This window comes from Hylobates moloch, unplaced genomic scaffold, assembly GCF_009828535.3.
Source record: "Hylobates moloch isolate HMO894 unplaced genomic scaffold, HMol_V3 SCAFFOLD_29, whole genome shotgun sequence".
NCBI classification, from domain to species: domain Eukaryota; kingdom Metazoa; phylum Chordata; class Mammalia; order Primates; family Hylobatidae; genus Hylobates; species Hylobates moloch.
Genome location: NW_026652304.1, coordinates 4,017,927 through 4,090,015, shown reverse-complemented (window position 1 = coordinate 4,090,015; position 72,089 = coordinate 4,017,927). Strand labels below are relative to the sequence as shown.

The window sequence follows — 72,089 nt, the reverse complement described above, 5'->3', positions numbered from 1 at the left end:
TCTTTACTCCCTCAATCTGGCCCTCTCAAATCTATCTCCTACTGTCCTTTGCCCCACCCACCCCTCATTCCTGCCATCTTCACCCCATACTTGATAACTATAACAGCCTCCATCTGGCTTGTAGCCGGCATTGTATTTCCAAAACGAGTCGGATCATGTTCGCCACCTGCTTCGAAATCTCCTCATTGGCTACAAGAAATACACCAAATTCCTAGACAGGCTGCCGAGCTTGTCACAAACCAGGCCTGAAACTGACCACCTCACTGCCCACCCCTGGCCCACCTGACCCCTTCTCTAGAGCCATGCTGAACGTTTCCCTGCTCCCTAGACATTCCAGAATGTTCTCACACCAAGCATAATGGCTTGTGCCTGTAATCCCAGCACTTTGGGAAGCCAAAGTGGGAAGATTGCCTGAGGCCAGGAGTTCACAGTGAGATCCCATCTCTTCAAAAAATGTTAAAAATTACCTGGGCATGGTGGCATGTGCCTGAAATCCCAGCCACTCAGGAGGCTGAGACAGGAGGATTACTTGACCCCAGGAGGTTGAGGCTGCAGTGAGCTGTGATCACACCACCGACCCAAGCCTAGGTGACGGAGCAAGAGCCTATCTCTTAAAAAATTAAACTAAACTTAAAAAACAAACAAAAAAACAGAATGTTCTCAGCACGGTGTTTCTGTGTATGCTTTCCTCTCTACCTGGAAGTCTCTTTTTGTCTTGGAAGACATCAAGATTCAGCTCAGATGTTATTCAGAGCAGTCATCCCTGAGCCTACAGACAGAATGAGCAGCTTGGCCATCTCATCTACCACAGCACTTTGCTCACACCTGTCTTATAACACAGTGAATTATCATTCTTCTGTTTCTCAAGACACTGAATTACTCGGGTATCCTGACCTATTGCCTCAGAATCACCAGCACCAGATGATGCCTAGTATATCTGAGGATTTTAATGGATTTGTTTTTTTAATTTTTAGAAATTTTGGGGTCTCACTATGTTGCCCAAGCTGGACTTGAACTCCTGGGCTCAAGTGATCCTCCCACCTTAGCCTTCTAAGTAGCCAGGACCACGGGTGTATGCCACCATGCCCTAATAGATTTTTAAAACTAAATGTCCAAAGCTAAAGTTATCTTTCCTCCTGAAATATCTTTTTCCTTGGGCCCCCAATCTTATTGAATGGCATCCCCCAGAGGCCCAAAGAAGAAATCTCGAAGTCCCCTTTCACTCCTCTCTTATCCTTACCTCTACAACCCACTGGCCAATAATTCTACTTCCTGGACATTTTCCATAACCACCCTCCCCTTCGCACTCACACCACCACCACCACCCTAGCTCATTCACTCCTTAGTGTAATAAACACTTGCCGCTCACTGACTCAACACCAGCACTGTGCTGCATCCCAGCTCTATGAAAACAAAATAAGACAATCCAATGTCAACTCATTCACAATCAATTCAAGAAAATAGACAAAAAACGTTAACAATGAGCTGTAAACCATGAAGATACATGAAGATAAGCACGTACTTTCAATTAGAAAAACGTGCTTTCAAATGTGGTACACATACATCACAGAATACTATGCAGACATAAAAAACAAAATCATGTCCTTTGCAGCAACATGGATGGAGCTGGAGGCCATTATCGTAAGTGAATTAATGCAGAAACAGAAAACCAAATAGCACATGTTCTCACTTATAAGTGGGAGTGAAACACGGAGTACATGTGGACACAAAGAAGAGAACAATAGATACCAGAACTGACTAGACGCAGTGGCTCATGCCTGTAATCCCAGCACTTTGGGAAGCTGAGGCAGACCAGCCTGACCAACATGGAGAAACCCCGTCTCTACTAAAAATACAAAATTAGCCGGGCGTGGTGGCGCATGCCTTTAATCCCAGCTACTCAGAAGACTGAGGCAGGAGAATCGCTTGAAACCAGGAGGCGGAGGTTGCGGTGAGCCAAGATCGTGCCATTGCACTCCAGTCTGAGCAACAAGAGTGAAACTCTGTCTCAAAAAAAAAAAAAAAAAAAAAAACAGGTAAGGAAGGTCTTATCTTCCTTTGAGGGGCAGGGAAGGCCAAGGAACTGTTGGAGAGAACTGAACTGCACAGTGAAGGGAGACTGGCTCTTCCAAGTGGGAAGAAGTGCCGTGTCACACTCCACACCATCATCACAGTCGGACCCAACACACCCTCCAGGCTCTTGGCCACCTGCCTCCAGCCCAGCCTCACCTCCTCCCTGACTGGTGACCAGTTCTTCTCTCTCAGGACGGTTGTCCCCTCAGCTGAGGTCCACCTGCAGCCCAGACTCCATTAAGGAAGAGGACACTCACCCAGCCTGACAGGCCAGCCTCACACCAGGGCCACGCACTGAGCCCAAAAGGCTTCCAGTCAGGCTCTGCCCTCACCCAGAACATCTGCCTCACAGGCAAACCCCACTGCCACACCCCTCAGAAGCCTTCCCACCCCTGACAGCCCAGCCACCTCCATCCCTCCCCACACAGGCACTGTGACATTTGTTTTAATTTGGAAGAAAAAGAAAGGAAGAGGGAGGAGACGTGGGAGAAAGAATAGAGGATGAGAACTAAGAGAGAAAGGAACAGAATAAAGGAACAGGAGACAGGAACAGAAAAGTTTACCTTCCTGTGGCTCAGCCTTTTTTTTTTTTTTTTTTTTACAGAGAGACAGTCTTGCTCTGTCGCCCAGGCTGGAGTGAAATGGTGCGACCTCGGCTCACTGCAACCTCCACCTCCTGATTATCAACCGATTCTCCTGCCTCAGCCTCCTGAGTAGCTGGGACTACAGGCACATGCCACCACGCCCAGCTAATTTTTGTATTTTAGTAGAAGTGGGGTTTCACTATGTAGGTCAAGCTGGTCTCGAACTCCTGACCTCAAATGATCTGCCCGCCTCAGCCTCCCAAAGTGCTGGGATTACAGACGTGAGCCATGCTCCCGGCCGTGGCTCAGCCTTTGTATCCAAGGCCTTCCCAATACCCCTGGTGGGAAGATGGGGTAGATACAAGTGTTCCCTTCCTGCGGGTGAGGAAACTGACGCTCGGAAAGTAAAGGCTGCATGGCTAGCAAAATGGCAGAGATGATCGGCAGTGACGAAAATGATCTGTCGTTTTGAGATGTGTTCAGGACACAGGCAGCATCTTGTTAGCTGGGTCAGGTGACTTCTCTTCGGTCACCAAGGAACGGCTCTGAGGAAAGTCCAAGTTTCTTTTGCAACTTGAGCTCCATGTGACAGAAACGTGAGCGTTTCCAAAATGAAAACACTGGGGGCTTTCACCTGGGGGGGCGCAAGGACAGCCGCCCGGGGCCCAAGTAGGGGGCAGCTCCCCTGGGGGCCCTCGGGGCACAGCCCGCAGCCCATTTTCTGAGGAGACTGAAGGGGCAGGCGTGTGGCCAGGAGAGCTGTTTTCACACTAAACTGAAAGAATGCATCTACTTCAGAGGCTTTTTCTCCCTTGAGACTTTAAAATCAACTTGGTCCCTTTTTAAAACTTCTAAATACGGAAGAAGCGGGGACAGGAGTGGGGTGCTGCTCTTAGGAGCCCACTGGGCCCTGGGGCCGCAGCCTTCCCCCGGGACATGATGGTCTCTGAGCTGCAGCTCTGCCAACCGCGTCTCGTTTCTTCCTTCCTATTTTGAAGACCTGAAAGTCTGAACGACTTCATTTCAGTTTCCTTCCTCCGTCCTGACTGGAAGTCACACTCTGTCCAGAAGATTAGCGACAACACTTAGAAAATCCTCCAAGTGGCCCCGCAAGGCCCTGGGAGGTCACAGGAGCAGCTTCCTGTTGTCAGAGCAGGCCCCTGGGGGTGGGTTCAGGGTGGCCTGGAAGAGCAGGGAGGAAGGGAGGGGCCCCCACGGCTGGAACAGACCAGATCTGTCCATTCTAGAATCAGCCAGTCCAGGGGAGGGGTCCCAGGTTCTAGTTTGCAGCCTCTGACTAGAAGGGCCCTGAGGAAAAGAGAAACAGAGGAGAGAAGGAGTTGGGGGAGAAGTGGCAGCTCCCACAGGCGCTTCCTTGTATATTATCACATCTGTGGGAACCTCAGTGTCCTGGGAGCCACCTCAGTACTCCCAGTGCAGGGGGGGAAACTGAGGCAAAGAGCAGCTTTGGTGACTTACCTAGACCCCTACTGTAAATAAGGCAGACCAGACTCCCAAAGGTGGCGATTCGCCAAGGCCAGAAGGCACTGCCCAGGGCTGCTCAGGTGCCACCCAAAGGCCAGCGGCCACCATGAGGTGCCATGGAGCAGATCACAGCCAGCCCAGCCCCAAGACCAGCACACTCAACACCTCGCCCCTGCCCCCCAAGTCTGTTCCCGGGTCACCTCTGCCAGCTCCACATAAATCCACGAAATTACGGCCTCCAGAACTCGGCCACCAGGGTGAGGAGAAGTTGTCTTGTCCTGAGCTTCTCCACAGAGGCCAAACAGAAAGTTTCTGGTTCAGCTCAGAGCTAGAGGCCCTCAGTGGAGCTGTCAGTTAGATTTTGAGGAAGTCACAGAGAGGCAAAGACGGTAGTTCATGGGACTAGTGTTTCTCGCCTGGCCTTTATTTTTTTTTTAAGGGAATTTGTAATTTTTAAATTGTCTTTAAATTGTGGTAAATTATATGTAACATAAAATATACCATTGTAACTATCTTAAGGGTACAGGTCAGTAGCATGGAGCACATTCAGACTGCTGTGCAACCATCACCACCATCCAGCTCCAGATCTCTTTTCAGCCTGCAAAACTGAAACTCTCAGCTCATGAAACATAACTTCCCATTTCCCGTCCCCAGCCCCCGGCACCCACCATTGTACGTTCTTTTTAAATAAATATGATGATTCTAGACAGCTCTTAGGAGTGGAACTGTACAGTATTTGTCCTTTTGTCACCGGCTTATTTTGCTCAGCATTATATCTTCAATACAAACTCCCGGGTTCAAGCAATCTTCCCACCTGAGCCTCCTGAGCAGCTGGAACTACAGGCACACACTCCCATGGCTGGCAGGTTTTTTTTTATTTTTTGTAGAGATGGGGGTCTCACTAAGTTGCCCAGGCTGGACTCAAACTCCTGGCCTCAAGGGATCCTCCCTCCCTGGCCCCACAAAGTGCTGGGATTACAGGTGTTAGCCACCACTCCCAGCCAATTTCTCTTATTTTTGAGGCTAAATAACATTCCTTTGTATGTATACACCACATCATGTTTATCTATTCACCCTTCAGTGGACACTTGGGTTGCCTCTGCCTCTGGGCCTGTGTGAATGATGTTGCTGTGAACATAAGTGTGCTGGCCTGGCCTTTTGCTTTCTCAGACTTGTCCCCTGCTCTTCTGCATTGTGATGGTTTCTCTAAGGCGGACACACAAGCATTTAAGCCCTGATCCACATCCCGGAGCAACCCTACTGGAGTCCACATCCCAGCCTGTTCATGGGTCAGGGATGGGCACCCCATGGTTGGCATCGTCTGGCCTTAGAGAAAAGCTCATAATCTTGGGGGCCACAGCTGAGATTTCTTATGGCTGCAGGGAATTTGTCTTCATTGCAGTCAGATTAAGATTTAGTTCAGTTTCCTCATTAGCCTTTGTGAGGCCCACAGAGGCATCCTCTATAAGAGATGCTACCAAAAGTTCCTGGCTGCATTCAGCCTGGAAACTAGGCTTCCCATAGATGATAACGAGTCTAGAAGATGCTCTCATGAGCAAGGTGACAGGGCTCAAATGTGCCTGGGAGTTCTACTCTTTCTGATTTCCTAACATGTAAATATCTTCAAAGGCCACAGCAGGAGGTTTTACTGAAACTGAAGAGCTTCCTCTGTTTAATCTTCCCCCCAAAAAAGTCATCTGGAAATTAAGCACGATTTTGCTAAAATGAGCAAGGACTTCACCTAAATGAAAGTAAAGAGGGTTATCTTATTTTTTTATTTAGCACTTAAAATAATTTAGAGTGTAAGAAATCAGATTGTTCAGGGTCACACTTCCCCAAGGACTGCTCTCTAACAGCCCTCCTCCTGCCCCTGATCCCGGGTTCCAGTCTCTCTCCTCCACCCCCGGACTCAAGTCTGCGTGGTGTTGGCCACACTGACTGACGGCCAGGAGACATGCACTCACCAGCAGGGTGTGTCCCTCCGGTCTTCACAATGAATGCTGGCCCAGTCGCCAGCAGCCTTCACGCCAATGTTCTCTCGTCAGCGAGGCCAGGCCCCCAGGTGCCACTGGAGTCAGAGGAGGGCAGCTGGCGTGTGCCAAGCAGCCACTAGGAGCCACTTCATGCCAATGCTCCACTTCCTGCACGCCACAGTCACGTTCAGCTGCAAAAGTAGTTATGCCTTGGGTTTTTTTTTTTTTTTAAGAAAAAAAAAAAGGAAAGGAAGAAAGCAATTAAATGGGGGGGGGGGGCACTTAAAGTTTGCACCTCAGCATGAGTCACCGAATCAAAGTTCAGCAACCACATGCAAAACAAACCCTCCGTGAGGGCAGCAAGTCTCCGTGAGGGCTGCTGGGGTTGGCTGCACAGCAAAGCCAGGAGAGGCTCCATGAGAAGAATAGCATTCAGAGTCCAAGGGGGAGAACCCCTGTTCCAAGAGGGAACTTGGAATAGAAGTTCTCCTGCCTCCAGCTGAGAAGATGATCGGATTCTAGCTGCTCCTGGGGAAAGTCGGTACTCACAGCTGGACACAAACATAGCTTGCAGGAGGAAGAGTGTCAGGGCTAGAGAGAGAGCAGAGATGGTTACGGAGATATGGGTGCATATGGAGACATGGCACAGGGAGGACTCTGTCCCTGCCTTCACGAAGGGGAATTCCAAGCAAGTCACGAAGTCCTTCTGACTAGGGACCAAGGCACTAGCCTGTGTCAGAGATAACATGGCCCTGTTGCTCCCTACTGCTGCCCTGCGTAGCGTGGGTGGTGGCTTCTCTCCCACTGTGGCAGGGGAAGTCTGACCCCAAATGACCACAGCATTCTGCAGGCTTCCTGGTCTCCAGCCTCACCAGGTACAGGCAACAGACCCAGAACTCTGAAATTATTTCCTAAATTTGGTGATGCTCATCAGGGGTCAGAAGAAGAGGAAAGAACACAATCAAACCACACAGTAGCCCACCTCCCAACAAACCTCTGTGTCTCAGGCAGCAACTTGCTCAAGGACACACAGTCAACCAGCTGGCCAAGGTGGGTTTAGAACCCAGGTGTTGGTGCTAGGGAGGTAAGAATGGCACAATGTAACTGGAATGTGTAGCTCTTTTTATTTATTCACCACCTGTCTCCCAAAGAAAATGTGAAGCAGTGTAGGTGATTAAAACACAGAGAATGGAATAATTAAAATAAAAACTAAGGCCAGGTGCGGTGTCTCACGCCTGTAATCCCAGCACTCTGGGAGGCCAAGGCGAGAGGATTGCTTGAGCCCAGGATTTCAAGACCAGCCTGGGCAACATGGCCAAATCCCAGCTCTACAAAAAATATAAAAATTAGCCAGGCATAGTGGCACACACCTGTGGTCCCAGCCACTTTGGAGGCTGAGGTGGATTGCTTGAGCCCGGGAGGTTGAGGCTGCAGTGAGCTGTGATTGCACCACTGCCCTCTAGCCTGGGTGACAGAGTGAGATCCTGTCTCAAAAACAAATAAATAAATTTTTTTGAAAGTTCAATCAGAAATCCTTACAAGAAAAAAAAGAATATCATACTAGAAAGCTAGATTAGAGTAGTCACTGCATTAGAACACTAATTCTAGCTTTGAAATTTTCTGGTACAAAGGATTTTCAAGTAATAGCTCCCATTTGTTTCTTTTGTTGTTGTTGTTGTTTGTTTGAGATGGAGTCTCGCTCTGTCGCCCAGGCTGGAGTGCAGTGGTGTGATCTCAGCTCACTGCAACCTCCGCCTCCTGGGTTCAAGCGATTCTCTTGTCTCAGCCTCCCACATAGCTGGGATTACAGGTGCACACCACCACACACGTCTAATTTTTGTATTTTTAGTAGAGTGGGGTTTGAACACGTTGGCCAGGCTGGTCTCGAACTCCTGACCTTGTGATCTGCCCACCTTGGCTTCCCAAAGTGCTGGGATTACAGGCGTGAGCCACCGCACCCGGCCGACAACTCCTATTTGTTTAGCACCAATGATATATATGGTAGTTTACATCAAAGTGTCCTAATCCCCTCAACAGCTCGATGGCATTGGAATAATTATTCCCATTTCCAGATGAGGTCATTGGGGTTGAGAAAGGGTAGCCAACCTGCCCACGTTCACTCATTAAGTGGTTGAGTGAAGATGGAAGCCCAGGGCCATCAGGCTCAAAAACAAGCTTTACACAACCACACGTTGCCTCCAAGCTCCCAAAACCACAAAAAAAGATGCAGAGTTTCCAAGAGAAATAAATACATTCCTGATGTTAAATTTTAGGAGAGATTGGCCAGGTGCAGTGGCTCACGTCTGTAACCGCAGCACTTTGAGAGGCCAAAGCAGGTGAATCACCTGAGGTCAGGAGTTCGAGACCAGCCTGGCCAACATGGTCAACATGGAGAAACCCCGTCTGTACTAAAAATACAAAAATTAGCCAGGCATGGTGGTGGGTGCCTGTAATCCTAGCTACTTGGGAGGTTGAGGCAAGAGAATCATTTGAACCTGGGAGGTGGCAGTTGCAGTGAGCCAAGATCGAACCGTTGCACTCCAGCCTGGGCAACAACAGCGAAACTCCGTCTAAAATAGAAAAAATTAGGAGAGATCTAAATCCTTACATTGAGTAAGAAATCAGTCAATATCTTTAGCTCAAATCCTGTAGAAGATGTCATGTTGGTCTTCAAGTGCCCATTCTTCACCACACGCCCCAGTAAAAGCTGAGGGTATAACCTCATACCTCAACTCAAGGGAAGGCATTTCTATGGGGAAATGAGCTACCGCTGTCCAAGAGCCTTGTTCTCTAATCATCTAACCAAATAAAGCAACAGAACTCAGAGACACATAGTGCAATGGCTTCCCTGGATGATCTCTTTCAAACACTAGATAACTGAGCCACATTTTTTGCAGGTGTGAGATAGCAACCAATCAAAGAAGAAACTGAGGATATTGCCAAGTGCAGCCCAGCTGTGTATTTAGGAAAAGATGAGCCTGGGCAATGAAATGTAGGAATCCCAATGTGTACTCAGCCCCAGGTGAGCAGCATGCCTGCAAAGGATAAGGGCCACAGTGGGCAGCACTAACTCTTTCTCAAAAGAGATTCCGGAATCGGCTCAACGCAGACAAGCAAGCATTTGGTGGAGGCCCCCAAAAGTCTGCCTTAAATTTTGGAGACATTATTTAGGCCAGAAAAATGGTTATTCGATTTAAGAAAAGAGCCATGCTACAGTCTTCTTACAGTATCTGATTTAGAGAAACCTCATCTTGAATCCTCCACAGCTAAAATGATTTTGCTGCCATGATTCTGAGAAGCTGGAAGAATGAAATCGTTGTTGAGGCTATTTATTGCACACTTGAGCAAAAAGTAAGGCCTTCCAGGGGTAACAACAAGTTTAGCTACAGCATCACTGACCCAAAACTAGGCTTTGCCTCTGAGAGACGTAAGAAATGTAAAAGAAGGCGATTGCGGCCAGGTGCAGTGGCTCACACCTGTAATCCCAGCACTTTGGGAGGCTGAGGCAGGTGGATCACGAGGTCAGGAGTTCAAGACCAGCCTGACCAAACACAAATACAACAATTAGCCAGGCATGGTGGTGTGTGCCTGTAGTCCCAGCTACTCAGGAGGCTGAGGCAGGAGGATCACTTGAACCCGAGAGGCAGAGGTTGTAGTGAGCCAAGATTGTGCCACTGCACTCCAGCCTGGGCAACAGAGCGGGACTCTATCTCAAAAAAAAAAAAAGAGAGAGAGAGAGAGAAGGCCACGGCTTTCCTCTTGCTGTGTCAGTGGGGCCAATGTCCACACATCTCCGGACACTATTAGAGCACTGAGAAGAGAGTAGGGCAGTGAGCCTCACACACTTTCTTCTTCTGCCCTGTTTAAAATTGGCATTGGATCTGCCCCAAAGCTATTTCTGCCCATTCTGGCCCTTGCGGTGAGACTGAGATCTGTGCTTTCAGGAAGCAGTCCAGAGATGCTGAGATGGTGGATGGCAGACGTGTGGGTACAGACCATCACCACAGAGGAAGACAGAGATGCCCAGAGAGATAACATTTGTCCTGGAAACTGGAAGCCCATCCATGGGTCCAGGTGGGGACCCCCTGGCTTGCCTGCCCACTTCTATCTACAGCATCAGTGAATACCATGAATATCATTGGTTGTGTAACTTTTTTTCCAGTGAGCTAAAAGAGAGTATATATAGCTACTTGCAGTGGTGACATGGACACGCATGGGTTGGGCCCCACTAGAAACTGCTCAGCTGCTCTCCAATGACTTGTTCACCAGCAGCATTGGAGGGGTCCCCATTTCTCCATATCCTGCCAACATCTGAGGCTGAGACAGTCTCAGTGCTTTCTGCTAATCTGATGTGTGAGAAATGGTATATCATGGTTATTTTAACTCTAATTTCCTTGGTTACTAGTGAACTTAAGGATATTTTTATATGTTTCTTGGCATTGCAGTTTTCTTTTTCACCCTTCCATTGCCCATTTTCCTATTCTGTAGACTTTTTTTTTCTGTTTGTATTAATGTTTATATATTTATTTTGTTTGTTTGTCTTGAGATAGGGTCTTTGTTGCTCGGGCTGAAGTGTACTGGGATAATCATAGCTCACTGCAGCCTTGAACTCCTGGACTCAAGCCGTCCTCCCACCCAAGTAGCTGGGACTACAAGGGCGCACCACCACACCCAGCTAATGTTTTAAATTTTTGCAGAAGTATCGTCTTGCCCAGGCTTGTCTCAAACTCCTGGGCTCAAGTGATCCCCCTGCCTCGGCCTCCCAAAAGTGCTGCGATTACAGGCATGAGCCACAATGCCCAGCCCAAGTTTTATTTTTTACATTCAGGTCTTTAATCGTGACCTGGAATTTATTTTGATAAATGGTATAGAAATAATCTAAGCTCCTTTCTATTGTTTCTTTTTTCTTTTCTTGCATATCTTGGTAAGGAAAGAATCTAAGTTTCTAATGGCAGGCAGTTTGGTGTCATGAACTTGAAGCCAGAGTGCCCTGCTACTTATTAACTGTGTAACTTTGAGCAAATTATCTAACCTCTGTACTTCAGTTTCCTAATATGTAAAGTGGGAATAAATAATCTGATCTACTTCATAAGGATACTGTGAGAATTACAGGAATTAGTGTCTATAAACTACTTAGAAGAGTGCCTGGCGTGTAGAGACCCATTTTTCTGGAAGCTATAGTTCTCTTACAAAAAGCCCCCAGGGAACTACGAGATGGCCTGTACTAACCAGCTACCCATTGCTAGGAAGAGAGACTGAATGAAAAGACATGAGCGCTATGGGAAACAGGTAGAGGAACCTTGGGTTGAAGGCAAAGAATAAGTGACGATCACATGTTAAAATTAAGCACCTACTCCTGGGCTAATGATGTGGGATTATAAGTGGTCACATTTGAATGCCTGCAACATTCTATGTTTAGAAATTTGGCCTCTAAGGCTCAGCTCAGTATTTGTTCAACATCTTTGCTAACCTCTAGCCAAAGTGCTGGAGCTCTGCAAAGTTTCTTGAGCTCTGCAAACACCTTACACCCTATAGTGGGTCAAATTGTGCCCCCAAAAAGATATGTTCAAGTCCTAACCTCCAGTATCTGTGAATGTGACTTTATTCGGAAATAGAGTCTTTGCAGATATAATCAAGTTAAGAAGTGTTAATACTGGATGAGAGTGAGCCCTAAATCCAATGACCCAATGACAGGTGTCTTTTTTTTTTTGTTTTTTAAGACAAAGCCTTGCTGTTGTCCCCCAGGCTGGAATGTGATGGTGCAATCTCGGCTCACTGCAACCTCCGCCTCCCGGGTTCAAGTGATTCTCCTGCCTCAGCCTCCCAAGTAGCTGGGATTACAGGCACCTGCCACCAAGCCCAGCTAATTTTTTTGTATTTTTAGTAGAGACGGGGTTTCTCCATGTTGGCCAGGCTGGTCTCGATCTCCTGACCTCAGGTGATCCACCTGCCTCGGCCTCCCAAAGTGCTGGGATTACAGGCATAAGCCACTGTGCCCAGTTGGGGTGTCTTTTTAAAAGAAAGGACTGAGAAATTTGGAGAGAGACATAGAGGAGACGCAGGGAAGAAGGCAATGTGAAGGTAGAGGCAGAGATGAGGATGATGCAGCTATAAGCCAGCGAATGCCATGAGAAGCTAGGAAGAGGCAAGGAAGGATTCTTCCCTAGAGCCTTCAGAGTGAGCATGGCTCTGATGACAGCTTGATTCAGACTTCCAGCCTGCAGAACTGTGAGATAATAGATTTTGTATTGTTTTGTTTTGTTTGAAACAGAATCTCATTCTGCCACCCAGGCTGAAGTACAGTGGCACAATCAGCTCACTGTAACCTCAAACTCCTGAGCTCAAGCAATCCTCCTGCCTCAGCCTCCTGAGTGGCTAGGACTACATGCATGCATCACCACACGTGGCTAATTTCTTAATTTTTGTAGACATGGGGGCCTTCCTTTTTTTATTTTTAAAAACTTTTATTTCATATAAATCTCATACAGTACAAAAGTATTACATGCTTGGGCCTGTCTTGCAAATAGGAGGTTCTTTCAGTTCTTCAGGCCAACCTTCCTTCAGAGGCAAATAAATAAGAAACATATGTAGAACATATTTAGAAAATTTTTTACCATAATAAAAATATATGAACATCTTATTTTAGCATAGTTTAGCAATCCAGTTTATGTCAACAAATTCAGTTCACTGCTGGGAGGCACTTGTCACAGAAGAACCTAATAGGCGGCAGGTATTTTAACCTGTAGGAACAAAATGTTTAATTTAACTTTTTTCTTGTATTTTTTGAAGAAGGTACTCTATTTGTACATTCACGTTTGGTTGGCCCTTTTTAGTCTTTTTGTTCCATATTTTAAACACTTCCATTTTCTTCTTTTTGTACTGCCTTTGGGCTTCTCTCTCCTGTTTTCTCCTCTCGAATTCTTGTTTCTTAGCAGCACGTTTAGCTTATACCTGTTCATATTCTTCTTGTGCTTTTTGATTTGATGTTTTCTTTTTATTTTTCTTTGGAATTGTAAAGGAGTTTACTACATTGTTCTTCTGGCTGAGGCTGGTCAAAGCTACATTGATCTTCAAATAAAGCCTGGTCAATGCTACACTGATCTTCAAGCAAAGGCTGGTGAACTTCTTCTGACAAAGGATGGTCAACTTTTTTTGGTTGCTTCCTAAGTCTTTCCTCTATCTGAAAATAGAGATGTTTCAGATTATCTGGGTTTCGATCTGTGAAATGAGATTCCAGTGACATTTGAGCCTTCTTTTCCTTCCATAGCAATTTCTTGTAACTCTGCTGTATTCTCAGTTTTCTTCGAAAAGCAAAGCCTTGTCCCTCGCGAACGCTCCCCACGAAGGCTTGTGGATGGTTAGGCCGCCATGTCTTCTGTTTCACATTCTTATTCCTGTACCCGACCGTGGAAACCCCTTCACCACGCACCTCAAAACCACCAGGCCGCCACTTCGCTGCCCGCCTCACTGGCGCCATTGCAGCCGACTAACTGCGTCATCGACATGGGGTCTTCTTATGTTACTCAGGCTGGTCTTGAACTCCTGGCCTCAAGCAATCCTCCCACCTTGGTCTCCCAAAGTGCTGGGATTATAGGTGTGAGCCACGATGCCCAACCTTGTTTTAAGTCACCCTGCTTGTGGTAGTTTGTTGTGACGGTCCTAGGAAACTGATACACCCTTCAAGCCCACAAACACTTTCTCTCAGAGTTCTTAGTTGTGATAACCATTTACTCACAGCTAAGCACATTCTCACTGTCTAATGAGAAGACAGTGAAAGAGCTATGGAGTGAAGCCTTGAGCCTGGAGGATGGGTTGGCAGGCCATGGGGCAGCTGTCTGCATGTGATGCAGTGTTGCCTGTGCCTGCCCGTGCTGGGGTTGTGCAGTGAGAGGGACATCTAGGACAGACCTAAAAATTGAGCATGTATCATGGTCATGCCTGTCGTGTTATTTCCTATAAGCATATGCCAGGGGAAAAGACCATGAGTGTGTGTTTTTCGTGTGTTCTTAGAAAGTGAGTAGTAGAAAATGATCAATACAACAATGAAACATCACTTATCATGAAGTTAAAAGTGTGCACTGCTGCCTGCTAAGATTGCAGTGTTTTCAGGGCTACTTTCTTGCTCTATGTGAGGCACTCTCTCCTGCATGCCAGACATGCCATGAATCCAACAAAGAGCCTGTGCCCAAGATGTTTCCAGGTCAGCCCTCAGCTACACATCCCATGAACGCAGCACGGGCCACGGTCGACCATGTGGGCTCCATTCTGATCCTGCTTACACCGTATCAGGTTTACTAAAACCACATCCAACCCTGGTCATGCTGAAGATACTGGTATTATTTCTGTGATGCCAAATGAGTGATTATGTAACAAAGACTGTATGACTTTAATGTTGTTGTTGTTGCACCTATTCTACGTTCTAGCACTGCGCCAACTTTGGTATCAAATGCAGAAGAGATATCAAAGGCCTCAGCGTCTGCATCATCTCCTCTGGGAAGCCTGCTTGATGTACGTCTGCATTTGGGGTGATGTGTGGAATCAATATTGAATGAAATCGTGTTCAATGCCATGTGAGGAATGTGGTGCCAACCCATGCTAAAGGTCCTACATACAACGCCCAGAGTAACTTTTCTCAATTATCCCAGTGCTACTTTCTTCCTTACTTTCTGGGACCTGGCAAAGCAAATCCAAGCTTCTCAGTTTTACATTTGGGACTCTCCCTTTCCCAATTTCCTCTTCCCTCCTGACACTCATTGCCTTCCCAGCCTCGGCTGTAGTCAGACAGCACCCTGCTCTCCCTCTGCACCTGGCTTGTTACCACCTTCATATGCCTTTGTTCCTGACTCAGGTTTCCCCAGCTCTCTCCACCAAACCAAGCAAACAAAACTTTTCTCTTTTTCAGGAGCCAGAGGTCACTGGTCTTGTTCTAGATTCATAGCAACAAAGAAGCATTGCCTAACTTCTATTTTTATACAAACTCTCTTGCTAGAATGACACTGTATTTGCAACCTTTATGTGTGTCCAGCTTTCTAGTACTCTACTCATTTAAGTAAATAACAGCAATACAACTTTTTTTTTTTTTTTAATTTTTGAGACTGAGTCTCGCTCTGTTGCCCAGGCTGGAGTGCAATGACACAATCTCAGCTCACTGCAGCCTCCGCCTCCTGGGTTCAAATGATTCTCCTGCCTCAGCCTCCCAAATAGCTGGGATTACAGGCGTGCACCACCACACCTGGCAAATTTTTGTAGTAGAGACGGGGTTTCATCATGTTGGCCAGGCTCATCTCAAACCCCTGACCTCAAGTGATCCACTTGAGGTGGATCAGTGCCTCAGCCTCCCAGAGTGCTGAGATTACAAGCATGAGCCACCATGCCCAGTCAATACAACTTTTTAATTGCCCATAAAAACATTACTCAAAAACCCTGCTCATCTGCCCATTCAATGAACAAGGAATAGCAGAGGAGGCGAAAACATAAAATTGTTAACTCTTGACAGTGCCCCTAGCAAAATTAAGCCTAACTAGTAGTCGAGTGTGGATAAAATAGGGTAAGAATATAGATTTTCCCATTAGCAGAAGAGTAATTAAAATGACTTGCTTTAAAAAGAGTTCTGGGCTGGGCATGGTGGCTCATGCCTATAATCCCAGCACTTTGGGAGGCTGAGGCTCTTAGATCACTTGAGGTCAGGAGTTCAAGACCAGCCTGGCTAACATGGTGAAACCCCGTCTCTACTAAAAATAACAAAAATTAGCAGGGCATGATGGCAGGTGCCTGTAATCCAAGCTACTTGGGAGGCTGAGGCAGGAGAATCACTTGAACCTGGGGAGGCGGAGGTTGTGATGAGCCAAGATCGTACCATTGCACTCCAGCCTGGGTAATAAGAGCAAGACTCCATCTTGAAAACAAAACAAAAAAAAGAGTTTTGAAAATGAAGGGGATCTCCACAATCTGTCATTTAATAACAGGAAGCCCAGGGTTCTCTCAAATTTCCCATCAAAACATGGTTTCATAGCAACAGCCACTGAAAGGTAAGGTTCCTGTGATTTCGATTTTACTAGCTATTTATTATGCGTTCTTTGTGACTCAGTCTGGATGGGTAAGAAATGTCAAATTTAAGATTAAATGTTTTTATGATGAGTGGAAAACCAAGATGAAATATATTTTTCAGTAACTAAAAAGCAACCAATTTATTAAAAGACACTTGTAAAAGTATGATTGCTGAGTGTATTCAAAGTTTCTTTTATTTAGCCTTTAATAGTTCTGATCAAAATCTTTGAAAATTCAGCTGGTAAGAAAGATTAAGCTGAAACCTTACAGTGAAGTTATAATAACTGAGAAATTTTAGGCTCCAAATAGTTTTGGTGGTTTTTTTGTTTTGTTTTTTGTTTTTGAGATGCAGTTCCACTCATCACCCAGGCTGGAGTGCAATGGCACGATCTCGGCTCACTGCAACCTCCGCCTCCCAGATTCAAGCAATTCTCCTGCCTCAGCCACCCGAGTAGCTGGGATTACAGGCACCTGCTACCACACCCGGCTAATTTTTGTGTTTTTAGTAGGGACAGGGGTTCACCATGTTGGCCAGGTTGGTTTCGAATTCCTGACCTCAGGTGATCCACCTGCCTCAGCCTCCCAAAGTGCTGGGATCACAGGTGAGCCACCACACCCAGCCCCAAACAGCTTTTTAACTTAAAAAATATCTGACTACCAACAGCTCACTCAATCTTTTTTCCGGGGGAGGGGTTGTGGGGACAAGTTATCAAAAGCCAGTAGAATATATAAATGGAGACTGGTTTTAAGAGTTCACCTAAAACCTAGAGAAGCAAAACAGAAGAAATAGGAAACATGGCCACTTTACCGTAGATTAGTAGTAGTATCATGAAGCCAGACTGCGCTGTATCTAATCAAGGATACGTGATGAACACTACGTTTCTGTACACATATCTTTGCTAAAACCAGTTTCTCATATCTAATTGCAGCATTTGCAATTAAGGAGAGTTTTGCCTTGCAATGATAGGTTCAAACATTTTTACTACTTTGGTTTTTCCCACTGGATCTACTGAATCAAGCTTCAAGTGTGAGGAGGTTATTTCCTCTCACTGCTCCATCACCTGCAACCAACATTTCTCCCTTGCGCATTCATTCTTTCAGACTACATTTGAAAATCTTCTGTATGAACAGTATGTATTTTTCTATATTCAGAGTGATAGTTTCTTATGTATTTAAAATGTTTTCTATTGATGGCTAAGAATTATGTACAATAGCAGGAAGACAACTGCTCTTAGCTGTATGGTGAACTAGATATTCTGAATTGTAACCGCCCCCTCCCACCTCCTCCATACAACATCCACGTGCTGGATAAATTACAGCAATCATACTTTATTTATTTATTTAGAGATGGAGTTTCACTCTTGTTGCCCAGGCTGAAGTGCAATGGTGTGATCACGGCTCACTGCAACCTCCGCCTCCTGGGTTCAAGGAATTCTTCTGCCTCAGCCTCCCGAGTAGCTGGGATTGCAGGCATGCACCACCATGCCCAGCTAATTTTTTGTATTTTTAGTAGAGACAGGGTTTCGCCATATTGGCCAGGCTGGTCTTGAACTCCTGATCTCAGGTGACCTGCCCGCCTCGGCCTCCCAAAGTGCTGGGATTACAGGCGTGAGCCACCGCACCCAGCCAGCAATCATACTTTTACATGTATTGATGAGACTGCAAGACAGGGAAATTCCTCATGACTCACAAATGTATTAACAAAATGGTAAGCAGGCCACTACCCAGGATGCCCCTGCCTGCACAGCTGGGGACTAAGGACTTCAGGTCACAGTGATGAGGGATATTCATAAACACAAGGCTTTGGACCTAAAAGAGAACTGGGAAGCTGAGCCTAAGATCTTCACATGAAGCCAGGAGACTATAATAGAAGAGCTCACCTAAAGCAAGTTCGTCAGAGAAAGACTGGGCTAGGGAAAAAACCACTAAGGCTGGGCACGGTGGCTCACGCCTGTAATCCAGCACTTTGGGAGGCTGAGGCGGGCAGATCACAAGGTCAGGAGTTCGAGACCAGCCTGGCCAATATGGTGAAACTCCGCCTCTACTAAAAATACAAAAATTAGCCAGGCGTGGTGGCAGGCACCTGTAGTCTCAGCTACTCGGGAGGCTGAGGCAGGAGAATCGCTTGAACCCGGGAGGTGGAGGCGGAGGTTGCAATGAGCCGAGATCACAGCACTGCACTCCAGCCTGGGTGACAGAGCGAGACTCCATCTCAAAAAAAACAAAAACCAAAAAAAAACAACACCCGTGTTTTACCCAGTTCTGCAATGATGGGGGTATAGATGGGAGATCTTAACGCTAGATACGTTTTCCCTGATATTTTGTCAACTTTCATCAAGGTCTAGGGTTCAAAAATACCTTATGCTTGCACATGGAAATTCCAAGCCAGAAATGAAAGTGGCCCCAAGCGATTGCATCACCTGGAGTCTGGAAGGTAAATATGCATCCTCTCTGGAGAAAAGTATCTTCATTTTAGGTACCTTAGGCGTCCCAAAGTATGTCCTCCCAATTTAACGGGAAAAAAAAAATCTGAAACACATAAGGAAATAAGCCAGTATGCACAAGGGTCAGCAGGAAAACTTTTTTAATTCTTAAGAAATTAAGATACTGGAATTATCAAAAACACAATATAATTATGTAAATAAAACAGAGTGGAAATAAATGAGCAAAGAACAACAGAAAATCAAAAATAACCAGGCAAATTCAAGAAAGAATCAAACAGAACTCCATAAAAAAATTACTGAAATAAAAAATTCAGTGGATGGGTTAAATAGGAGACTGGGCTTAAGTGAAAAAGAATGGGTGACCTGGAATATAGACCTGAAACAATTATTCAGAATGCACTATCTGGAAAACATGAGTTAAGATACAAAGAACAAAATGAGACAGCCTTACATAAAACCGACTAAGATTACAAAAGGAAATAATAGATAGAATGTGGAGACAGACTATTTGAAGAGAAAATGGCAGAGAAGTTTCCAGAATAATAAAAAACATGAAGCCATCAGACACAGGATATAACAAGAAAGATAAATGAAATCCCTATCTGGACACATTATAGTGGAATTCTAGAATACCGAAGACAAAGGAAAACTTTAAAAGCAGCCAGAGACCTTTTTCAACAAATAGTCCCTGTACAAGTGGATGTTCATAAGTCAAAAAAAAAAAAAAAAAAAAAAATCTCAAAATGGATCACAGACTTAAATAAAACTAGAGAATTTTTTTTAAAAAATTAAAAGTATGAGAAAAATTTCGGAAGCTAGTGCTCGGCAGAGTTCTTACTTTTGACACCAAAAGCACAATCCATAAAAGGAAAAACTGGTAAACTGCAGAAAAATTAAAATCTTGTACTCTACAAAACTCTATTAAGAAGATTAAAAGACAGGCCATACATTGGAGGCTAGGCATGGCGGCTCATACCTGTAATCCCAGCATTTTGGGAGGCCAAAGCGGGAGAACTGCTTGAGACCAGGAGTTTGAGACCAGCCTGGGCAACATAGGCACCTCGTTTCCACTAATAATAATAATAAAACAAATTAGCTGGGTGTGGTGGCAGGCACCTGTAGTCCCAGCTACTAAGAGGCTGAGGTGGGAGGATTGCTTGAGCCCTGGAGGTTGAGGCTGCAGTGAACTGTGATCTCACCACTGTACTCCAGCCTGAGTGACAGAGCGAGACTGTCTTAAAAAAGAAAAAAAGAGAAAGACAAGCTATACGTTGGGAGGAAACAGCTGCAAGCAACATATCTGACAAAGAACTAGCATGTAGAATACATAAAGAACTCTCAAAACTCAAAAATAAAAAAAAAACTAAAAATCCAATTAGATTTAAAGTAACATTTCACCTAACAGGATATGCAGATGGCAAAATGAGTACATGAAAAGATACTCAACAACATTACCAATTAAAGAAGTAAAAATTAAAACCAGAATAAGTTATATATCTATCACTATATACCTACCAGACTGCCTAAAATAAAACACAGAGACACAACTAAATGTTGTTGAGAATGCGAATGAAGTGGATCGCCCATATGTTCTTGGTGGGAATGTAAAGCAGTCTGACTCACCCTGGAAAACAGTTCGGCAGTTTCTTTAAATATGCAATTATCATATGACCTAACAACTGCACTACTGGGCAGTTATCCAGAAGAAATGAAAACTATGTTCACAAAGAAACTAACAGCAGCTTTATTCATTATGGTCCCAAACTGTAAACAACCCAGATGTCTTTCAATGGGTGAATGGTTAAACAAACTACAGTATATTCATACCATGAAATACTACTCAACAATAAAAGTGAACTATTGGCTAGGCACAGTGGCTGACACCTGTAATCCTAGCACTTTGGGAGGCTGAGGCGGGTGGATCACCTGAGGTCAGGAGTTCGAGACCAGCCTAGCCAACATGGCGAAACCCCGTCTCTACTAAAAATACAAAAATTAGCCAGGCATAGTGGTGCGTGCCTGTAATCCCAGCTAGTAGGGAGGCTGAGGCAGAAGAATTGCTTGAACCCAGGAGGCAGAGGTTGCAGTGAGCTGAGATGGCGCCACTGCACTCCAGCCTGGGCAACGAGACTCCATACCAAATAAATAAATAAAACAAAATAAAATAAAAGTGAACTATTGATACAGCAACAACCTGGAAGAATCTCTGAAGAATAAGGCTGACTGGGGCGAAACAAACCCAATCCCAAAAAAGGGTTTGGTTTATAATCCTGTAAGACACAATCTCAAACACCTTAATCCTGAATGGTGAAATCCCAAAAGATCAAAATGCCTAATCTAAAATCCATAATGTCTAAAATCCCAAAAATCACAATCAGAGGATACTGGCATCATGATAGGTAGAACTACAACTTTCTCATTGTCTTTATTTGGAAATTAAGTACGGTTTAAGGAGGTATGTATGGGTGCTGAGTTGATAAGAGGTGGTCTTTTGGACTTAATTTTAGGTGTCAAGTTGATTGGATTAAGGAACACCTAGAAACTTAGTGTTCTGAGTGTGTCTGTGCAAGTGTTTCCAGAGATTAGCATCTGAGTGAAGCCGGTGGAAGACACTGGTTGTTCTTAAAGTATTTCAAATGACTGCAGTTATAAAGCCGAGCATACACAATTACCAACCATAGGGCTATGCATTGATACATTGCCCTTTTTGACCTATTTCTTTATAAATACCACTCATCTGTTCATAACTGTCATACCCATGTGATTGTCATTAGTAGAGCTGAGAGTTGTTTATGCTTGCAAAAATATGTATGTTGTTGCCTATTTTATTGTGTAAAGTGGCCTTTGTTTGTATTTCTCAAATCCTCTTTTAAAAATGTAAATAATCAGCCGGGTGCGGTGGCTCACGCCTGTAATCCCAGCATTTTGGGAGGCCGAGGCAGGCAGATCACGAGGTCAGGAGATCAAGACCATCCTGGCTAACATAGTGAAACCCCGTCTCTACTAAAAATACAACAAAAATTAGCTGGGCGTGGTGGCAGGTGCCTGTAGTCCCAGCTACTCGGGAGGCTGAGGCAGGAGAATGGTGTGAACCCGGGAGGCAGAGCTTGCAGTGAGCCAAGATCGTGCCACTGCACTCCAGCCTGGGTGACAGAGCAAGACTCCGTCTCAAAAAAAAAAAAAATTAATAACCTGAAGTCAGGTGTTCAAGACCAGCCTAGCCAACATGGTGAAACCCCATCTCTACTAAAAATACAAAAATTAGCCGGGCATGGTGGCACACACCTGTAGTCCCAGCTACTTGGGAGGCTGAGGCAGGAGAATCACTCGAACCTGGGAGGTAGAGGTTGCAGTGAGCTGAGACCATGCCACTGCACTACAGCCTGGGCAACAGAGTAAGACTCCGTCTCAAAACAAACAAACAAACAAAATGTAAATAAATATCTTTTAAAGGTTTTTAAAATTATTCTTTCCAGAATTACGTATTTGGGATTATGATTATCAGGGTTTCAACCTTCATGATCATGGCATTTGGGATTATGTATTTCTGGATTGTGAGTGGCTCCCCAAAAGGCTACATAATACAGAATTCCACTTATATAAAATCCTTGAAATGACATAATTATAGGAATGGAGAACATATCAGTGGTTGACAGAGGTGAAGGAGAAAACAGAAGTGGCAGGGAAGTAGACGTGGCTATAAAAGGACAGCAAGAGGGGTCCTTGTAGTGATGGAAATTTTCTGTATCTCCACTGTGTCCATGTCAGCATCCAGGTTGTGATACTATACTAGAATCTTACAAGATGGTATCACTGGGAGAAACTAGGCAAAGGGTACATAGGTTCTCTCTGTATTATTTCTTATGATTGCATGCCAATCTACAACTGATTTCAAAATTTAAAGTTTAATTAACCACAGCAAAAAAGCGATCAGAAAGAAAAGTCACATTATATCCAAAAGAATGATATTTGGAATGATAAAAGATTTCTCCCCAGTAGTAACAAAAGTAAAAAGACAGTAGACTAATTATTCAAAGTACTGGGGAAAAAAAAAAAAAAAAACTCAACTTAGAATTATGTACATACAAAATCAACTTTATAGAATGAATTGAAAATATTTTTGATAAATGTAAACTAAGAGTTTGCCAGCAACAGATGTCACTGGAGGAACATCAAAGGATGTGCTTCAGAAAGAAGGAAAATTATCCCAGGTGAAAGGTCTGAGATGTGAGAATAATAATGAATAAACAAACACTTCTAACATATAAAATAAATCTAAACCAACAATTATCTGTATAAAAACAATAACAATCACAAGGTCTAATTTTCTTTCTAACAGATGGTGTCTCACTATGTTGCCCAGGCTGGAGTACAGAGGCTAGTTACAGGCACAATCGCAGTGCACTGCAGCCTCTAACTCCCGGCCTCAAGGGATCCTCCGGCCTCAGCCATTCAGCAGCCAGAACTACAGGTGTGCACCGAGTCCAGCTCAAGGTCTAATTTTAAGGTTAAAAATCACAAGCTATAACTAAAATACTGAATGATTGTAACATGAAAGTTGCAAGAGAGGTGACTTAGAGAGTTCCAAGACTCTCAATTAGAGAGGAAGATAAAGATATAACATTATACTTTTTAAGTATGGATGTAATATTCCAAGGCAATTCCCCCAAAACAAAGAAGAGGGGGCAGATGGGTGAGGGTGGAATTAAAAAACATTTTTGATTCCAAAAGAAAAAAAAAAGAGTGGAAGAAAAAAACATAAAAAGCACAAAATAAGGTGGTAAGGAATAAATGCAAATATATCAGTACACATAAAAATGCACTAAACTAACCAGTTAAAGTTCAGATTAGATTTAAAAATAATTGGCCGGGCGCAGTGGCTCATGCCTATAATCCCAGCACTTTGGGAGGCTGAGGTGGGCAAATCAGAAGGTCAGGAGTTCCAGACCAGCCTGGCCAATATGGTAAAAACCCTGTTACTAAAAAAAATAATTAGCCAGGCCTGGTGGCAAGCACCTGTAGTCCCAGCTACTCAGGAGGCTGAGGCAGGAGAATCGCTTGAACCCGGGAGGTGGAGATTGCAGTAAACTGAGATCGCGCCACTGCACTCCAGCCTGGGCAACAGAGTGAGACTCAAATAATAATAATAATCATCATCATCATCATCTAGCTATATGCCGTTTATGAGACACATTAAAACATAAGGACATTCATCAACAAAGCAAAAGGACAGTAAAAATCTACCAGCTAAACTATGCGCAATGCTATCAAAAAATAAAAACTTCAATGAAAACAAATTCCCAGATTAATGTAAAATGACTAACATTAAAGAAATAGAAAGGCTAATAATTCTATAATTTTTGAAACCTAATCAACAGTTAAGAAATTTTCTCACAAAAAAAAATGCAAAGTTCAGACAATATTATAGGCAAGCTCTATCCAGCTTTTAAGAAATAGATTAATTTAAATCTTTTTCTTTTCTTCCAAGAGAACAGAGGGAAGGAGACAGCACTCCTTAACTTATTCTTAGTATCCACAATCTATTAAGTATAAAAAGACAACAATCTACTATATAAATGCACAAAAGACATGAAACAAGCTTTTCACAGAGCGCAATCAGGAATGATTAATAAACATGGGAAAAGATACTCAGCCTCATTAACATTTAGGAAATACAAAGTTAACTTCCACTCAAGTCAAAATGGAGTAGCAGAGACAGGATTTACCTTCTCCACCTTAAACTAAAACCTATATAAAATGTATACAAGGAAGTTTTCCAGATGTTAGACAAAAGCCAGTGCAGGAGAGTGACTCCTGAGAGATGGAAAACAAAGAAAGCCCTATAATTGTGCAATCTTCTACATGGGGTTTCTAGGCTGTGGCACTAAGGCTAGGGAAGGGAACCTCCCTGGGTAGAGAATTTAGGGGAGCCAAGGTAAGATTTGCAGGGCAGAATATTGGGTTTCCCTCAAGTCTTCAGCTAAACACCAAGCAGTGTACACATGTGAGGTAAGGAACAGGAGATACAACTGGGAGCTCAATAGGGCTCAGAATAGTTCATGTTCCCAACAGACGGAATGCAGAAACCGTGTAACCAGAAGGTTATTCAGAACGGTATTACCTTCGTAGTGGGTCAAATTAGCCCTAAACTAAAGGCTGTCCCAGTCCTGTCTTATTACGCTTAAAAGCAAGCTATAAAATGATCGGATTGTTTCCAAGTAACTTTATGTCCCCAAACAGAGTTCAAGATACTTAAAAGAACTCCAGCACCCAATGTTAAAAACAGAAATTGCCAGGCATGTAATGAAGGAAGTTACAATCCAATATGGGCAGGGTGGGGGTTGGGGTAGGGTGGGAATCAATCAATAGAAACAGACCAGAAATGATGCAGATGACAGAATGGGCAAGTACATTGAAACAGCTATTATCAATACACTCCAGATGTTAAAAAAAAAAAAAAATAGAGGAAGGCATGAGCATGTGAAGGAGATACATGGGAGATAAAGACCCAGATAGAACTTCTAAAGACTAAAAATATGTCGGAGGTGAAAAATACCTGGATACGATTAAAAGGAAATTAGATACTTTAGACGGGAAGATTAATAAACAATGAGGACACAGCACTGGAAACTACCCAACATGAAACACAGAGAGAAAAAGGCTTTTAAAAAAGCTGAACAGAATCAGCACACTGGGAGACAATTTTGAGGGGCCTAACGTACAATCCAAGTCATCAGAGCCCCAGAAGCATGAGAGGAGCAGAGAGACAAAAGACATAATAGAAGAAAAAATGCCCCCCAATTTCCAAATTCTATGAAAACCATAAACCCACAGGTAAAATCGCTGCGGCAGCAGAAACGTGAAAAAAAAAAAAAAAAAACTACAGCAAGCACATCATAATCAAACTTCTTACAACCAGTGATAGAGAGAAAACCTTAAAAGCAGCCAGGAAAAAAATGACATCTTACCCATGGAAGAACAGAGATAACAGTAATCTTGCTGGAAATCACAGGTAGATACCACTTAATATCCACTAGGTTGGCAAATTTTTAAGTCTGAACTTAACAAGTGTTGGAGATGCTATGAAACAAAGGTAACTCACAGTGCCAAGAGAGGTATAAACTAGTACAGCCACTTCAGAACACAAATTTGGCATTATTTTTATCAATATATCAAGCAATATAACTCCTAGATACAATGTTCACAGCAGCATTGTTTCAACAGCAAAAACAAAAATAAATACACAAAACTCAAATGTCCATCAAGAGAAGAATGAATAAGTTGTGGTATATTTATATAATACTATATAGCAATAAAAATGAAAGAAAGTCACAGAAATAAACATTTTGCCATTTATATAAAATTCAGAAACATACAAAATTAACATTTCACTTACAGATACGTACGTATGTTGTAAAACTGTAATAGGCAAATGACAAACACAAAATTCCAAATAATTATTTGAGAGGGAGAGGGCCTTAGGAAACTTCTAAAATGTAGGCAATATTCTGTATCTTAAGGTGGCTGATGAGTACACAGATATTTACATTTATTATCCCTTTATATACATCTATGTATTTTTGTAGTATGAAATACTTCATTAAAAAAAAGAGTGAAAATGTAAAAGACTTCAAAAATGAAGACTACCATTTATGTATAACAATAAAATTAGTGTAAAAAAGTATACAAAGAGGCTGGGCGCGGTGGCTCACGCTTGTAATCCTAGCACTTTGGGAGGCCGAGGCAGGTGGATCATGAGGTCAGGAGATCGAGACCACGGTGAAACCCCGTCTCTACTAAAAATACAAAAAATTAGCCGGGCGTGGTGGCGGGCGCCTGTAGTCCCAGCTACTCAGAGAGGCTGAGGCAGGAGAATGGCGTGAACCCAGGAGGCGGAGCTTGCAGTGAGCCGAGATCGCGCCACTGCACTCCAGCCTGGGTGAGAGAGCGAGACTCCGTCTCAAAAAAAAAAAGGTATACAAAGAAAATGTTCAATTCTTTCGTGCTCTATATAATCAGTACTAATCTAAAGGACCGTAATCCTAGTATGAAAAAAATAACAAGCTTTGACACAAAATCTAAGCATCTGCTTTCCTGGAACTCTTAAGTTAGACAAGAGTAAATATGTTAGCCTCTCAATTCTGCCTCTTCATCTTTCATCTGTATTTAGATTTTTCTTTATCTTTGGATTTCTTTGGACTTCTGCTTCGGTCTCTCTTTTTACTCCTTTCTCTTTCATAAAGATCTGTTTGGTATTTCGATTTGTGACTGTTACTATAATGGCCATCCCTCTCTCGAGATCGACTACGACTTCGGTTCTGAGTTCGGTCTCTCTTTTCACTCTTTTGTTTCTCCCAACAGCTTTCTTCTTCTTCATAGTGACCAAACCCCATTTCTCTATAGATATCCTGTCAAAGGAAGGGAGAATTACAAGTGAATCAGTAAAATAATCATTTTGTGGGCATTTTCAATTAATAAAACTTAGAAAAGTCTACCATTAGAAGGCTGTTATAACAGCTTAAATGTGAACACTACCACTAATGTCAAGAATCTTGTCAATTACAAAGCAATAAAATAATTCAGAAAAAGGTTTAACAATGTTATTGATTTGTATCTACTATTTTGGCTGAAATGAAGGATCAGATTCAAAAATATGGAACTGAAATAGCTCAACTGAAATCAGAACATGTCTTTAGAGCAATCTGCAATATCAAAAATTCTGATTATGTATAGTCTTAGTCCCACCTCCCCACCCTTCATTCCCCAAAACGTGGTCCCATTATTGATCTGCAATGAAACTACTACAATTCCCACAAGAATCCTATAAGAAGATATCATTGAAATAACTTAGCAGGAAGAGATCTTAGACAAGTCAGTAAGTCTTAAATAAGAAAATGGAGGCCGGGTGCGGTGGCTCACGTCTGTAATCCCAGCACTTTGGGAGGTCGAGGTGGATGGATCACCTGAGGTCAGGAGTTCAAGACCAGCCTGACCAACATGGAAAAACTCTTACTAAAAATACAAAATTAGCGAGGTGTGGGAGCACGCCTGTAATCCCAGCTGCCCGGGAGGCTGAGGCAGGAGAATCGCTTGAACCTGGAAGGCAGAGGTTGCGGTGAGCCAAGATTGCCCCACTGCACTCCAGCCTGGGAAACAAGAGCGAAACTCCGTCTCAAAAAAAGAAAATGGATAATGCATACTTGGGTCTGAGCAATTAATTTTTAAAGTGTTTTATTTTATAACAGCTCCTCTCTAGATGTTCAAATACATCTTCCATGTTTAGAAACACAGAAGCTAGAGAGGAGAATTTTTTTTGAGACAAGGTCTTGCTGTCTCCCAGGCAGGAATGCAGTGGCAAGATCATGGCTCACTGTAGCTTCAACCTCCCAGGCTCAACCGATCCTTCCCACCTCAGCCTCCCAAGTAGCTGAGACCACAGGCATGTGCCATCACACCTGGCTAATTTTTGTATTTTTTTGTAGAGACGGGGTTTCGCCATGTTGCCCAGGGTGGTCTCAAACTCCTGGGTTCAAGTGATCCCCTCCCACCTCGGCCTCCCAAAGTACTGGGATTACAGGCATGAGCCACCTCACTCAGCTGACTAGGCTTATGTTAAAATTATTATGTTTCTTTAAAATGAGTTTTTAAACACTGGTAGAATCCTTTGCCCCAAGGATAATAAAATTGCTACATTTAATTCTACTCTTAGACCACAGCCAATGCTCTTTCAAGAGATACTTTGTAAAATTTAACTTTCTTAAGACTGCCCAAAGGAAAGGAAAATTTTAAGGACTAAACTCCCAAGGGTCTTAACTCTATCACCAGATACTACTGTAGCAGACATAAATGTCAAGGCTTAAAATTCAGAGTGATGAATCCCATGGTTAAGGACTGGGTTTTAAGCAAATTATTAGTTATTCCATATGCTGTCTAGATACTGTATACCTTGAGTTTGACAGTGTGTGAAAACAGATGTAACATGATTGTTATAGTAATAATCACAGTGTGGAATACAATATTATAAACTGACTTGTGATTTTCCACACAATCCCAATAGTTCTTGTCATATTATAAGAGTCCCTGCGGCAGAAAAAATGAGTAGGTATTTTGGTTTAGCCCTTTACCATCTATTTTCCAGTAAAGTATGACATTCCTAGATAAAAGAATTTTTGTGCTTCCTATAACATATACAAAATAGAAATATTCATATACTATTATATCTGTACACCTTGTACTCATTTCTGTATTGGTTGAGACGAACTTTTAAAATGCCGAGACTGCTGGCTGATGTATAACTGTATAAAATCCTCAGTACGTTATTATACAAATAGGCACTTAAGTGCTTTGAGTATTTAAAATAGAAGAGATAAAAGATTATGTAGCACTTCATTCTTTTAAAAATTTGAGGAAGCTTAATATTTGAATTGGACTGAAACTTTAAAATCACTCCTACTTGGGAGTAGTTTTCAAAGCTACACAAGCTTTGAAGTCAGGTAGATCTGAGTTCAAACAGTCTTTGACATTTAGGAGATGTGTCAAACAAGTACTCTTAAGGTTAGAATAATTAGAGAAGGTTTCATGGAGAAGTTAGGATTTCAGATGAGCCTCAAAGGGTAAGTGAGCTTGGGTCTGAATTGGCTGCAAGAAGGCTAATGAAAGTAGTGTAAGTGCAAACTGAAAAGCAAGGAAAAATGAGCCCTGCATGTATGAAGGGGAAAAGTTAAAGTGGCTGAATGAAGCCATGTAAGAGCAGATCCTCTAAGTACATGCTAACACAGTGCTAAGAGCTTTAGGAGTGCAATATCCTCATTCTAGAAATAGGGAAACTGAGACTCAAGAGATCTGCACAGGTTGGAGATAATTTAACTTGACATCCAAAATTAAAAAGGGGGGAGAGGTATAGAATAATGGGGAAAAAATCCAATACCTGACTGAACCAAATAAATGTTAAAATTCTAGCTCTCCCACTATAAAGGCCTAAGGGCCTGTGGGATCAGTATCTTCATATCTAATGTGAGATAAATGAATTAGATAAGCTCTAGGTCCTTTCCAGTATGAATTTTTAAAAGTTATATTATTTATACATTTAAAACATACGACAAGATGATTAAACTACCATGTGGCAAAAAAAGAAAGGAAAAAACAAAGAACACAAAATGGCCAATTTAAAGCAATTAACCTAGCAAATGACTTGAAATAAGCGATCAAAAAAAGTCTAATCTAATTAAAAGCTATCCTTGCTCAGGTCTCTGAGACTAACTCAAAGATCTGGTTAAATCTTAGTCACCAAGATAACATTAAATCACTAAAATGACAGCAAAAGTACAGTCAAGAATACAAGCATTATGAAAACCCCAGTGGAAAACTGACAACCAGCATGAATACTTCTCAGCAAGGCAACCCGCAGCTGAATAGTCATTTCCTGTAACCCCAGTAAAACCCAAACCTCAACAACACAAAAACCATCTCTGGAATTAAGACATGAGGTGGAAAATTAAACAAACGTTTTCGAATTGATTAGTAAGGCTACTCAATAAAAAACAAAGAATTTGAAGAAATAAGTTAAAATACTCTTGAGAAACCAGACTCAGCAAGCAAAACACCGACAAACACGAAAATATGAACTATAGCTGAAATCTGTCTAGTACTGAAAATTCTCTTTAATGAATTTTAAAAAATAAAAAACAATCAAAATAATAAAAAATCAGGGAGCAATTAAAATCTTAAATACTGATGCTGAGTTTTATTAGAAAGAAGAGAAAATTAATGCAGCTGTATCATTAAATCAAAGTACAAGACTTTTTTAAAATTTAATATACTTTAAGGGGAGAAGTTAGGAGATCATTATTCAGAATTTAGTAATTTTATAGTTAATATTGCCTTAAAATTTAAACTTAAAATTGCCTTAAAATCTTTTAAAAAATACTAATAGCATTCCCCCAAAATCTTGATGCTTTTACTCCATGCAAAATGAGAAGGATATTTGCTACTGTAAGGTTTCAAGTAATCAAACAGCAGAATCAGAAGGACTCACACAAAAAAACACAACCAGTCTGAATTTTTTTAGACCTCTGATTATCTCAAACACACCAATGTTTATTTATTTCAGGCTTAAATTCATTGACGGTTCCATGTATGAGTGCAGGATGAAAAGCTGGAGCTAAAAGCAGCACATGGAGGGGGAAAGAATTCAGAGTTTTTAGTGGAAAACATGCTAAACATTCATAGGAATGTGATACAGCCACCAGTAAAGGAGACTGATGTGATCTTAGACTAAAGTAATAGAGTACAGACATTTAAGAAGGAGGAGATGTGTTCCTATTAGATCACATTGGAATATTATATTATGGGACACATTTTATTAAAATAACATTAGAGTTTAGGAAAGAAAACTGATGAGAATATACCCCAGGTAAGAAGACGAGCAAGAGTAGTTAGGAGTTCAACTATGAAATTAAACTGTGGTTCCACTACTTACTAGCTGTGTAAAATTATGGGCAAGTAACAATTTTTTGTTCTCACTGTTGTGTGAAAGGGGGATAAAAGAACCCACCTCACACTGTAAGGACCAAAAAAATGTTAACTACTACTACTTTTTTCTTTTATTTAAAATTTTTATAGAGACAGGGCCTCCTATGTTGCCCAGGCTGGTCTTGAACTCTGGGATCAAGCGATTCTCCTGCCTCAGCTTCCCAACATGCTGGGATTACAAGCATGAGCCACTGCACCTGGCCTACTACTACTTTTATTACCACCGCTGATTCATGTGAGAAATATTTGCAGGAACCAACAAAGGTATGGCCTAAAAACGGGATGAGGCATGAATGATGGCAATCTTTAAACAGCTAAAGGGCTATAGAAAGAAGAAATTCTATCTCTGCTGGATTATAGCAAAGAGCTAAGCACATATATCAAATATTTACTTGCTAAATTTTTCTAAATCAATAACCCATAAAACACATAAAATAGTTACCCATAGAGGGAAGAAGGAAAAGGGGAGGGAACAAGAATGGAAACTAGGTTCTCTAAATGTACCATTTTGTAGATTTCACTTTGGAAACAGTTTTTAGAACTACAAAACAAAAAATTGTTAAAGCAACCCTTAAACATTAAAAATAAAAATAAAAAAATGAAACAGGGCCGGGCGCGGTGGCTCACGCCTGTAATCCCAGCACTTTGGGAGGCTGAGGCAGGCAGATCACGAGGTCAGGAGTTCGAGACCAGCCTGGCCAACTTGGTGAAACTCCATCTCTACTAAAAATACAAAAATTAGCCAGGCATGGTGGCAGGTGCCTGTAATCCCAGCCACTCAGGAGGCTGAGGCAGGAGAATCGCTGGAACCCGGGAGCCAAAGGTTGCAGTGAACCGAGATTGTGGCATTGCACTCCAGCCTGGGCAACAAGAGCAAAACTCTGTCTCAAAAAAAAAAAAAAAAGAAACACTTTAACTGAAATATGAATCTAGTTAATGTCATAACCACAGAGAGAAACTATTCCAAGTAACTCTAAAACTAGTAATTTGCTTTAAGTTAAAAAAAAAAAAAGTAGTAACAATAATAGCCAGTGTAGAAAATGTTTGCACAAGCATTTTTTTCACTGAATCTTAACAAAATGCCTGTGAAGTATTTCTCACCTTTCACAGAGGATGAAACTGTGGCTCAGAAAGTTAAAGAACTTGTTAAGGTCACTTTGATGGCCAGCAGTATAGAAATGTAAACCTAGCTCTCCTGACAGCAAATCCTCGACTCTGCCTATCATACTACATTTCTCTATTTCTGCATCTTTGCTTGACATTCTCACCATCTTAAGTTCCCTCCCTTCTCACCTCAGCCCACTGAAATCCTTCTCATCCACCAGGGCCCAGCATAAATGTCTCCATGTGGTAAAACAAAAGCAAGGAGCTCTGATGTAAAAAAAAAAAAAATTTTTTTTTTGGAGACGTGGTCTGGCTGTCATCCAGGCTGGAGCGCAGTGGCACGATCTGGGCTCACTGCAGCCTCTACCTCCTGGGCTCAAGCGATCCTCCCAAGTAGCTGAGACCATAGGTGCACACTACCACGCCTGGCCAATTTTGTGTGTGTGTGTGTGTGTGTGTGTGTGTGTGTGTGTGTGTGCGTATTTTTTGTCGAGATGGGGGTTTTATCATGTTGCCCAGGCTGGTCTCGAACTCTTAAGCTCAAGCAATCTACCTGCTTCAGGCTCCCAAAGTGCTAGGATTACAGGCGTGAGCCACCGTACCCAGCCTGTAAATTGTTTTTTATTTAACTAAGAACCAAAGCACAGGTTGGAAATAATCACTTTTCTTCACAATAAATTTTCTTTGGGGAATTTTTATTTTTTTTTTAAATGTGCTGTTCAGAAGAGCTTTTAGCATGCTAAAGTTAATTATCAGTGCTGTTTTTCTTATATACTATACGGCAGGATATAAATGTTTTATAGGACGTAAAATCTCAAGAGCCCTTAAGTGCTATACATAACACTTGGTGATAAATTAAGCAGATAAATGACAAAATCTTTTTCAGCACAACCACACTTGTTTCGATGGGAATAAAGGAGTATCCACAGGTATGGAAATCACTCTTGCTTCACATTGTGGAAGTATTTGATACATTATGTCAAAAATGATCTTTTATTATTTGTGATAAATATTTTTGAAAATTGAAATCCAATACCCCAGTGCAACCATTCTGCTTCTTAGGAACAAACCCATCTCTGCTTAGAACTATCCCTTACCTCCTAAATTATATCACTAAGACATTATTTACAGAGGGATAAAATATTTATTTCTCCACATCTAAGTCTGGATATGAGAGGTACCTGATTAGTATTTTTGATTGGCATGTAGTCCTCATCTTCTTTCTCTTCAGAGCAGTGGCGGGTTTTCTTCTTGTGTTTTTTACTTGTGTGTGAGTGACTTGACTTCGAGTCTTCAGCCTGCTCATCTAATATAAGATCGTATTTTGTACTGCAGTAGTTAGTTAAGGATAAATGTGATAAATAATACTGGTAAGACATCAAAACTTAAGATCTGGTAAACAAAGGAGGTCATAAGGCTAAAAGTAACAAAAGCAAAAAGCATCTCAAAAGAATAGAGTACATTTCTAAAACAAAACTAACATTTTCTTTCATTATATAGTCAGGAGAAATGGAAAGAATCCTAATCCTAAACAATCTTAAAATAAAGACTAGTAGGCAAAAAAATTAGGAGGAAAAAAATAAACATATTTGTCAATAATTTAAAAAGTTTAAATTTAGAAAATGAGGGACATCTTTAACTAGAAAAAATTATTATAAATTCCAATGCCCAGAAAAGCTATATAAGATAACAGGTACATTTGTATGTCTCTTCTTTTAGTTCAATCCCACAAGAGGAAATTCAGCAATGCATATCGAGTTATCATGTTTATATTCTTTTCTATTATTATTTTTTTTGAGATGGAAAAAAAAAATTCCCCTGTTGCCTGAGCTGGAGTGCAATGGTGCGAACTCGGCTCACTGCAACCTCCGCCTCTCAGGTTCAAGCAATTCTCCTGCCTCAGCTTCCCGAGTAGCTGGGACTACAGGCACGCGCCACCACGCCCGGCTAATTTTTTGTGTCTTTAGTAGAAATGGGGCTTCCCCACATTGGCCAGGCTGGTCTCAAACACCTGACCTCGTGATCCACCCGCCTCGGCCTCCCAAAGTGCTGGGATTACAGGCGTGAGCCACCACACCTGCCCATCATGTTTAAATTCTAATAAGAATTTATGAATACAGTTAAATGAACAAAAATATACATAAAAGCCAGGCGTGGTGGCTCACACCTGTAATCCCAGCACTTTGGGAAGCCAAGGCGGGTGACTCACTCGAGGCCAGGAGTTCGAGACCAGCCTGGCCAACATGGTGAAACCCCTTCTCTACTAAAAATACAAAAATTAGCCAGGCATGGTGGCGCAACCTATAACCCCAGCTACTCGGGAGGCTGAAGCAGGAAAATCATTTGAACCCAGGAGGTAGAGACTTTCGTGAGCCGAGGTTGCACTACTGCACTCCAGCCTGGGTGACAGAGCGGGACTCAGTCTCAAATTAAAAAAAAAAAAAAAAATATATATATATATATATATATGCATAATAGTATTACTTTTAGTAGCAAAGTGGGAACAAAAAAATATCTAGTAATGAAGACATACTTAAATGCATTATAGTACTTCAACATGATATATTATAAACGAAGTTATCAACAATGATAAATGCTACAGAAAAAACCCTAGAAAGGTGTTTATGAAAATTAACATGAAAAAAGCTTAAAGCAAAAAACTATTACCATACAACGATTATAACTTTACATAAGACAAAGGCTTGAAAGAAACAAGGAGAAATAAAAAGTATCATGTGTCTAGGTGATGAAGCTATGAGTGAATCTTTTTAAATTTCATCTAAATGTGTTAAAAATGTTTTAATGTTTTAATTCAGAGATAAGTATTTTCTTAAATATACTATAATAGAATAAGAGAAAATATAAAAGAGTTACAATTTCTGCTGAAAATAATCTCAACCTCAAAGGTGGATTTTGAGGAAGACTGACATGGGCTGGAATGGTGGTTTTCCAAAGAAAGCTTATGAGGAAGCCCAACAGGCAGAGCTATGCTAACTACATGTGGGACCACAGTAAACGCAGACACACTTCCCTCAGGACTAGAGGCTCGTGTCTGCTTCACAAAGCCACAACTCAAAACTTTCCGCAGGAATGTCTCACTTCTACATAAGATCAAATGAAAGACACTGTCCCTCCTAGCTTCCCGTGAGATGGCTAAAGAGGGTTAGTCAGCTCGTATCATTCGGTTATGACTCCATTATCTCCAACTTCCCTCTTTTTACTATGCTACGCTGTTTCCGGGGCATCTTCTAGATCTTGCCTTTTCCAGATACACATTCCATAGCTCCTGCTATGATTTCATCCTAATGTGTGCTCTGCACATGCTGCTCCCTCTGTCCAAATTCTTCAGAGCAGTGTTTTTCTTTTTTTTTTTTTCTGAGACTCAGTCTTGCTCTGTTGCCCAGGCTGGAGTGCAGTGGCCCGATCTTGGCTCCCTGCAACCTCCCCATCCAGGGTTCAAGCAATTCTCCTGCCTCAGCCTCCCAAATAGCTGTGATTACAAGTGCACACCACCATACCCAGCTAATTTTTGTATTTTTAGTCCAGACAGGGTTTCGCCATGTTGGCCACGCTGGTCTCAAACTCCTGACCTCAAGTGATCCACCCGCCTCAGTCTCCCAAAGTACTGGGATTACAGGCATGAGCCACTGTGCCTGGCTCAAAACAGTGTTTTTCAAACTGATGAATATAATCCATCAATGGGGTACAAAATCTATTTAGTGGGCCACAACAGCATTTAAAAAAAAATACAGAAATACAGTATATGCCACCTAAAAAAAAATTTATTTTATTAATCTTTTGGTTCAAGTGTGTGTGTGTGTGTGTGTACGATTGTACTGTGACTGTATTGGGTTAAGATAAAAACTGTATTTTTTTTTTTTTTTTTTTTGAGATGGAGTTTCACTCTTGTTGCCCAGGCTGGAGTACAATGGCACGATCTTGGCTCACCACAACCTCTACCTCCCAGGTTCACGCAATTCTCCTGCCTCAGCCTCCCGAGTAGCTGGGATTACAGGCATCTGCCACCACGCTGGGCTAATTTTTTGTATTTTTAGTACAGACGGAGTTTCTGCATGTTGGCCAGGCTGGTCTTGAACTCCCGACCTCAGGTGATCTGCCCGCCTCGGCCTCCCAAAAGTGCTGGGATTATAGGTGTGAGCCACTGCACCCAGCCAATTTTTCTTTTTTCTAAGAAAAAAAAAATGAAGACCGGTCTCGCTATATTGCCCAGGCTGGTGTCAAACTTCTGGGCTCAAGCAATCCTCCCACCTCGGCCTCCCACAGTGCTGGGATTACAGGCATGAGCCACTGCACCCAGCCTATTTCTTAAATGATGGATCATACGAAAGAAGACAGCACTCCACCTCAGCCCTCCTATCTCCCATATTAGTGTCACAGCTTTAATGTCACTTTTTTCAGGGTTGAGGGTATTCTCTAACCTCTCGCCCCCTATTATGAGTCCCATATCCCTTTGCAATATTTATTTGCAATAAGTTAGACATATTTAGAATGGTAATTATTTAATGTCTGGTTTTTTTTTTTTTCCCACCCCAACAGTAAAACGTAAGTTCTATGTGGGCAGGAACTGAATATCTTTCATTGCTAAACTGGGTATGCAATAGATGCTACTAAGTATCTGCTGATTACCTGTCATACCCTCAAGACACTTACATCTCTTGCTTCCTCACCCACTATCTTGTACTTACCACTAAAATCAACACTTTTAGAAGACATCAAATCCCTCTCCCTTTGAATAAAACACAAATTTGTGAGCTCACTGCCCTCTTATCTCCAATTTCTTCCCTGAGGTCTAGTTGGGCCAAGTTATTTCCTTCTCCTACTTCTATTTTTGATTCTTCTTACTAATAATCTATACTTTCAGTAATTTCTCTTTCTCTTAAGGCCCATAAAGTAGATGCCACCATGCCTTCTTAACTAACTTAAGACAACTTATCTGCACATCAGACTATCCCCTAATGGCATTTCTCTCTTTTGCATCAACTTCAAAAGGCTAGAAGCTACACTATTCCATATAGGTATATGTGTGGTTGTTTCAATTAATTAAAATTAAAGAAAACTTAAAATTCCCCTTCTTCCAGCTATAGTTATTAGTAATAAGCCTAAATTTAATTTCAAAGATTTGGTAAATAAATATCAAATGTATTCCATTCATACCTTTTATGATTTTGAGCTTTCAATCATATGCCCTTGAATGTTGATCTTTTCTGACCAAATCTCAGCTTCTTATTTGGTCTGTCTGCATGTGAAAGCCTCTTCTTATGCTGATTTTATCAGCTTTCTTCAGACTTTATCCAGTTCTAACACCTCACAATGCTTTATACATTACAGACAATCAACACATCTTAAAACATGAATGCAGACCAAGTCAACCTGATATTCATCTTTCTTGATGAGTACTTGGAAAAGAAATGTCTACATATGTGGAAAAAAAATCCCTGAAATACCAATAGAAACTAGGAAACAAAGACACCATTTACCAGAAAGAATCACAAAAGAAATAACTCTTGCAATGTGTGGAGTGATATATTTATAATGGGAAAAATTAGTGAACAAATTTAAATGTCATAATATAAACAGTATGTTTCATTACTTTTTACATGACTCAACCTAAAACTTGGAAGAATCTGAAGTAAACGGTCAAGTCAATGGATTTCTTTTTAATCCTACAAAAGTGAACTCTTGCACTCAGTAGTAGCCCAATAAATATTTGTTGTTGAAATTACAATATACTATACCGAAAGAAGTAACCTAACATTGTAACAGAGAACAATGGGATTTTGTAATCTAGATAAGGAAGTTAAACATAACAGCAGTTAGCACAAAGGAATCAGCTTAGCAATAATAAATTTCTGATTATGAGGAATAGAAAACATTACAATTACATATAGAAAATACAAAGCTAGTGTTACAGCTCTTCTAGAATTTGCCTAGCAGGCTTTCCGGTTTTTGCAGGAAAGCCCCCCAAAAAGAAAATACAAATCTTACCTGAAGATCTTCTGAGAATATGGTAAGTAGGAAAGTACTTAACCTAGAGTAGGAAAGTATTAATAAAAGAATTAGGCTACAGATTTCTTTCAACCTTAACTTTCTCCATACACTACAGTATAGTGAAAAAGCAAAGTATATGTAAGATCTTGAAAGGAGATAATGATAAACTAAGTTACTTCCTCACAAACAATCTGGATTCAGGAACTTTGCCTTCTATAGCTTTTGTGACTTTTCATAACACATCACACAGTACTCTACACATAGCAGATGGTCAATACATATTAACTAACTGATTCTTGGTAAGGATACTCCTGTTTGGGCTTTACTTTATCTTTCAGAACCAAATTAGATGGTTTATCCTGTTCTTTTTCATACTCCTTGAAATCACTCTTGGTGTATTTCCCACCTATTTATTAAGAAAAGAAAAAAAGAGCTTAGTAAAAAAACCACCTAATCAAGAACAATATTTTATAAAAAGTATAAGAGCTATTTTATAAATGGCATACATCGAGAGACAGAAAAAGGGAACAAAAGAATCATAGTAATTCCATCTCCATTACTAATTTAACTGAAATCAGACATCCATTTTTGCTAGGTAGCCACATGCTGCCACCTAACGATATATGTGAATATTACAACATCAAACTTGAAAATAAATTACACACAAATGCCGTGTTCACGTAGAGCCATTGAGCCCATGAGAACATTAAGTCCAATGGAAAACTGAGGATTTGGGACCTGAGTTTAAGATCTGAAAGACTTAAGTTTGAGAGAAGTGAAACATTAAGAGACCTTTTAAAGATCTAACAAGATAGTGTGTGCCTGTAATCCCATCTACTCGGGAGGCTGAGGCAGGAGAATCGCATGAACCTGGGAGGCAGAGGTTGCAGTGAGCCGAGATTGTGCCACTGCACTCCAGCCTGAGCGACAGGGCGAAACTCCGTTTCAAAAAAAAAAAAAAAGATTTAACAAGAGATACTCTGCTGCCAAATGGCAACAGAGCATCAGGCAAATAGAAGAGGGCAGGATGTGCAGAAGATCACCAAACAACTGTGAGAGGAGAGGGTGGGTAATAGCACCAAAGACAAACTGTCTCTACTTTGAAATTCTAACTTAGGGGCAACTTTATTCCTCCCAAGTGCCAAAAATCCCTTCAGGAAAATAGGACCTACTGCTTATTCTAACTAGCTTGGTAGGGCCAGAAAGGAAGAGCATTCAATGCAGCCTCTCTACTCTCAAGTCTAGTCTCCTATCAGATGAGAATTCAATTTTGAAGTCTCCTACCAGATGAGAATTCAGTTCGTATCCATGTCCCAGACCTGTTGACTGCCCTGCCTTTCCTATCCCTCAGCTACACCACTAGGAAATGCTGTTTGTAGAAAGACTTCCTACAGAAGGGTCCTAGATTAAATGTAGAAGTAAAACAAACTGGAGGTATAGACAGAGGTTTTGACTGGGAATCCTATGTATACCTTGATCGTCAGGGTTTTAAAGGGGGACCTATAGGGTAAGCAAAAAAGACAAGATCAATCTATTTGTCAATTCCAGAGACTCCAGAAACAAAAATGGCCAGCAATGTTTCCCATAAATGTGAAACAGTCTACTCCAAGAGATAAAATACCTGGTAACAGTAACAAACAGCCATCATTTATCATTGAAAAATTATTTGCCATCTGCCTGCCATTAAAAGTCTCACTATGGATGAAGCAGTTACCATATAACAGAAAGGGCACCAGATTAACCTAAGAGGTTCTTGACTGTAGTGGGAGGTCCTAGGTAAGACACCACTTCTCTGCAATTCATTACCTTTATTTACATTATCTTCATTTATAAACTAAAAATAATACCAACATTTCACAGAGTTGCTGGAATCATCAGACTATAAAGGAAAGTACTTAGTGCTGTGAATGGCACATTATACACATTAAGTTTATAAATGTGAATCAGTAACATATAATTATTTCAAAATTAACTGAGAATAATAATAAACTGTATGTTTATGATGGCATATACAAAACCAAAGCTTCTCCCTCCTATGTGACATTTTATCCTAGGAAAAAACATGAAGACATTTATTTAAAAGTCACAAGAAAGTAGTATTATTTATTCGATGGGTAGATGGGTTGAGAAGAAGATAGGATTGAGAGGGTAAAAAAGCAAACCAAATTTAGGGTCTAAATCATCTGTGTATGTGACTCTAGGTAAATCATGTCTCAAGATTATGCCTCAAATTCCATATCTATAATGAGGAATTATAATACTTCACACACTTCCCAAATGATACAATTAAACTAGCTCTTTGGAAGCAAAGCTCTACCTAAGAGCCACCGGGCACTACTACCGGCCAGAACTACACTGCATCAGGCCAGCAGCTCACCAACACTTCTGAATACACTTACTGGAATCTTTTGTTCACAAAGTTGTAATTTTCATATGTGGAAAAAAATCTTAGTACTTCAATTTAGTTTTCACAAATCACTCAAACAGCACTGTCAAAAACTAGCCATGTGTTCTAGGAGGAGGTAAGGTTTCGCAGGAGAAACTAATAGTACATGGAACTCCAATCCAAGTCACCCTCTCCCTTATCACAGAGATCACAGCTTCCACTCAGCATTCCTTGCCTACTTTATTCACATTAATAATTTCTTCCTTCTCTGAACTCCCATAAGGTAACAGAATCCACCAAACAATTCAGCAATTCACAACTAAATAGTGTTTTTCTTTCTTACTAAAAACAGACAAAAAAAAAGTTCATTAAAATCATGGGAAATAAGTGTTATAGAAAAAGAAAGTAACCCTGAAATTCCCAGTAAAATTTAGCATTACATGTGAGTAAGTACCAAAGTGAAACCTTTTAAAAACACTGCATCAAAAACCAAAAACTTGTATTATTTCAACAAATGAGAGACCCAACTTTTAAGACTGACATGCTACCAGGAATGTATTTGACATACATGTATGTGTATGTGGGAAATGCAATATGTACAAAGGTGGAACATATGGCTATGGACATGGAAGAGTAAACATTTAGAAAACCCATTAACAGGGCTGGTTCATTTTATATACTGATATGAACTGATTCTTAGATACACTGTTAATTGAAAAATGCAAGGTACAAAAACAGTATGTATAGCCTGCATCCTTTGTTTTGTATTTTCCTTTTTAAAAGGAGAAAATCATATATATATATACACACAAACACACACACACACACACACACACACACACATATATATATATGCACATATGTATTCAAAAAATGTAGGGGAGGCCGGGCGCGGTGGCTCACGCTTATAATCCCAGCACTTTGGGAGGCCGAGGCGGGCGGATCACGAGGTCAGGAGATCGAGACCACAGTGAAACCCCGTCTCTACTAAAAATACAAAAAAATTAGCCGGGCGTGGTGGCGGGCGCCTGTAGTCCCAGCTACTCGGAGAGGCTGAGGCAGGAGAATGGCGTGAACCCGGGAGGCGGAGCTTGCAGTGAGCTGAGATCGGGCCACTGCACTCCAGCCTGGGTGACAGAGCAAGACTCCGTCTCAAAAAAAAAAATGTAGGGGAAAGTTAGTACCAATAGGTAATAATGGTTACTCTGGAAGAGAAATTAGATAGATGACGAGCAGGAATGAATGAGACTTTTATCTACCTTTCCATGGACCTTGTCTATTTTGCATCATATGACAACTAAAACAAACTTAAAAAAAATTTAAGTTGTGCACCTAAAAGACTCAAAACACCATAAAGTCAAAATAATTACTTTGGAAACATATCATGTCTGCAGTGGGTAATTATTAGTAATTTATAATATAGTCAAACATAGAAAATATAATTTTTCATCAGTTTAAAATACACGCACAGGCGCGCGCACACACACACACACACACACACACTCTACCTCAGATTCCAGATGGCAGGTTTGTAAAATTATAAATGGCAGGAGTTACATCAATTAATATTTCTCCTAATTAACAGCACTCAATAAAAGGCTCATACAAACATGAAAAGCAGAACAAAAACAAGGCCGGACGCAGTGGCTCACGCCTGTAATCCCAGCACTTTGGGAGGCCAAGGCGGTGGATTACCCGAGGTCAGGAGTTCGAGACCAGCCTGGCCAATGTGGTGAAACCCCGCCTCTACTAAAAATACAAAAATTAGCTGGGCTTGGTGGCACATGCTTGTAATCCCAGCTACTTGGGAGGCTGAGGCATGAGAATGGCTTGAATGTGGGAGACACAGGTTGCAGTGAACCAAGATCGTGCCACTGCACTCCACCCTGGGCAACAGAGCGAGACTCCATCTCAACAACAAAAAAAGGCAGAACAAAAACAAAAGATAAACCACCATACCTTTTCCTTTCCATTTAACCTTTGCAACAGACTGGCTAAAATCCACATGTATTCTTCTGTCATCTATAAGCACATTGTCCATTTTGAAGAATGCTTTCTCACAATCTTCTTCCTGATAGTAATTATAAAAACTCAAGCATAAACCTTTATGGAAAAGATTTCTGTAGCTAGAATACTGAAAATACAAAAAGTTTGTTGTTACAAAAATTAATGTTTGAATACTTATTACACACCCAATGCTGTTAAATGCTTTGTATCTATTACCTCAAATACCTCTGGTAACAACCCCATGAGGTACTATCCATTTTCTTAATGAGAAAACAGAAGTTTAGAGAAGTATAGAAGTTGTTGGCAAGGGTCAGAGCTAGGATTTTAAAGAGGCAGTCCAACTGTAGTGAACAGATAAATATACACTTACTGACTGTATTATACAAGTTCACAATCCTTTTTACTCAAAATTCAAAAACATCCTGAAAAGTGAAAGTTGTTTTCATAAGTTTGGTGTTAAAATTAATTTGGCAGTAACACCGGACCTAATGGTAGGTTATGACCATTTTTTATCCACTTAGTATGAATATTCATTTGTTTCACTGCAGAAATACTTTTGTGACAGATTATGGAATGCTGACCCAGAAAGGTATTACATAATCACAGATGTAATGTGTATGTGTGTGTATGCATATATACAGTATTACCTTTCTGAATTCTGAAAAATTCTGTATTAGGAAGCCTAGTTATTCTCAAGGGTTTTAGATAATGAACTGTGAGCCTGCAATACCAAGGTCTGTGCTACACAAGAATCCTTCCTGTCGGTAACTTCAGAATTCTAAATCCCTGTTTCTGACACTGACAGTGACATATTTCAACTCAGTACTGATCAATTTTTTGTACATTCCTGGAAACTTATTCTTACTAGAGATAATCCAAAGAGAAGCAGATAAAATAGTTATAATCATATTTATTACATGTGTCAATAATTAAATGATTATAAAATCCATGAAGATATAGACAAAGCTTGATTCGTCTTTGTAACTACATCATTTAGAACATCATATGGCATGGTATCTAAAAAGTAGGCAATCAGTGTATGTTTCATGAATCTGACTGATTATTTTCAGGCAGGCATAATTCTATCACCATGCTATATCCCCAAAGAGAAAGCTCTGAAGATCACCTTTTCAGAAGGATAGTATTTGCAAATACTCAATTTACTTACACCTAAATAATAGTTAAGAAATCTCTTCAAAATTGAAAAACTGATTCAAAAATATATATAAATATTCAAAAGTCAAAAACAGCTATGACAATCTTCAAAAACAACAAAGTTGGAAGACTCACAGTTATCAAGACATTATAAACCTATAGTGATTAACAAAATGTAACAGTGGTATATGAATAGACAAATAGATCAGTGCAACAGTATAGCGTCTAGAAACAGACTCTATACATATATGGATACCTGATTTATAACAAAAGTGGTACTACAGAGCTGTGGGGCAGGACAACTTTTTTTATTATTTTATTTTTTTCATCAGTGGAGACCTCAGAGAAAAAGGACAACCTTTTATTTATTTATTATTTTTTTGAGACGGAGTCTTGCTCTGTTGCCAGGTTGGAGTGCAGTGGTGCAATCTTGGCTCACTGCAACCTCTGCCTCCCGAGTTCAAGCAATTCTCCTGCCTCAGTCTCCCGAGTAGCTGGGACTACAGGCGCGTACCACCACGCCCGGCTAATTTTTGTATTTGTAGTAGAGATGGGGTTTCACCATGTTGGCCAGGATGGTCTCGATCTCTTGACCTCGTGATCCACCCACCTCGGCCTCCCAAAGTGCTGGGATTACAGGCGTAAGCCACCACGCCCCGCCAGGACAACCTTTTAAATAAATGGTGCTGAGTGTCACTTGGCAATCCAATGTATGAAAAACGAAACAATGTAATACACATACACCAAAAGCAAATTACAGAATTGAATGGGAAACAATTCCACAACAAAGCTTCTAAAAATAATACAGGAGAACATCCTCATGTCTTTGAAGTGGGCAAATATTTTTTAAATAGGCCACTAAAAAGGAAGAAAAATAGTGACAAACTGAACCATTAAAATTAGAAATTTGTTTATAAAAAGACACCATTAAGAAAGGAAAAAGGCATGCCTGTGGTCCCAGTTACGGAGGAGCTAAAATTGGAGAATCACTTGAGCCCATGAGCTCAAGTCCAGCCTGGGCAACACAGAGTGATCCTGTCCCTTAAAAAACAAAAAAAAGTAAAAGGAAATCCACAGAAAAGATATCTGTATCACACATAATAAAAAAAGAGCTTGCATCCAGAAAATGTAAAGAATCCTTAGAGATCAATAAAAAAGCAAAACAGCAGGTGGAGTGGCTCAAGCCTATAATTCCAGCACTTTGGGAGGTCAAGGCAGGTGGATCACTTGAGGTCAAGAGTTCAAGACCAGCCTGGCCAACGTCATAAAACCCTGTATCTACTAAAAATACAAAAATGAGCCAGGTGTGGTGGCAAGCACCTGTAATCCCAGCTACTTGGGATGCTGAGGCATGAGAATCACTTGAAACTGGGAGGCAGAGGTTGCAGTGAGCTGAGATCATGCAACTACACTCCAGCCTGGATGACAAAGCAAAACTCTGTTTCAAAAAAATAAAAAAATTAAAAAAAAAAAAGAAAATGGCATAGCGGCAAAAAACTCAAAACATGGGCAGTCATTAGTCTATGTGCTACAAATGAAATTTTATTTGTGAGAAAATAAATAACAGATTCTATAGAGTCAATGATAGAATGCTAGTGCAGGTCTACAAGTTTTCACAGCAAACCAAAGGTAAAGGTCTTTCTGCTGGCCCCAATGTACCTTGTAAGTATCATTTCTGGTACATCTGACACAGTGCCTACATATAACTTTATGTGTCTATCTTCCTCAACCCTCCATGATTCATCTTGTATCCCTAGGCCTTATTGCTGTGTCTGAAAACATAAAAGGTATTCCATAAATGCTTTGTAATAATTAGAACTCAGAATGAGCTACTACTGGATACATATGAGTCCAAAATTGCATTAAAAAAGAGCATACCATAGCATAGTGCAAACTCAATGGGAACAGAGTCAGACATATCTGAGTTCAAATCCCAGCTATGACATTCATTCACTAGGTGTGTGATTTTGAACAAGTCACATTAGCATTATCTGTCTCAGTTAACTTATTTGGAAAAGGGGATGGTCCCTATCTTACAGAACTGTGAGGATTAAATGCAGCAAAAGTAACATAATGCCTAGCTTAAAGTAAATATTTAAGCAACATAAGCTATCATTATTACAGCTCTAGAAGGGACCATCTAATCTATTACCCAAGTTTTATTTATAAGAAGGTAAGACCTAGAAAGAATGGTTAACTAAACTGCCAAGTATCATACAATAGCTGGCTAGTGACAAAAGATATATTAATATCTAAATCTTAGCATCCAGTTCAGTTCTCTATTACTCAATTTTATCTCTACTTAAGTAACAGGGAAAAATTATTGAGTCTCTAAAGGGCTTTACTTAGAACTTAAAAAGTTCTAAGATTGGCTGGGTGTGGTGGCTTATGCCTGTAATCCCAGCACTTTGGGAGGCCGAGGCAGGTCGATTGCTTGAGGTCAGGAGTTCAAGACCAGCCTGGCCAATATGGCAAAACCCCGTCTCTACTAAAAATACAAAAAAATTAGCAGGGCGTGGTGGTGGGCACCTGTAATCCCAGCTACTCGGGAGGCTGAGGCAAGAGAATCGCTTGAACCAAGACGCGGAGGCTGCAGTGAGCTGAGATTGTGCCACTGCACTCCAGCCTGGGCAACAGAGTGAGACCCTGTCTCAAAAAAAAAAAAGTTCTAAAGATACTTTCATGCAGATTGCACCTGAACCTAAAGTAAAAGTACGTAGGTTAACATCAACAGATGTTGAACTTATCCCCTATATAGATACAATAAACTTAATTTTGGGGACTGCCAAACGAAAGGGCAATTCTAGAAACTAGAAAAAGTTCTATAATTTTTCACATTTTAGTATCATATAAAAGCAAATAAATACCAAACTTATGTCTGTATTATGACATACCTTTTCAAATTCAATAAAAGCATAACAGAGGGACTCTCCTGTCTTCCAGTCTCGGATAACTTCACAACTGAAAGAAAGTATTTAAAAGTGACTTTAAAAAATAAAAAGGAAGAAAGCATTCACTCTCACTCTTCATAACTGCAGAAGAAGTCAGTCAGTTATTACAAGGCAAAGTTAAATTCATAGATTATTTTTCCAAATTCATTTAGTAACAATTCTTTTTTAAAAATAGTTCACCAGAGCAGTAACTAAATGATCTAAATTCTACTCTAAGCGCCTTATGTAGGCCTACAGTCGTAAATTCCCTTAAGCACTGAAGTAAGAATATTTAATTTTCCTTTGGCAAAAGTAAACTACTGCTAAAGACTTTTAAAATCACAACACTTTTCTGGTCCAAATATAGACGAATTATAGAATATCTAACATTACTGTAGAATAATGTATGCATACTCATACATATATAAATGTTTAGTAAGTTTAAGCTTTGAAATTTTTGAATTTTAATATAAATCAAGCTCAAATTTAACACTGTAAGCACAATGTTAATTACAGAACTAATATACCATAATAACCAAGTGAAAAAGCCAATAAGCTGAAGTTGAAAGCACCTGGCTTGTCCCTTTCCCCAAGTGTCATAAGTCTCATTTTAAAAACCTGAAATGAGGCCGGGCGCAGTGGCTCACACCTATAACCCCAGCCCTTTGGGAAGCCAAGATGGACGGATCACAAGGTCAGGAGTTCGAGACCAGCTTGGCCAATATGGTGAAACCCCATCTCTACTGAAAATACAAAAATTAGCTGGGCGTGTTGGCGCATGCCTGTAGTCCCAGCTACTCGGGAGGCTGAGGCAGAAGAATCACTTGAACCCGGGAGGCAGAGGTTGCAGTGAGCTGAGATCACGTCACTGCACTCCAGCCTGGGCAACAGAGTGAGACTCTCTCTCAAAAAAAAATAAATAAATAAATAAAATCCCTGAAACAAAAGGAAACCCTAAATATAATACTTTTTAATCAATTACAAAATAGTCCCCTTCCTCACAGAAATACTAGCTTCATAGACTTTTTCATTAATCCAGGGAAAACTAACCAAAAGAAAAATTTTAGAAAATTTAGTTTTAAATTAATTTTGACATAAATTGCTGGTAATTCCAGGAGTTGAATGAGATAAATATTTTAAATATTAAAGAAGGCTGTTGAGAATATTACACAACTAGATTTAAATCGTTCCATTCATTTCCTGTTTTAGAGTGAAAATGTGTTGAGAGTGGGAGATTCAATTATTTATCTGTGTGTGTGTGTGTATGTATGTACGTATGTATGCATACACACACATATATACTTTTCTTCCCTACTGTCCAGACTCACTTGTAAAAATTCACCGGTACAAAATTCGCCTAGAATTCACAGAATCATCAAAATATGTCATTAGAAAACCACCAACTAATACCTAGTTTTTCTAAATATCTCTTTCACTAATTCTAAGGATTACCTTCTTATTGGCCCAAATCTAGAGAATATGATTTCCAGATCCTCATCTGTGGTCACTGGGTTCAATTTACACACAAACAGTACATTTTCTGGAGGTTTAATATCTGCATCAGGTAGGTCTCCCACCTAAATTACAAACAAACAAAAACATAAATCAATTCCTATTTAGTTTCCATTCTAAATCCTACCCAATCCCACAATGCTGATTTCCTTAAAACATCTAAATTTATATTACAAACTGCAGGCTCTGGAAAAGAAATCCAAATAAGATTTCAAAATTTGAACTACACTGTTCCTATTCTTAACAGTGTTGATAGCTAATATTTAAATAACTCATACTTTGTGTGAACAGTGCTTGGGGCTTCAGATCTATTACGCTAATTCTTGAAACAATCCTGCAATTTCCATTTTAAAGACAAGTAAACTGGCCGGGCATGGTAGCTCACGCCTGTAATCCCAGCACTTTGGGAGGCCGAGGCGGGTGGACCACCTGAGGTCAGGAGTTCAAGACCAGCCTGGCCAACATGGTGAAACCCCATCTCTACTAAAAATACAAAAATTAAACGGGCGTGGTGGTGTGCACCTGTAGTCCTAACTACTCAGGACACTGAGGCAGTAGAATCGCTTGAACCCAGGAGGCGGAGGTTGCAGTGAGCTAACGCCACTTCACCCCAGCCTGGGCGACAGAGCAAGGTTCCATCTCATAAATAAACAAATAAAATAAAGACAAGTAAAGTGAAATTTAAAAGGTTAAACAAGTAACTTGCCCAAGGCCACACAGTGGTAAACAACAGAGCTGGGATCTGAACCTACATTTATCTGGCTTCAAAGCCTAATTTTACCCCTACTTCGTCTTTTTTCAAGTATTTGATATATTTTTTAAAGGATAAGAATTTATGTAAAGTACATGTAAGTCAGTAAGCTTAAAAATAAAAACCACTATGATGCTACCACCTACCTTAAGAACTAAAATGTCACCTATCCCATTCTCCCTCTGCCTCCTCATCAGAGACAACAAATACTCTGCTTTTTGGTTTTCCTTTTTAGTCATTTCCTTGCATATCATCAGAGTTTTACCATATATGTATGCAACTCTGTCACATTTAGATGGGGCAACAACATCCCTTTATACATATATTCAAACACTCTCTCAGAGATTATTTCTGATAAGATCACCTGTAAAGTGTCTCCTCTTGGATAAACATGCCCTTCCCCCCAAAATCTTGAAAATAAAAAAACAGTAAGAAGCAACACAGCCAGTAAGATCTCCTCAATGTTTCTGAAGTCTATTAAAAGACAACATTATGTCCAATAAGAAGTATCACAGCCAGGCATGATAGCTCACACCTGTAATCCCAACACTTTGGGAGGCTGAGGAAGGAGGATCTCTTGAAGCCAGGAGTTTGAGACCAGCCCACGCAACATAGTAAGACCTTGTCTCTATAGTAAATTTAAAAATTAGCCAGGCATGGCAGTGTGAGTAGTCCTAGCTATTCAGAAGGTTGGATGGACTGCTTGGGTTCCAGAGTTTTTGAGGCAGCATGAGCTATGATCACATCACTGCACTCCAGCCTAGAAAACAGAGTAAGACCCTGCCTCTAAAAAAGAAAAAAGAGTGTCAAAACACAGAAGGAGAAGAGCAAATTAGTAAAAATCCTCCAAAGCACCTATAATGGCAGAAAGGAAGCACAAATAAGAAAAAAAGTTAATGAGTCAAAAAAGAACTTGCTATAGTACTCGGTCAGAGCTAACTTTAAAATACTATTAGGAAATTTAAAACATTCATAAAAGCTATGAGATTCAAAACTAATTTTACAAAACACTAGCTGAATTATCACTATATTACAAACAAATGCAAATAAGGTAAGAGAAACAGATATTCTTAGAAAACAGAAGATGAAACATGTTAATAAAATCAAAAGGACACAGGATCACCTTTTAGAGTGACTAAAATCCAAAACAATACCATCAGCAAATGCTGGCAAGGATGTGAGGCAAAAGAAACCCTCATTCATTGCTGGTAGGAATGTAAAATGTAAAGCCACTTTAGAAGACAGTTTGGCAGTTTCTTACAAAGCTAAACCATTCAGTCCAGCATCTGAACTCCTATTTACCCAAATGCATAGAAACTTTATGCCTACACAAAAATCCGCATGCAAATGTTTACAGCAGCTTTAATCACAACTGCCAAAACTTGGAAGCAACCAAGGTATCTTTCAACAGGTAAAAAATAAACAAGCTGTGATACATCCATACAATGAAACATTACTTAGCAATTAAAAGAAATGAGCTATCAGCCATGCATGGTGGCTCATGCCTGTAATCCCAACACTTTGGGAGGCCAAGGCAGGAGGATCACTTGAACCTAGGAGTTTGGGATCAGCCTGAGCAACATGCGTAAGACTCCATCTCTACAAAAAAATTTAAAAATTACCGAGGTGTGGTGGCATGTGCCTATAGTCCCAGCTACTCAAGAGGCTGAGGCAGGAAGACTGCTCAATCTCAGAAGTTCAAGGTTATAGTGAGCTATGACAGCACCACTGTACTCCAGCCTGGGTGACAGAGTGAGACTTTCTCTCAAAAAAAAAAAAAAAAAAAAGAAATGAAATCCCAGGCTGGGCAACATAGTGAGACTCTGTCTCTACAAAAAATAAAATTAGCTGGGCGTGGTGGCACACGCCTGTGGTCCCAGCTACTTGTGAGGCTGACGTAGGAGGATCACTTGAGCCCTGGAGGTCAGGGTGCAGTGAGCTGTTATTGTGCCACTGTCCATGCAACAGAGTGAGAACCTGTCTCAAATTAAAAAATTAAAAAAAAAAAAAAAGGGCCGGGCATGGTGACTCATGCCTGTAATCCCAGCACTTTGGGAGGCCGAGGTGGGCAGATCACGAGGTCAAGAGATCAAGACCATCCTGGCTAATGTGGTGAAACCTCGTCTCTACTAAAAATACAAAATAATTAGCCAGGTGTGGTGGCACGTGCCTGTAGTCCCAGCTACTCAGGAGGCTGAGGCAGGACAATCTCTTGAACCTGGGAGGCGGAGGTTGCAGTGAGCCGAGATCGCGCCACTGCACTCCAGCCTGGCAACAAGAGCGAGACCTTGTCTCAAAAAAAAAAAAAAAAAAAAAGGAGGGAAAGAAAAGAAAGGAAAAGAAAAAAGAAAGGGAAGAAAGAAAAAAGGCACAGTGGAACCTTAAATGCATATTGCTAAGTGAAAGAAGACAGTCTGAAAATGCTACATACACTGTAATTCCAACTATATGACATTTTGAAAATGCCAAAACTATATAGACAATAAAAACATCAGTAGTTGCCAAGAACTGGGTGTTGGGGGTGGGGATGAACAGGTGGAGCCCAGGGGATTTTTTCGACAGTGAAACTACCTTGAATGATCCTGTAAGGGTAGATACATGCTATCATACATTTGTCAGTTCCACAGAATGTACAACACAAAGCTTGAAATCTAATGTAAATCATGGATTTTAGTTAATAATGTATCAATATTGGCTCATCAATTGTTAACAAATGTGTCACAATAATGCAAGACTGGGGGAAAGAGGGAGGGAGTACTTAGAAACTCTCTGTACTTTCTGTTCAGTTTTTCTATAATTCTAAAATTGCTCTACAAATTGTCTATTTATTAAAAACAAAGCCAAAAAAAGAATCCATGAGACACTGATAATGAACGGATAGATAAGCAGATAAGAAGGGAGGGCTCGGGCGGGCACAGTGGCTCACACCTGTAATCCCAGCACTTTGGGAGGCCAAGGCAGGCGGATTGCCTGAGCTCAGGAGTTCGAAACCAGCCTGGGCAACATAGTGAAACCCTGTTTCTACTAAAATTACAAAAAATTAGCTGGATGTGGTGGCGGGCGCCTGTAATCCCAGCTACTCGGGAGCCTGAGGCAGGAGAATTGCTTGAACACGGGAGGCAGAGGTTGCAGTGAGCCGAGATCGTGCCACTGCACTCCAGCCTGGATAACAGAGCGAGATTCTGTCTCAAAAAAAAAAAAAAATTAGCCAGGCATGGGTGGCAGGCACCTATAATCCCAGCTACTTGGGAAGCTGAGGCAGGTGAATCGCTTGAACCCGGGAAGTGGAGGTTGCAGTGAGCCAAGATCATGCCATTGCACTCCAGCCTGGGCAACAGAAACTCCGTCTCAAAAAACAAAAAAAAAAGGAAAATATTCTACAAAATAAATGCAACAGATGATAAGTCATGAGCTGGATTCTAGTCTGGAGGAGGAAACAATTATAAAAGATATTATTAAAACAACTGGCAAAACTGGAATAGAAACTGTAATTTCTTTTTTCTTTTTTTTGAGACGGAGTCTCGCCCTGTTGCCCAGGCTGGAGTGCAATGGTGCGATCTCAGCTCCCAGCAACCTTCGCCTCCTGGGTTCAAGCGATTCTCCTGCCTCAGCCTCCCAAGTATCTGGGATTACAGCCGCGTGCCTCCACACCCAGCTAATTTTTGTATTTTTAGTAGAGACGGAGTTTCACCATGTTGGCCAGGCTGGTCTCGAACTCCTGACCTCATGATCCACCCGCCTCGGCCTCCCAAAGTGCTGGGATTACAGGCGTGAGCCACTGTGCCCAGCCCTATAAACTGTAATTTCTGTCACTTCTAAATTTTCTGATTTTGATAACTACACTGTGAATACGTACATATTGTTATACACACTGAATACTGTTGCTTTTAGGAAATACACACTGATTAAGAGGTAAAGGGAAATAACAGGCAACTTACTGCCAAATAGTCCAGAAAAAAAAGTATGTTTATGTGCTTGTATAATCAGAAAGAGAGAAAAAGAGAGAATCATAAAACAGATGTAGCAAAATGTTAAAAATTGGTGAATGTGGGTAAAAGGTATATAGAAGTTCTATGTACTTTTTTCCATAAATTTGAAATTATCTGAAAACAAAAAGTTTTAAAAAGTATGTTAATCTATTTTCTTCTGGCATAAACTTCCAAAGTGTTGCTGTTGAAAAGTCTGATAACAATCTAAATTCATTCCCTCATAAGTAACTTATTCTTTCTGCCCAGTTGTTGTTCAACATACCTTTCAAGTGTAGTAATTCTCTTAGAATTTGTCTTGCTGTTGGGTGTTCAGGGTCAATACTCTGAGATACACAGTGTGCTCATTAAAATGTGTATTTTCAATTAATTTTTTTAATTTCAGTAAAGCTTTCTTGAACTATACAGCCTTTACTATTTGTTCATTCAGACAGTTGATGGTAGTATAAACTTAAGCCTGGCCAACATAGAGAGATCCTGTCTCTACAAAAAAATCTTAAAATTAGCAGGGCATTGTGGTGTGCGACTGTGGTCTCAGCAACTCAGGAGGCTGAGGCAGGGGCATTGCTTGAGCTGAGGAGTTGGAAGCTGCAGCAAGCTATGATCATACACCACTGTACTCCAGCCTGAGCAACAGAGTGAGACCCTGTCTCTATAAAATAATAAATAAACTTTAAAACAGACTACAAATCTGAAAGTTCTATTATATAAAATAGTAACTTTATTATCCATTCATTCCAATATTTATTATCTATGATATGACAGGTATGCCTATTCTACAAAAATAAGAAATGGAAAATAATACCAAGTAGGTCAATTAATCATCTACTGAATTATTATTCCCCAAATGACTTCAGGTTGTTAGTAATACAGAGAAGCAGTATATTTTAGAGTGCTCAGTTTCTACCCATTATTTTACACTACAACTACCATTCTGTTTAATCTTAACACTCGAGTGGTACAATGAAGAACTATTCTTTAATATACATAAAATTCAGCCTGCTAAACACTCTTTAAAAATGAGATGAATATTAAACAACTGAAATTCAATTAATAAGTTAGAGATCCACTTCCCACTGTTTAAAAAGGCACTTAGCACTATATTGACAGTAGAGCCAAATTTATTTTCACAGTAGAGCCAATTTATTATTATGCCATACCAAATTTAAACCAGAAAAAAATCATAACTCAATTTTTAATATTTTAAGACTACCGAAGAGCCAGAAATAAACACTCAGTAAGTATCATTAGATATATTACAGAACAATTTGAACAAAGATAATTATCTTACCATCTCCAAAAGTATAGCCTGAGTTTTAGCCTCTTTTTCTGCCTTTATTTCTTCTACTTCCTCAGCTGATCTTCCTTTGAAATCATCAATTTCTTCATCTGCTCCTATTCGACCACTCTGTAAGACAGAAGTTACTGATGTATATATTTAAAGAATAAAAAAAATCTGAGAAACATAGAAGACATACTTTATTCTTAGTTAAACATGCTAAAACAGTAACTGATCAAGGTTGCAGTGAGCTACAATCACACCACTGCACTCCAGCTGGGTGACACAGTGAGATCTTGTCTCTAAAAAAAATTTTTAATAATTAATTGGACAGCAACTGAGACAAACTTATAAACCTCCAAGAATTGATTTATATTAATTCTAAAATATTAGCAAAAGTGGGCTTCTGTTAAAATCAAAATAGGCCAGGCGTGGTGGCTCATGCCTGTAATCCCAGCACTTTGGGAGGCCAGGCGGGTGGATCACTTGAGGTCAGGAGTTCGAGACCAGCCTGGCCAACACAGTGAAACCCCGTCTCTACTAAAAATACAAAAATTAGCTGGGCATGGTGGCATGCGCCTACAATCCCAGCAACTCAAGAGGCTGAGGCACGAGAATTGATTGAATGAGGAAGGCAGAGGCCACAATGGGCCGAGATCCCACCACGCACTCCAGCCTGGGCAACAAAGTGAGACTCCATCTCAAAAAAATACATAAATAAAAATAAATATTTATATGGACACTATTTATTATCCAATTCTAACTGCTGAATGAAGAGAAATGATCTGACAATTAAGCACCAATCCCAACCACAAAGACAAATTCAGCTTTGAGGAAGCCACATAAACCTTAAATATGTGGGGGAACAGTCTGCACTGTTTCACAGAAACTTCTGGGTTCTAGCCTGGCTCCAGAGTGTCCCCAGTTGAAAAGTTACCTCACAAGATAATAGTTTAATTTGATGATAAGAAAAACACTTTCCCAAGGTGTTCATGTAAGCTTCTAGAGCTAAGGTTATCTCAGGAGAAAAGAAACTGAAAAAAGGAAATTAGAGAAATGAGAAGACAGCTAGAAAAATGAGCATCTCTGTGGAAAAGAAAAAGAACTCTAAACTTGTTCTAATATAATTAAGCAAGATAATAATTTGGAAAAAATTAACTTTAATAGATGAAAAAGATAAATCCATACAAATCATTAATACGAATGTACATTTAATCATAAGAGGGCTTTACTTACATCTAATTGTTCCCTTGTAGGTTCTGGTGATCGATCAGGGATTAATAAATCAGGAGGGTCATCAAATGGATCATCTAAAATCACTGTATGATTTATCCTTACAAAATAAATCCAAATCAAATGTTACACATTTAAGTTATTTCAGAATCCTATTTTATTTTAATAGATTACAAAAAATTACTTGATTATCTCTAAGGCCAAAAAAAAACCCGTACTGCACATGGATATTACTAACCTAGATATACTTTCACAATGAGTGTTACTGTTTTGCATTGAGTGATACCGTATTTATTACCCTGCATTACTTTACAATGTAAACTAATATAACTGTCTAAATCTTAGTACTTTTGCCTTATTTCTCAATTAAAAAACTAAATTAAAGCATTAACAATTCCTCCAGCTGGGCGCAATGGCTCACGCCTGTAATCCCAGCACTTCGGGAGGCCGAGGTGGGTGGATCACGAGGTCAGGAGATCGAGACCATCCTGGCTAACATGGTGAAACCCCGTCTCTACTAAAAATACAAAAAATTAGCCAGGCGTGGTGGTGGGCGCCTGTAGTCCTAGTTACTCGGGAGGCTAAGGCAGGAGAATGGTGTGAACCCGGGAGACAGAGCTTGCAGTGAGCCAAGATCGTGCCACTGCACTCCAGCCTGGGCAACAGCATGAGACTCTGTCTCAAAAAATAAATAAATAAATAAATAATTCCTCCAAATGTAATTATAAATAATTAGTACAAGTATAAAAATACAAAAGGTCCTTTTTATTATAAATATTCTTACAGTCTTATATTAATTCACCTTTTGGGATTAGAATTATCCAGAAACCAGTCCTACACATACTGTTCCTATCCATACCACTACATGTTAAACATCTCAATATTAAAACATTCTAGTACACTCAGATAGTAAATTGTAACCACACCTGATATCCTGATATGGTACAAAGTCCTTGTCAACAAAGGTCTCATTAATTTTCTTAATTATATCCATGCCTTCTGTCACCTCACCAAACACTGTATGGACACCATCAAGGTAATCCAGATTTTCTCCTGTAGTGATAAGAAACTATACAGAAGGACACATAATAAATACCATAAAAATAATACATAACTCAAACTGAAATCAGTTACAGACTGACAAAAAAATACATGAAAGTTAAGAGTCCACATTTACTGCACCAATTCTTAGACATTTGTTACCAAAACTAAGTAAAAAGTACAAAGCTTATATTGGCATACCTCATTTTATTGCACTTTGCAGATACTGCATTTTTTACAATTAAGGATTTCTGGCAACCATGTATTGAGTAAGTCTATTGGTGCCATTTTCCCAACAGCATATGCTCACTTCATGTTTCTGGCTCACATTTTGGTAATTCTCACAAGATTTCAAACTTTTTCATTACTATTGTATCTGTTATTACCATCTATAATCTTTGATCTTACTACTGCAATTGTTTTGGGGCACCACAAACTGTGCCCATATAAGATGGTGAACTTAATCCATAAATGCTGTATGTGTTCTGACTACTCCACCAACCAGCCATTCCCATCTTCCTCCCTCTCAGTGCTCCCTATTCCCCGAGACACAACAATACTGAAATGAGGCCAATTAACCCTACAAGAGACTCTAAAGTGTTCAAGTAAAAGGAAGAATGACACATCTCTTACTTTAAATCAAAAGCTAAAAATGATTAAGCATAGTGAGAAAGGCACGTTGAAAGCCAAGATAAGCCGAAAGCTAGGCCTCTTGTACCAAACAATAGCTGAGTTGTAAATGCAAAGGAAAAGTTCTTGAAGAAAATTAGAAGTGCTATTCCAGTGAACACATGAATGATAAGAAAATGAAACAGGCTTACTGCTGATATGAAGAAGGTTTTAGTAATCTACACAGGTCAAACCAGCCACAACGATCCCTTAAGCCAAAGCCTAATTCCAAACAAGCCCTAACTTTCTTCAATTCTATAAAGGCTGAGAGAGGGGAGGTAGCTGCAAAAGAAAGTCTGAAGCTAGCAGAGGTTAATTCATTAAGTTTAAGCAAAGAGGCCAGGCGCAGTGGATTACTCCATCTCAAAATAAAATAAAATAAAATAAAAGTTTAAGGAAAGAAGCTGTCTCCATAATTTAAAAGTGCAAGGTGGGCCGGGCATGGTGGCTCACACCTGTAATCCCAGCACTTTGGGAGGCTGAGGCGGGTGGATCACGAGGTCAGGAGATCGAGACCATCCTGGCTAACATGGTGAAACCCCGTCTCTACTAAAAATACAAAAAATTAGCTGGGCGTGGTGGTGGGCACCTGTAGTCCCAGCTACTCGGGAGGCTGAGGCAGGAGAATAGCTCGAACCTGGGAGGCAGAGCTTGCAGTGAGCCGAGATTGCGCCACTGCACTCCAGCCTGGGCGACAGAGCGAGACTCCGTCTCAAAAAATAATAATAATAATAAAAAATAATAAAATAATAAATAAATAAATAAAAGTGCAAGGTGAAGCACCAAGTGCTGACATAGAAGCTACAGCAAGTGGCCAGGTGCAGTGGCTCATGCCTATGTAATCCTAGCACTTTGGGAGGCCGAGGCAGGCAGATCACAAGGTCAGGAGTTCAAGACCAGCCTGACCAACATGGTGAAACCCTGTCTCCACTAAAAATACAAAAGTTAGCCAGGCATGGTGGCGTGTGCCTGTAATCCCAGCTACTCAGGAGGCTGAGGCAGGAGAATTGCTTGAACCCGGGAGGCGAAGGTTGCAGTGAGCTGAGATCACGCCACTGCACTCCAGCCTGGGCAACAGAGTGAAACTCTGTCCCAAAAAAAAAAAAAAAAGAAAGAAACTGCAGCATGCATCAAGTTATCTGGAAGATCTAGCTAAGATCACTGATGAAGATGATTACATGAAATAACAAATTTTCCATGTAGATGAAACAGACTTATATTGGAAGATGCCACTTAGGACTTTCATATCTAGAGAGGAAAAGTCAATGCCTAGCTTCAAAGCTTCAAAGACAAGCTGACTCTTCTGTTACAGGCTACTCCAGCTGGTGACTTTTAAGTTGAAACCAATGCTCACTGACTATACCAAAAATCCCAGGGCCCTTAAGAATGATGCTAAATCTATTCTGCCTGTGCTCTAGAAATGGAACAACAAAGCCTGGATGACAGCACATCTGTTTACAGCAGGGTTTATCAAATACTTTAAGATCACTGTTGAGACCTGCTGCTCAGAACAAAAATCCTTTTAAATATTACTGTTCTTTTAATAAGAAATCCTTTTAAAATGTTACTGCTCATTGACAATACTCCAGGTCACCTAGGAGTTCTGACAAGGAAATTAATATTGTTTTCAGCTGTGCACGTGGCTCACCCCTGTAAACCCAGCACTTTGGGAGGCTGAGGCAGGTGGATCACTTGAGGCCAGTTCAAGACCAGCCTGGCCAACATAGTCAACATGGTGAAAACCCATCTCTACTATAAATACAAAAAATCAGCCGGGCGTAGTGGTGCACACCTGTAATCCCAGCTACTCAGAAGGCTGAGGCAAGAGAACTGTTTGAACCCAGGAGGCAGAGGTTGCAGTGAGGTGAGACTTCACCACTGTACTCCAGCCTGGGTGACAGAGTAAGACTGTCTCAAAAAAAAAAAAAAAATACTGTTTTCATGCCTGCTAACGTAACAGCCATTCTGCAGCCATGGATCAAAGAGTAATTTCAACTTTCAAGTATTATTATTTAAGAAATACAGCCTGACATGTGGCATGCACCTGTAGTCCCAGCTACTCAGGAGGCTGAGGTAGAAGGATCACTTGAGCAATGTAGTGAGGCCCCATCTCTAAAAATAAAAATTAAAAAAAAAATACATTTTGTGAGGCTATAGTTGCCATAGATGGTGATTCCTCTGATGGATATGGGCAAGTACATTGAAAACCTTCTGAAAAAGATTCACCATTCTAGATGTCATTAAGAACATTCGTGATTTGTGGGAGGAGGTCAAAATATCAATATTAACAGAAGTTAGGAAGAAGTAGATTCCAACCCTCATGGATGACTTTGAGTGGCTCAAGACTTCAGTGAAGGCAGTAACTGCAAATGTGGTGGAAATTGCTAGAGAATGAGAATTAGAAGTAGAGCCTGAAGATGGGACTGAATGCTGCAATCTCATGATCAAACTCGACCAGATACGGAGCTGCTTCTTAAGGATGAGCAAACAAAGTGGTTTTCTTCCTTATTTTTTTTTTCTTTTGTTTGAGACAGTCTTGCTGCATCACCCAGGCTGGAGTGCAGTGGTGCAATGTCGGCTCACTGCAACCTCCGCCTCCCACGTTCAAGCAATTCTCCTGTCTCAGCCTCCAAAGTAGCTGGGACTACTGGCATCCGCCACCACGCCGAGCTGATTTTTGTATTTTTAGTAGAGACGGGGTTTCACCATATTGGTCAGGCTGGTCACAAACTCCTGACCTCAGGTGATCCGCCCACCTCAGCCTCCCAAAGTGGTGGGATTACAGGCATGAGCCACTGCACCCAGCCAAGTGATTTACTGAGATGGAATCTAGTCCTGGTGTATGATAATTGTTGAAATGACAACAAAAGATTCAGGACATTACATAAACTTGGCTGATACAGTAGTAGCAGGGTTTGAGAGGATTGACTTCAATCTTAAAAGAATTCTACTAAATGCTATCCAACAGCATCGTATGATACACAGAAATCTTTCATGAAAGAAGAGTCCATCAACATGGCAAACTTCTGTTGTCTTATTTATTTATTTATTTGCAAGACAAGGTCTCACTGTCACCCAAGCTAGAGTGCAGTGGTGCAATCACACTCACTGCACCCTTGACCTCCTAGGCTCAAGTGATCCTCCCACCTCAGCTTCCCAAGAAGCAGGAACTACAGCCCTGTACCACCATGCTCAGCTAATTTTTGTATTTTTTTGTGGAGATGGGGTTTTCACCATGTTTCCTGGGCTGGTCTCAAAATCCTGAGCTCAACCGATCTGCCTGCCTTGCCCCCACAAAGTACTGGGATTACAGATATATGCCACTGCGCCAGTCAGTTGTCTTATTTTAAGAAGCTGCCACAGTCACCCCAACCTTCAGCAATCACCACCCTGATTAGTCAACGGCCAACAACATCAAGGCAAGACCCTTCACCAGCAAAAAGATTATGATTTACTGAAGGCTCAGATGATCAGAAGCATTTTTTAGTAATAAAGTACTTTTTGGTCGGCCATGGTGGCTCACACCTGTAATCCCAGCACTCTGGGAGGCCAAAGCAGGTGGATCACCTGGGGTCAAGAGTTTGTGACCAACCTGGCCAACAGGGCAAAACCCTGTCTCTACTAAAAATACAAAAAGTAGGCAGGCATGGTGGCAGGCATCTGTAATCCCGCTACTCAGGAGGCTGAGGCAGGAGAATTGCTTGAACCTGAGAGGTGGAGGTTGCAGTGAGCTGAGATCACATCACTGCACTCCAGCCTGGCCGACAGAGCAAGACTCTTTCTCTAAGTAAATAAAATAAAATAAAATAAAACAAAATACTTGGACAATCCATGACTCAACTTCATGTGTATATAGTAGAAAATAGAAGTACCTACTCTATTGGGAGAATTAACAGGGCCATTGGGAGAATTAAACAAGACAACGAATAGAAGGTACTCTGCGTAATGTTTTTAAAAAAGTAAGAAATACTGAAAAACGGCCAGGCGCAGCGGCTCACGCCTGTAATCCCAGCACTTTGGGAGGCCGAGGCAGGCGGATCATGAGGTCAAGTGTTTGAGACGATCGTGGCCAACATGGTGAAACCCCATCTCTACTAAAAATATAAAAATTAGCCAGGTGTTGTGGCAGGCGCATGTAATCCTAGCTATTCGGAAGGCCGAGGCAGGAGAGTTGCTTGAACCCGGGAGGCAGAGTTTGCAGTGAGCCAAGACTGTGCCATTGCACTCCAGTTTGGGTGACACAGTGAGACTACATCTCATAAAAATAAATAAATTAATTAAATAAAAACAAATACTGAAAAACGAGCCACAAATGTGAACAGTGATAATCATGGATGGTGGAGTGGCAGGTAATGTTTTTCTTTGTACTTTTCTGTATTTTCTCAATTCTTCACAATGGGAATGCTTTATATTTAAAAGAAGAAAATAATTTTTTTTAATATAGAAAAAGTGCATTTTTTCCCCAACACATATTTCTGATTGAAACCCTCTAAGCCTTACTGGATAGTTTAAAAAATAACTCTGTGGGCTCCTTCCAGTCCTTCATTTCTAAGCAAATCTCATATTCTTACTCATTTCCTAACCTGAGATCCATGTTGATCACTGCCATTATTCACCATGGACACTGTGCCTTTCTTCTTGTGCTTAATTCTTGGGACTTTTTCTGCCTCAAAAAAGCTTGCTTGATCACCATACAGTTGGCTGAAAAAACATATAAGGTTATAAATGTAAGTACTTCAAAATGAAATACAGAAGTACTAGTAACATACAGGGTTATCAATTATTTCTTTACAGAAATGCCAACAGAATTCCAAATATTACTTTTTTCTCTAGATATTTAGGGAACTTGGGGGAAAAATCTAAATTTAAACTATATTTTAAAATGCAGATTGAAACATGAGCAATTATATTTTTCTTCATTTAAGAATAAAAGAATTTGTTCTGCCCTTCCAGACGTTAAAAATAAATAAATAAAACAACTTACCCAAAAACAGACTCTCCTCCACGGCCAGTCCCTGTAGGATCGCCAGTTTGTATGATAAAATCCCTCTGTAATATGTAGGATTCTTTGTTAATTCACAGAGTTTGTTAGATAGTTCCAATAACAAAGGAAATGACTAATATCTACCAACTCACCTGTACATTGTGAATAAGGCAATAATTGTAATATTTTATTTTGCACAATTTCAAGAAATTCAAGCAGGCTGCAAGAAAGTAAATACCAAATTTATCACAGTAATCCACAAACACATTTTTAAACAAGTAAAGCCACAGTGAAATGTAATTTCTAAATTACTATTAAAAGAAAAAAAAAGTCAAATGTCCAAAGCTATAAAAAAGGGCAATAGGCCGGGCGCTGTGGCTCACACCTGTAATCCCAGCATTTTGGGAGGCCGAGGTGAGCGGATCACTTGAGGTCAGGAGTTTGAGACCAGCCTGGCCAATATGGTGAAACCCTGTCTCAACTAAAAATACCAAAAAAATTAGCTAGGCATGGTGGCGGGCACCTGTAATCCCAGCTACTAGGGAGGCTGAGGCAGGAGAATCACTTGAACCCAGGAGGTGGAGGTTGCAGTGAACCGAGATCGCACCACTGCACTCCAGTCTGGGCAACACAGCGAGACTCCATCTCAAAATAAAATAAAATAAAATAAAAGGGCACTAAGTCTAGGAAAAAAAAAACATTTTAAATTATCTTTTTTTTTCTTTCATAGGACTTTTGGGGCATCTGGGCTAATACAGAAAACTGACACTTATAAGCAATCATTTACTGATGGATTGATTTTATTACGAGAAAAAAGAACACTTAAAGAGCATATTGTAATAGAAAAGGATCTAGCAGAATATATAAAAATGAATACATTATATCAATTAGGAAAAAGTCAAACATCCAGGGTCATTTTTTTAATAATAGTTAAACAGCCCCTTATAAAAATCCATACACTTATGAACAATCTTTCTCATATAAATTAATCTGCTTATCCAATAAACATTTACTGAGTACCTTCTAGCTGCCTGACACCGCCATGACAAATGCCATTAAACTGTGGTCCCTGCTCTCAAAAAGTTCACAGTCTAGTCGTGGAAAGACACATTGACAAGTTCTTAAGGCACTAAGTTAGAAACCAGACAGACAGTAAGATATATGAGGCAATCCCTGCCCTCAAAAAGCTTACATTAAATTAGGGTCCTTACATCTGAACACAAGTAGTTACATACTGGGCATATCTAATTAATAACATGTGTGCCACTTATTTAAAATGGTAAAAAAGTGGTTTTTAAAATTCCACAAGAGTTCAAAAGATTGTTTCTGGCTAGGGAAATCAGAAAACCTCAGGGAAGGCTAGAGTGAAGGGTGAGCATTTTAGGTCTGGAAGACTATGAAAAGGCCTGGAAGTGGAAATTTAAATGTTTTAGGGGAGGTCCAAAACACCAAAGTTCTGTAATAGTCTGGTATTACATAGTAATAGAGGATGAAAAGACTGGAGAGAGATGGGGCTGAGCTGTTGAAGAGTGCTGAATATCAGTCTTGCAGTTGTTTTTCTTGAATATATTTCTGGGCTTCATGTTTAACAGATAGGAGTGGTCCTTTTACTAGTAAACAAAAATAATGAATTTAGGCAATGATCATCAATGGCTGCCAAAATCTTTAGGTCTTTCATCAAAATCCGATGGGAACAATTTACAAGCGCAACAAGGCCTTAACCCACTGACCAATTTTAACATCACAGAAACAGCCAACCAGACATCAAGTGCCTCCTGAATGTGATGCAGCTGAAAGTACACACTATCTTATATGAAATATTCTTGCCAAAAACATTAAACTGGAACCTAATCAAGGCTCTGAAGCTAAAGAACAATTTATAGGAAACAGGGGACACAACAATATGTTAACACACCCAGTAAATAATCAGTCAAATCCAAAACAAGAGAAATTCTACAAGACAAAGCACCCAGGTTCTTTCTCAAATTTTTTTCAAGAAAAAAAGGGGGAGAACCAATAGATTAAAACATATATGAGACATTTTAACCAATATATGGACTTTAGGTCCTAATTTAAATCACCATATTTTTTAAAAGTTTATGAGATAGTAAGAAAGTTTAAATGATACTAAAAAATAATTGCTAGTTCTTTCAAAGTGTGATAAGATTTATGGTTCGTTTTTTATTCTTTTTTACAACTTGTTCTCTTTTCTTTAGTATTTTTCCCTTTTCCCTGTCAAGTTTTTTTTCTTTTTTTTAACCTGTCACTTATGTGGTACTTAAGCTCATAGTTCCATTTTTTCTTGTTTCTTTAAAGAGACCTTATATTTTAGAAATACATACTGAAGTAATTACAGATTAAATAGATGCACTGGAGGTGGGGGTATTATAAATGAAGCAAGATTGGCTATGTGTTCACAGCTGTCAAAGCTGGTCATGTGGACATGAGAGTTCACTTACATGATTCTCTCTACATCTGTGTTTTAAATTTTCTATAATAAAAAGTTAAAAAAGGAAGAAAGAATGGAAGGTAGGTAAGTCTGGATATGTTGACCATAGATTGATAAGTGGGTATAAATATAGCAGGTAAACAAGTAAGCACATCTCCAGTCATATGCTTACAAATATGTACAGGGGGTGGACTTATGTTTTGGTGTTAAGGGCTTATCTTTGCAGAACCACTGCTTGTTAATTGGGTGGGGTAGTTCTACCCCCCCTTTATTTCCTCACAACTCTGGGGAAAGAGGCCCATTTATTTTGCCAGGTGCTACTCTACATGGACAGAGTGTCAAAGGAACTCAAAGAAAAGCAAAATCAAGAGATAAAAAACAAAATTCCCTATAATATTCTTTGAAACAATGGATCCAGCTACCCTTAAAATCAAGCTTATCCCAGGATTATGAGGCAACCAATTATTTTCTTTGTTTATGCCAGTTTGAGTTGGGTTTCTATCACTTGCACAAAGGGTCCTAACTAATACAACACATTTATATCCATTAGTTATTATACTGAACCTCTAGTGTGTGCCCTAAAAGTAGCAGACATTGTACTAGGTACTCAGGATATAGAGATGATAATTATGGTATAGTTCCTGCTCTCATTGGAGTTTACATTTTTTTTTTTTTTTTTGGAGTTTACATTCTTGAGCGAGGACACGACTTGTAAACAACACCAGGATAATAGGTAAATGTTAAAATAAAATGTGTCATGTGGTTTATAAAATACCTAAGACAGAGCAGAGGAAACCTCAGGTAACTCTGCTTAGAAAGGAGGGAGAGCTTCAAAGAAGAGATGACGCTTGATCTGAGATTTAGATAATAAGTAGTAAGTTTGCCAGAAGGACAATAGTGGAGAGGAATATTGGTTAAAAGAAACAGCAAAAGAATGGTAAAAATGGTACGGGAGAGTTTGTAGTGTTTTCGCCAGGTGGAGAAGACGGAGGAATAGCTGCGTGCGGGGGAAAGTGGAGCACGGCAGGAGGTAGTTATTGTACAATATTGCAACTTATTTCACCTTCTTTGATAGCCTCTGCATTCCATGTGGGTAGGACCCTGTTTATAAGTAATCTCTCCTGGTCTCAGTTTCTTCCTGACTCTGATACATTCTCCACACCGCTGCCTATTACGTTCTCAAAACAAGTATGCCATGCCTCAATCCTGCTTTTAAAATCTTCAAGGACTCTGATCATCAGTAGGGCACACAAGACTATTCACGACTGACCTAGGCGTATCTCACCAGACTCGAGTCTACCATTCCACGACTCACACCAGTCCTTCCAGCCACACCAAACTACTTGCCGTTTCCAGAAAATTCCAAACAAAGTCCAAGCTACGAAAACCCTCATTCCCATTCATCTTTGAAAGAACTAGTTCAAGTGTTCTATATAGTCTTTGCTAGCTTTGCTTCTTCCCATCCTCACCAAAGAAGCCGCCCTCCTCTGGTTTCCATGGCAACTTACACATTCTTCTACCATAACACATAGAAAACTAAAATGGGTTCCTGTGTTTACGTCCCCCAATGGAAAATCAGACCCTCAGGGGCAAGAAGCCAAGCCCAGGACTTAGCCCAGTGCCTCAAAGGCTCAGTCCACACTCCAGACCTCTTCCTCCTCCACCTAAGGAGTATGCCCACACTCGCTGCGCCAAGCACACCCTAACTGCCTTCATCAAGATTTAACCGATTACATACCAAGCAATAGTTCCTGTGTTCCTTTCACGAGTAAACACAATAAAGGCACAAAAGCTATGGGTATTGTATGTGCAGCTCGAATCACACACACACACACACGCCCCACACACACACTCCCAAAGGCAATTAATGACCGCAAGCACCCTCCACCGGACTGGCCAACACAAAATACGGGAGAAGGGCTGCCAAGGCTCAAACGAATTCCCGTCACAAAAACTTTTCTAGCCAAGGCCGATTAATAAAACAGCCCAGTCGCGGGCACCAGCAGCCCAGAAGCTCGAGCTCTAGCCAATCTCTGCCCTGGACTGGGCAGAGAAGGGAAAGTAGGGAGACAAGCTCGGGGACCCCGGCGACAGGTGAGTGGGGCTCAAGCCTCACCACGAGGCCGCTCCTCGGTGTACAAGTCGATGACGACGTCGCCCAAAGTGGTCTCCAGTAGAACCGCCATGGCGCCCGCTCCTCCTCCGCTACAAACCCCGGGCCGGGGGGGTGACGGGCGCAGGCCGTCGGCGTTGTCTACGCCACGCGTCACCCTCGGCGCGACCCCTCTTGCGTCATCTGGCTGGCGCCGCCCCCGCTTCCGGGCAGTTCCTTCCGGTCGGCGTGCGGGCGCCTGGCTGCCCAGCCGACTTACAGTTCGGGTTGGTCACGCCCCCGGCGCGGCCGTTTTGAAAATCCTGGTCCGCCCTTGGCGATTTTGGCGGAAGCCTGTCCCTCAGAACGGTCTCAGTATAGTGTTTTGTGCCCCGTTTGTGTCTGTCTCAAGAGCAGAGCGGCCCTTTTATCCACCAGGGGGCGCCCGCGGCGTGATCTTCTCCACCTATTTGGGCGGACTCCTCCGGGTTTCCTCGTCAGTCTCCTTTTCGCAAAACAACTTTGGGCCTCTACTAGGGGTTTCCGATTCTAAGAACTAACATTTTGTTTTGTTTTCTGTTTTGAGACAGGGTCTCGTTCTGTCGCCCAGGCTGGAATGCAGTGGCGCGATCTCGGCTCACTGCAACCTCCACCTCCCAGGCTCCAGCGATTTTCCTGTCTCAGCCTCCCAAGTGACCACAGGCGCGCGCCACCACGCCCGGCTAATTTTGTTCTTTTATTTTTTGTAGAGATGGCGGTGGGGGGAGGTGGTCTCACTGTGTTGCTCAGGCTGGTCTCGAACTCCTGAGCTCAAGGAGTTCGAACTCTTCCCGCCTTGGCCTCCCGAAGTGCTGGGATTACTGGCGTGAGCCACTGCGCCTGGCCAAAACTAACATTTTGCCATGCAAGTTTATTCCCCAGACACTCTTCTGGGCAAGGCTGTCAGTCTCTCTTACGACATTTTACACATAATCTCCAATAACTTCACATCTGACGAAAAGCCAAAGCTTTTTTTTTTTTTTTTTTTTGAGACGGAGTCTCGCTCTGTCGTCCAGGCTGGAGTGCAGTGGCGCGATCTCGGCTTACTGCAAGCTCCGCCTCCTGGGTTCACCCTATTCTCCTGCCTCCTCCTCCCCAGTAGCTGGGGCTACAGGTGTCCGCTATCACTCCCGGCTAATTTTTTGTGTTTTTAGTACAGACGGGGTTTCACCGTGTTAGCCAGGATGGTCTCAACCTCCTGACCTCGTGGATCCGCCCGCCTCGGCCTTCCAAAGTGCTGGGATTAAAGGCATGAGGCTGTACCTGGGCTTTTTTGTTCTTTACCTGACTTCAAACTCTACTATAAGGCTATAGTCACCAAAACAGCATGGTACTGGTATAAAAACAGGCAAATAGATCAATGGAACAGAATAGAGAACCCAGAAATAAAGCTAACAGCCAATTGATCTTAAAGCAAACAAAAACATAAAGTGGGGAAAGAATACCGTATAAACGGTCCTGGGATAATTGGCAAGCCACATGTAGAAGAGTGAAACTGAATCCTCATGTCTTACCTTATCTAAAAATGAACTGAAGATGGATCAAAGACCTCAATCTAAGACCTGAAACCATCAAAATTTTAAAAGATAACAGAAAAACTCTTCTAGACATTGGCTTAGGCAAAGACTTCATGATCAAGAACCCAAAAGCAAATGCAACAACAAAAAAAGATAAATATATGGGACTTAATTAAACTAAAAAGTTTCTGCACAGCAAAAGAAATAATCAGCAGAGTAAACAGACAACCCACAGAGTGGACAAAAATTTTCACAAACTGTGCATCCAACAAAGGACTAATATCCAGAATCTGCAAGGAACTCAAACAAATCAGCAAGAAAAGAAAAATAGTCTCATCGAAAATTAGGCTAAGGACATGAATAGACAATTCTCAAGAGAAGATATACGAATGGTCAACAAACATGAAAAAATGCTCAACATCACTAATTATCAGGGAAATGCAAATCAAAACCACAATGGGATACCACTTTACCCCTGTAAGAATGGCCATAATTTAAAAAAAAAAAGATATTGGCATGGATATGGTGAAAAGGGAACACTTCTACACTGCTGGTGGGAATGTAAACTCGCACAACCACTATGGAAAACATTATGCAGATTCCTTAAAGAACCAAAAGTAGATCTACCATTGTGATGCAGCAGTTCCACTTTTGGGTTTCCACCCAGAGGAAAAGAAGTCATTATATGAAAAAGACACTTGCACACACGTTTATAGCAGCACAATTCACAATTGTAAAAATATGGAACCAGCCCAAATGTCCATCAGTCAACGAGTGGATAAAGAAAATGTGGTAATAGCCGGGCGCGGTGGCTCACGCTTGTAATCCCAGCACTTTGGGAGGCCGAGGCGGGTGGATCACGAGGTCAGGAGATCGAGACCATCCTGGCTAACATGGTGAAAACCTGTCTCTACTGAAAATACAAAAAATTAGCTGGGCGTGGTGGTGGGTATCTGTAGTCCCAGCTACTCGGAAGGCTGAGGCAGAAGAATGGCGTGAACCTGGGGGGTGGAGGTTGCGGTGAGCCGAAATTGCATCACTGCACTCCAGCCTGGGTGACAGAGCGAGAGTCCATCTCAAAAAAAAAAAAAAATTAGCTGGGCGTGGTGGCACACACCTGTAATCCCAGCTACTTGGGAGGCTGAGGCAGGAGAATTGCTTGAACCTGAGAGGCAGAGGTTGCAGTGAGCCAAGATCATGCCACTGCACTCCAGCCTGGGTGACAGAGAGAGTCTCCAACTCAAAAAAAAAAAGGAAAGAAAAGAAAAGAAAGTGTGATATATATATACACTATGGAATACTACTCAGCCATAAAAAGAAACAAAATAATAGCATTTGCAGCAACCTGGAAGGAGTTGCAGATCATTATTCTAAGTGAAGTAACCCAGGAATGGAAAACTAAACATTGTATGTTCTCACTTATAAGTGGGAGCTAAGCTATGAGGATGCAAAGGCATAAGAATGATCCAATGGACTTTGGGGACTCAGGGGGAAGGTTGAAACGAGGTAAGGAATAAAAGACTATAATTAGGTACAGTGTACACTGCTCAGATTATAGGTGTACCAAAAGTTCAGAAATCACCACTAAAGAACTTATCCATGTAACCAAGTACCACTTGTTCCCCACAAACTATTAAAATTTAAAATTTAAAAATTTAAAAAATTTTAAAGTAATTGACAATAAAAAACACAAAAAAGTAGAATGATTTCAAATAAACAACCTAATAATGCACTTAAAGGAACTAGAAAAGCAAGAACAAATCACACCCCCAAATTATGAGAAGAAAAAAATAAAGATCAGAGTAGAACTAAATCAATCTGAGACTAAAAAATTACAAAGGATCAATGAAACAAAAAGTTGGTTCTTCAAGAAACTAAACAAAATTGATAAACTGTTATCTAGACCAACCAAGAAAAGAATACTCAAAGAAACAAAATCAAAGATGAGAAAGGAGATATTAACATTGATGCCACAGAAATACAAAAAAATTATCCGAGACTTTTATGACTATATGCTGACAAACTGGAAAACCTAGAGGAAATGTATAAATTCTTGGACACATACAATCTACCAAGACTGAATCAGAAAGAAACAGAAAACCTGAACAGACTAATAATGAGTAACAAGATTGAATCAGTAGTAAAAAATCTCTCAACAATATAAAGCCTAGGATCAGATGGATTCACATCCAAATTTGCCCAAATGTACAAAGTAGAACTAATGTCAATCCTCCCGAAATGATTCCAAAAAAATTGAAAAGGAGGGAATTCTCCCTAATTCTTTTTTTTTTTTTTTTTTTTTTTTTGAGACAGAGTCTCGCTCTGTCACCCAGGCTGGAGTGCAGTGGTGTGATCTCGGCTCACTGCAACCTCCACATACCGGGTTGAAGCAATTCTCCTGCCTCAGCCTCCCGAGTAGCTGGAACTACAGGTGTGTACCACCATGCTCGGCTAATTTTTGTATTTTTTAGTAGAGATGGGGTTTCACCATGTTAGCCAGGCTGGACTCGAACTCTTGACCTCGTGATCTGCCCACCTCAGTCTCCCAAAGTGCTGGGATTACAGGCGTGAGCCACCATGCCCGGCCCTCCCTAACTTTATGAGGCCAGTGTCACCTTCATATCAAAACCAAACAAGGACAAGAAAAGAGGAAACTACAGGCCAATATCCCTGATGAACATAGATGCAAAATCCATAGAAGAAGACACTAGCAAATCAAATCAGCAGCATTTCTAAAACTAATACACCATGATCAAGTGTTATTCATACCTGGGATGCAAAGATGGTACAACATATACAAATCAATAAATGTGATACATCACATCAACAGAATGAAGGACTAAAACCATATGATCATCTCAATAGATGCAGAAAAAGCATTTAATAAAATTCAACATCCATTCTTGAGAAAAACTCCCAACAAACTAGGCATAGAAGGAACATACCTCAAAGTAATAAAGGCCACATATAACAAATCCACAGCTAGCATTATACTGAATTCAGAGAAGTTAAAAGCCTTTCCTCTAAGAACTGGATCAAGACAAGGATGCCCACACTTACCACTCCTATTCAACATAGTACTAGAAGTCATACCCAAAGGAATCAGGCAAGAGAAAGAAACAAAAGGCATTCAAATTGGAAAAGAAGAAGTCAAACTACCTCTTCTTGTTGACGATATGATCTTATATGTAGAGAAACCTAAAAGACTCCACCAAAAAACTCTTAGATTTAATAAATAAATTCAGTAAATTTGCAGTTAACAAAATCAACACATATAAATCAGTAGTGTTCCTGTATACCAATAATGATCTAGCCAAGAAAGAAATTAGAAAGGCAATTCCATGTACAATGAATACAAAAAAAACCCAACATACCTAAAAATAAATTTAACCAGGGAAGTGAAATATCTCTACAAAGAAAACTATAAAACACTGTTTAAAGAAATTTGAAGATGACACGAATGGAAAATATCCCACGCTCATGAACTGGAAAAATTAATATAATTAAAATGATCATATTGCCCAAAGTAATCTACAGATTCAACACGATCCCTATTAAAATACCAATTTGTTTTTTATAGAATTATTAAAAACAATCCTAAAATTCACATGCAACCAAAACAGAGCCCAAATAACCAATGTAATCCTGAGCAAGAAGAATGAAGCTGGAGGCATCATATTACCTGACTTCAAAACATATTACCATAACAATATAGTAACCAAAACAGCATGGTATTTGTATAAAAGTTGACACACAGACAAATGAAAGAGAATAGAGAACCCAGAAACAAAGCCATACATTTACAGCCA

At 40.8% G+C, this 72,089-nt stretch overlaps 2 protein-coding genes, 1 non-coding gene and 1 pseudogene across 7 annotated transcripts in view; 1 reads left to right on the top strand and 3 right to left on the bottom strand.

Annotated features, from left to right (window-relative positions):
• LOC116463225 (probable ribonuclease ZC3H12D) overlaps positions 1–6,294 on the bottom strand; it is a 37,409-nt gene extending 31,115 nt beyond the window's left edge. The window contains exon 1 of one of the 4 annotated variants that reach the window (XM_032146235.2): positions 6,107–6,294. Coding sequence is in view for 1 of the 4 variants with exons in the window: in XM_032146234.2 (XP_032002125.1) it covers positions 4,343–4,359 (17 nt within the window). In the remaining 3 variants the exon portion in view is untranslated. Of the gene's footprint in view, positions 1–2,229; positions 2,349–4,342; positions 4,422–6,106 lie in introns of those variants that run through there. The other 3 variants (XM_032146234.2, XM_032146237.2, XM_032146238.2) reach the window with 3 other exon arrangements.
• A 6,334-nt stretch (positions 6,295–12,628) lies between these two features.
• Positions 12,629–13,592, bottom strand: LOC116463228 (thyroid transcription factor 1-associated protein 26-like; annotated as a pseudogene).
• Positions 13,593–23,894: 10,302 nt separating this feature from the next.
• Positions 23,895–66,818, bottom strand: LOC116463221 (peptidyl-prolyl cis-trans isomerase-like 4). Of its 2 annotated transcripts, none has more exons than XM_032146227.3 (13): positions 66,749–66,818; positions 62,336–62,403; positions 62,184–62,248; positions 61,783–61,900; positions 56,416–56,558; positions 55,493–55,589; positions 54,269–54,385; positions 48,181–48,305; positions 46,693–46,759; positions 42,596–42,707; positions 38,560–38,656; positions 33,423–33,570; positions 23,895–27,014 (listed from the first exon to the last, which is right to left on the bottom strand). In XM_032146227.3, exons 1-13 carry the CDS (start codon positions 66,816–66,818, stop codon positions 26,763–26,765), a joined length of 1,479 nt encoding a protein of 492 aa, XP_032002118.1. In that variant the 3' UTR covers positions 23,895–26,762. The 2 variants fall into 2 exon arrangements, with proteins under 2 accessions (XP_032002118.1, XP_058290499.1); XM_058434516.1 differs by lacking the exon at positions 66,749–66,818 and adding an exon at positions 65,918–66,197.
• LOC116463248 (U7 small nuclear RNA) lies at positions 38,163–38,224 on the top strand. The gene has a single exon (XR_004246625.1). It is a non-coding gene; the product is annotated as a U7 small nuclear RNA (small nuclear RNA).
• Positions 66,819–72,089: the final 5,271 nt, after the last annotated feature.

What these genes read in the sequence shown, in the direction of transcription:
- LOC116463221 (XM_058434516.1), bottom strand. Translation starts at nt 66,032, where the DNA reads ATGGGAATGAGGGTTTTCGTAGCTTGGACTTTGTTTGGAATTTTCTGG. An exon ending in GCCTTATTCACAATGTACAG is followed by an intron (nt 62,249 to 62,335) that starts GTGAGTTGGTAG and finishes TACATATTACAG; the next exon opens with AGGGATTTTATCATACAAAC. An exon ending in GTGATCAACATGGATCTCAG is followed by an intron (nt 56,559 to 61,782) that starts GTTAGGAAATGA and finishes CCTTCTGTATAG; the next exon opens with TTTCTTATCACTACAGGAGA.